The 72,089-nt window shown below is 32.7% G+C and overlaps 1 protein-coding gene across 1 annotated transcript; it reads left to right on the forward strand.

Moving 5' to 3' along the window:
- Positions 1-29,444: 29,444 nt before the first annotated feature.
- Positions 29,445-44,505, forward strand: LOTGIDRAFT_193238 (hypothetical protein; the record flags this gene model as incomplete). Its single annotated transcript, XM_009062382.1, has 2 exons — positions 29,445-30,309; positions 43,544-44,505. The coding sequence occupies 2 exons, from the start codon at positions 29,445-29,447 to the stop codon at positions 44,059-44,061; spliced, it is 1,383 nt and encodes a 460-aa protein (XP_009060630.1). The 3' UTR covers positions 44,062-44,505.
- Between the last annotated feature and the right edge of the window lie 27,584 nt (positions 44,506-72,089).

Raw genomic sequence — 72,089 nt, forward strand, 5'->3', positions numbered from 1 at the left:
GTTTGTGTCATCATCTGATGTTGTGAAAATGTAAAGAAAACATATCTAGGCTGTCTTAGAGCTGACCAATTCTGTGTGGTTAAAAAGAAGAATTGAATCAAATTACTGTGTAAATAACAGAATTCTTATCACTGAATTTAAAACTGATCACGTGACCATATCATATGTTTTAATGTAATACATGTTTATCAGTATACCCCCTGCACGTGTTTATACGTCACAGCATCGCCCCACATCTACCAAATTGGACAATCTGAGAACATTAAAGCTACATGATTTATCTTTATCAGAAATCTTTCGATAATACAGACAAAATCTTCTATAAACCTTGCATGATGGCGTCGGAGTATCCATCCAACATGGCGGCCATGGTGAGTTAACCGGAAGTGGCGAGATTCGAGCGACGTGAGCATGATTAAAGCGAGTAATTAATGTTGTTTGATCAATAAAAGGAGAAATCTGATTGGTTGAAAAGATGAGTTAGAAGATGTTATTAGCTCGAGTTAGATTAGATTGTCATCTGGAGTCGACAGTTTGTATAGAAGAGAAAAGAAATAAATTAGACGAACAGTTTGAAGCAGCTATAAGACCAGTATGGAGATGACATATCGCTCACTAGTTACTCTCGTATCACCCAGTAGGTACAGCTTCACACCGAGTTCCACAGCCAAACAAACCTAGCTTAATGCATACCTTCCCGCAGTGTCCTCTTCTCTAACTTTATTTCTGGCCCGACGGGAGTTTCAGTTTTTCACTCAATTCCTTAATAAAAGTTGCGAGAAATAAGAAATGATTCAGATCTATGTAGTCAGTTCTGTTAGAACCATTGTTTCGTTTGTTTTAAATGTGACCATATTTCAGATACTGTTTTGGTATTTGCTTACAATGTTATATAATCTGTTATTACCTGTCGTGTGACCATATATCAAATAGCGATTCGCCCATATGATGGATAGTTTAGGGTATTTTTTATAACTCTGTGTCCTTGTGACAACACTTATAGCTTCTGCTTGTGGCTATTTGTCTTCAAAGCTGCTGATAAAAGTTCATTCAAACTTTCTTACCGGTGCTTAAATTCATGATAAACTGTATTTTGAAAATAAGTGGTCAACATGTTATGGAATGTGGCAATGGCCAAGAGCTTATGGTCGCGTTCGATTATATTTCGGATATTCGGATATAATTATAAGAGGATGAATCTTAATGACGGTAGGTACCATCTGAATGAGAAATTCACCCATTACATACTGTAGGGCATTAGAAATCTTCATTTGCCATGATCCAACTTTGACTTTTTGTTGAATCTGTAATGATACGATGCTTTGCAATAAGTTGAACGGGGTCTTATTTTCAGAAAATAGAATGCAATATGCTGTATCTTTATATCTTATCACTCTTAGATAAATTTTAGAAGACTCGATATTAAAAGTTGGTACATTTCTGTCGGTTTTAGACCAGAGATCTAAAGTTAACTTTACTACCCATTTCAATTTCTGGCAGCCATTTTATGACGTTTGATTTATGCTGGCTGTCAGCCTCGCTTTGATTACTACTCGATATCAATTACACTGCTTCCAGGGAGCAATCATTACTTTTTGAGTCCTAGGGAGAGTTTATTATTTGGTAAATATTTTTAAGGGCTATTTATCATGTGTTGTATAAATAAGTTATTAGGTTTGGTCAGAGTTGATGGGAACATACCAAATTTACCCGCGTTGCATGCTGGGTTGGATGCTGTGTTGCCAGAATATTAACCGATGATTGATATTGAATTGAATAATTATTGACAGATTGTTTACGTGCCTTGAAATTCTACCTGAACTTTCATTACCGTTTGTGGTTTTTGTAAACTCACTAGCTGCTGATATCAAGAAGAGTGTAGACTTTAATGACCTTATTATCAAAATAATGAACAACTGCAGCTCAAAGTTAATTATAGGAATTTGCAATACAAACATTTCTCGAAATCATTCATTAGTGAAAGCTAGAATTGATTTCAAGAAACTGATTTCAACGGATTTTTTTTTTGTCCTGTATCACTCAACAATTAAAAATTATATAAATAACCTTTATTGATGGCGAAAATCTTTTTTAACTATAGATAAGCAAATTAGTACTCAGAGTATGGTCTTCTTCTTGCAGAGTTTTATCAAAAAATGTAATTGATTTATTTAATTTTGTATTTTGTTAATTACTCTTTGTGAAACGTCATTCAAAGTTTATGATGCTTTTTACGACAATAACCTTTTTGTTACATCGGCCGGGAATATTTCCATTCCATTGACGTGCAATACATAACAAATTTAAGAATCAAACGTTTACTAATGTCCTGGAAACTATAAGGGACAGATGAATATATCATAGTAATCAAATAATACTGTCAATCAAATAGGCTTTAGATTTTTTTTTCTGATTGATTCCAAAACCACATCTTAAGCAAACTAAATAATAAAAAATTTCATATTTTATACCTTCTATTCTATGAAAAATATTTCCTGACTAAAATAAGAACATGTGGATTAAAAACCAGTTTGAGAAAACCCCTACATCGATTGTAACTTGAAATAATATACATATATTTGCGTGATTGTTAAACTATTGGAAATATCAAAACATAACATTCATGAGCTTTAAATTGAGTGTACCTTTTTAATTCTAACAATTTCTGAACGAATTTAGCTTTATATTAAATATTTTTCTGGGACCACCATGACAGTATAACGGACATCTGTAGCTGAATAATCTGATAAATTCTTACTTCTATCATAACTATCAATATTAGCACCATTAGAAATTCTCCTTCCAAATCATTCCCGATAAATACACAAAAACTCTAGCTACAGTATTCTCATTACAACTCGTTACATACTTACCGAAGAATTTTAATGAAACATTCGACAATTTGAAATAAAAAATTGCAATGATAGAAAATTATCAAAAAGAAATTTTTCTTCGGTATCAAGTGATGTAACTCGGTGGGATACTTTGATAATATAAAGTATTTTTCTCGTTTCCATGGTAACTATAATAAATAACATGATAGGCTATCTTTATCATAACACAAAATAAATGTGAAAATTGGCGGATTTGGATGATATTTGGAAGAATATTGCCTGCCTATCTGATAACTGAATGTTGTCGGCACAAATTGAAGCTTTCATCACTAATCGCTCATTTTACGTTTTATCACTAAAATGATTTGAAAACTAGAGATAGCTAAGATCGTTTTCGACATGAAAATCTTAGAATTGACGATTTATCTCAACTTTAAATCTTTTTATCATATTAAATTGTATTTGGCTACTTCCAAACACAACAGATGTGAAGGTCGGAATAAAATTTTAAATAATTCTTTTCTGGCATTTTCATAAGGAATTATGTGTTGAAAATTGGCTTGGAATATCAAGATGTGCCTGGGTCTGTTGACCCAAACACCAGGGTCGGATCAACTCACAATCTTTCTGTATTTGATATTGAATTTTGAATTCTTTCCTTGGCTTAATTAAATATAATCTTATAAGTAGAAATGCGAAACAACGTATTAAGACCTTCCTCGAACCTCTTTACAACAGTTAATAGTTTTAAAATTAAAATTTATTCAAAACATATGAAAATCTTACATTTATTTTATTTTATTTAAAAACAAAAATAATCTTAATGTTTCTGCAAAAGTATTTTAATAATTTTTCATAAAACGGTGACACTTCTGCCACCTGTTAGCGATGTCTGAATAAATGGAATATGAAATATTATATTAGATTTTAGGTCTATAATGACATAATACACTGTTTGTTTTATATCATTATAATCTTCTAGTGGAATCATACAGCCCAACAGTTGTTTTAAACATATTACTTATATAGTTTCATGGGAACCATTTTAGATAAATTTAATTTGAACGTGTTTCTGTAGCGACAATATCCATGTACATGTACAATATACATTAAAAATATTTTTAAAAATTTAGTATTGATCATTTGAATGGTCATTGTGTTATTGTTTTTTTTTTTTTCGTCTGTATATTTTTGAAGAAAATTATTATTATAACACGTGTTGGTTGTGCAAGTTGGTGTCTTCAGTATTCGAACTAACTTTTGTCGTGTAAATTTTCAAATCTTCGAGCCAAATACTTTAATCTTACCATACCAATTATGCTCAACCGTCGATGGAATCATTTCAAAGTGTAATTTTTCATTTCCGTTGACTGCCGATTTCATTTAAAATACTTTGGCTCGAGATTCGGTTTTAAATTCATTTAATGATGTTAATTTTGAGCTATCTGTCAATAGAAAAATATTACACGTTATATAAATTGAAATAAGGTGGAATCTTTAATGAAAGAAATATTAAAAAGTCCAATATCAATTCTCCAGGAATATAATCAACATGTGTACTTATCTAAGCTTTTAAGTAAACGCACGAATCAGTAATTGTAATGGAAATAAAATGATTGGATTTGAAAAAAAAAAGAATTCTCATTTCAAGTTTTTAATCTTAATACACCAAATTTGAGAATTATTTTATATCGTACAATCTGTAATCTAAATGTTATCTTGTTTCAAACGTCATAAAGAAACAACAAAACGCTCGGTGGTACTACTATAATAAATCATTTTACTTCCGGATTGAGAAGAAAGCCATAAAATACTATTTTAATGGAAGCTGACAGAACAGATATGTGAACCATTCCAAAACATTAGTTTTAAAAGTTTTTTAAATATTTTTGGCGACGGTTTATATAGTTATCAGTGAGATTCTGTCGGCGGCGAGTATCACAGCTCTCCAAGCCTCTCTTTTGATTTAAGTTAACTATTTAATATAAATGATGATTTGACCTATAGCTTCCGACATCTTATTATAAAAGAACATGATTTCTGAAGACCATTTCTTTTTATTAGTAAGAAATTCCCTTTGAATCTTGAATCTGATATTATCATTCGCCCACTAGTAAAATAATTTATGTGCCGACTAGTATCTTGTAAGAGTTCATTAGCTCGTTATTCGTCAGTCAAATAGTTACAGATTCTAATTCTGAATATCTCTATTGAGATAATCCATTATTGCTTATATCCTTCTTTCTTAGCAAAAGTAATTTTCTTTAGAACATACCTTATCCAAGAACACAGACGTGATCCTTTAAATTGATAGTTATGATGTATTTAATCATTATATTTGAGTATTTCCTTTTAATACGTTGTATCTTCTATTTTTGTATTCATTCTCGGTTTCCATTAAGTTTAATAGAAGGGGTAATCTTAGTTTTATAAACATCTTTTGCTTGTAACATTTTTGAACACGGTCTGATTTTCTAAATTATGAATATTATATAGAATACATAATATACCACGCGAAACGATGTATGTTTCCACTTTAAATTAGGGGAAATACTTTGTATACAAGTATGTTAAAGTACCAAAGGACTCGAAATTATTAATAATATAAGTCATCTAAACGTCACTGTATATTAGCCTCTGTCATTCATTACAGCGTTTATAATGTAAAGGATAACAGACAGCACTAATTACTCTGTCTCTATCCTTCATTTACTTTTTTTCTTTCATCTTCCACTATCCCTCTTACAATACTCGTTTTCATATTCTTATCTTAAACATATCTTAGTACTCTACCGGAAACTAGACGTTTTTGAAATATTTCTAAAGTTCAGTTTGGTTTCTCATTCATCCACTCTAGAAACTGGTAGAAACTGTTGGAACGATATTCCAGATGAATAATATAAACACCAGCTCTGATGTATAATGAAGTTATCACAGAGTCTGTTCTATGAAATCCATTGCCGTATTTGTTTCTAGTATGTGTATATGCCTATACTTATGTACCACGAGAGGCGTACTCTGCTGAACTTTGTTACTCGAATCTTGCTTTTAAATTGTGTATTGTGTAGGCTCTCTCAAATTATTGACTGCATGATAAAACTATGCCATTACCATATTGCCATGTTGTTCGTGGTATATGTGTATGTCCAGTTTATATGTGTACTTATGAGCCGAGCCATACCTTGGATCCAGAATGGATGTCAGAATCAAGCCCAAAGTATAGTATAGCAAAGAATATATTTTCGCACATTAGACCTACATTGCATAGTATTCCTTATTTGACTGTTTCTGTTTGAATGGTATTCGGATTTTCAAAAATATTTTTCCTCGACGGCATATTCTGATTTGTAAGTTCTCTTTCAAAATAACGAGTTCTGAAACTTAGTGTTAGGGTGTATTGAGACGAGTTTCAATGAACGCACTGGCCTAGGTGACAGAGCAACTTATGTGAAAATTAGTTAGTCATTAGTATGATTTTAGTAAAATTATGTATACAGTAATTTCACGTCTTCATTCCATCTTCATGTTTCTTTTGTGGTATGCTGGGAATATTTTCTTTTCAAGGTTTATCTAAAATTAAACTATTTTATCTTCAGATATTAATGTGGTTGTTGACATTGTTGGATGGAATCTGATTATCTCCCTTTATAATTTATTGAAATATCTTCATAACATGTATTCAGATTTATGGACTTTGTAAATGTATTCGTGGGCAAATTTAGATTTGTTTAAATATTATAATTTAAGATCTACATGTGCGATTTTGTTGGTTTGTACAAGTTTTAATAAAATCATAAATAATAATTAAATATATTACAGATATGTATTTAAGTTGTATGACTGATAAAATTTATTTTCCGCTTCCGATTAACATGACGAAGTTGTGCACACCATTTATCCATGACAGTTTTTTTTTTTTTATCTCATCATGCAGAATGCACAACCAGAGTGTCTTTCTTGTCCTATCCACACACACGAAGCTTAGTTAACGTATCTAATTATCTTAACCTTTTAACTTGCACCTTATCATAAATCTTTACTTTGTTACCTAGGCCATATTCTCATCGCCATCTAACGATATTTTAAACAAACGAAGTTAGTATTTTAGAATTTCTTAAATAAATATTGTTGGTGTATGGTATTTTGGAATACCTTTACCAAAATTGGTTGTCATCCTTTTAAAATCCTTTATTCATTATTCAGGTCTCTCACAATAAAAAAAATCAGGTTTTGTTTGACTGCACAGTGCTTTACTGTCACCTTTAATTACTGAGACCGGAAACGGAAGTTCCTTTTAGATTTTTTAAACGCTAATTATTACAACCAAGGGAATGTTTTCACAATTTATATTTTCACTACATGAAAACTTCCTTTTTCGTGTCGGTTCCTCAGATCTTAGGTAGTGATATAAATTTATAAATAACCGACAAACACGGCGCTGAAAGAGTCAATTGTTTGTGGTAAATTAGGAGTTAATTTCGCCAACTGTGAGATACCGGGGGTCAAGGTGAGGAAGGAGGGGTCAAGGTGAGAAGGGGTGTGTAAGGGAATGTATTGTACGGCTTCACAGTTTGGTCTATGGAGGTAAATTAATGCTCTTACAAACTAGAAAGCGGAAAATCAACATAATGAACCATGACGATAATCCAGAAAAAACGAAACGAAATTATTAACAGAATATTTACTATTGTATATTAAATTGTTCGTTTCCACTTGTGAATTGGAAGTTTATTTTCCCACTTTTTGATGTAGCCGGCTATTTAGCACTCTATTTTGTCTATTCGACGAGTGGTCTATTGTCTGGTATTCAATGACAATAATAACTATTAATATTAATTGTAATATATTTACACAGGTTAGTGAATTATAGAACAAATAATTGAATATACCCCCTTCTTTAACCCTTTCACTAGAGTTTAATCCCATCATTAAACTTTTCTCTAACAAAACGCATATTAGAGTTGTTCAGATCGCAAACGACTAGGGTAAAGATTAGAGTAAGAATCGGATGCTTGATTCTTACTAACAATAATTCTGATTTAATATCAGTTAGTATTTTCACTGCTTACGCTTCAGAACCACGAGATTCCAATTCTTTACCAAGTTTGTCGCTGTGGTGGCGTCAATACGAATACGAATCAAAAACGATTGCCATTAGATCTTCCGTTGAACAATTTATCTGAATTCCGTCCTTAGATCAAATATTCTCAAAGGGTTGTATAAAGTACCTAGATCGTCCAGACCGAAAGCATGCGTTGCGGGATTGAAGCTGCGATTACATGTGTGCGTAAGAGTAATTCAAACTCATGCTCAAAATCAAACTCAAACGGGATTACATGTGTACGTACACGATGTAGAAAGGTTTTTAAATTGAGCTTGCGTACACATGTAATCGCAGCTTTAAACCAGGAACAAAGCAAGCAGTATCTTTAAATTTGCGTCCCTATTTAAGAAATTCGGAATTTGAATTTGGTTTGAATAGAAGACGATGATATAATGAATTCTCGAGTTATTCATACCATTATGATTTTACAATTGCGTCCTTTAATTACCAGGCGTGTGCTGTGAAATGCACATGAAAAGCACACACGGGGTACTTTAAACCATATTCTATAGTTCAGGAACCTGGGGTGGGGCGGTATACTGTTAATAGATAGACATTCTCACCCCCTGGGTGGGGGTATAAAATACATAGGGGCAGCAAGTCTCGATTATTCGTACTGCTATTGACATGCATATTTGAATACAATGCCTGGCGTTCGCGACTATTATGTGATATTATCTCCTAATTGACGATTACCAAGTCTTAAAGAAAAGTTGTAAATAGATTTGTTAACTCCTGACAGGGAAATTAGAAGGCATTTCACAACCTACTACTGTTTATTACGTCTTTTAAATTATAACTACATTATTATATTACTAATTTATTGTGGGGTGTAGGCTGAGGGAATTATCTCCCTTCGGTATGAAGTAATGACTGAGACCAGGGTGCCTAGCGTACAATAGAATAAACATAAAGAATGTGCTTGTCGTTACATGGAAACTTAGTGGGATGTTACACAGTAAAACTAGCGACCACGTCGATTTCACTGTTGAGTCTTGAGGATTGTAATTGGATAATATTCTAGTTTGCTTTGTAATAAAGAAAACTTTGATTTTTAGAATTGAAACCGATTTATACCTTAATAAATATACCCAGAGTCTATATTGTTTACTACGTTGGATTCTTTAAAAAGTCAATAAGCCGAGAATGACATAAAATATGTTGAAGTATGGTTAACATGCTGTATCGTATCTGTGTTTCTTCGTGGCTTACTTGGATGGAATTTGGCTATTGCAGTGATGACCGATCGAGATCGCAAAAAGACCTCTGCGAGGATAAGAAAACTTGCTGCCAATATCTGTTATTTATTTCTAAAAATTATTTGGAAATTTACTTTTAGATTATTTCTGTGCATGCACATGAACATGGCAGAAAGCAGATTCTATTAACATGGCCTATTGCCTCTGGAAGTCTTAAACTACTTCAATATTATCTGATTCATATAAAACACATAAACCTATCAACGTAAATTAGGCGAGATTTTTACCATATACATGTATATTAATAACTAAACATCATATATATATCATTAGATATACCATATGTATATTTCATGTCGCCATAACAACTATATATCACATTTAATAGCACCCCCTACTGTCTAATATCAGTCTGGAAACAGCGAGAAATAGTGAGATTTGGCCCCAGTGTCGAGGATCAGTGCGGTTTAATAGTGTGTTTCTGGTTTTCAAATGACCTGTTTACATGCAACACAATAATTGTAACGCTGGCATACAGTTCGTGCTTGATTATATCTTAACTGAAAATGATCTGCTTGGATAGAATATGCTAATCATGAAAATATAATTACATAATTTTAGTCATGATACACAATGAAATTTATTTAAAAGTTTTACAAACTTGTCAACGACTTCAGTATGCAAGTATACCTAATCGGAGTAAATTCACCTGTAAGAATTAATGCCACCATGACAATTAAAAAATATAATACATTAACTATAATTCGACATCGAACTAAACTTTAGTCCTCGCCGTAAGTCTAAGTCGGATGTAACTTATATCTACGAGAACAAGAGTATATGTACATAAAAGATAAGCGACACAGATTTTGGTGTTTAGTGTGGATAGTATGTTAAAGGGAGACAAATGACTAATGAGAATAACGTAATTAACACAATGAACTATTTAATGTCATATATTTACATATATAGAAGTATAATATTCATGAAGTAAATCCGCACGCGTCAACCAAGAGAGATAATAGTCGTATTGGTAAAGGTTACCAGTGATTATTATAAAATTAAATAATAAAAATAGTTAATTATATTATTATTTGCCGTATATTATATAGAGCATACTTCATCATATATTTTAGTGTGTGTTTTGGCGAGAAATGGCATGCTCATGTTGTCAGAAGACTATCTGAACCCTTAATCTGCGTGATCGTAGTAGAGAGACCACAGAGCTTCTCATGTTCATTGGGCGATAATAAATGCCAATTTCAAGTCAATTCATGACAACAGTGGGTGTCCTTGGGAAGAGATGGTAAGCTCATCAATTCAGAACACCTTTATTTCAAGTTAGTTAAAGAGTTCACATACCGTAGCTATTGAATAATTATAACTGTATGTACAAATAATGCATTTACTGATTATTCAATGAGAATCAGAATATTGGTAAGCAGTCAATCAGTGGAACTTCCTCCCAGACAATATAAGAGAAAGTGTTCAAGGGAGAATTGAATTGTTTGCTCTTTTGTTTTTGAAAGAAATCCAATCATTGCAACTTTTAGGTCACTCCTATTAATTATAAAGCATTGGTTAGAAAATAGCAAATATGAGGGTTTTAATCGTGGATGTTTACAGAATACATTATTTGGTATATGCAACAACTGTGTCATGACCTTACTCTACAAATATAGTTCGTCTTTTTTTCCACTTAATTCCTTTCAAATAAGATTAATCAATATTTTGTACGAGATAGTAAAGGTTTAACCGGAAGTGAAGCGAGTAAAAAGGGAGATTAGTAGATAATGAGTGTTAAGAAATGTTTGTCACATTCTAGGAAATACTAATGGTAATTAAGGTAAATGTGTCGTAATCACAATTTAGCCTAAAAAAAACACTTCATCTGCAACATTTTGTAATTAGAAAAGTTTCCAAACAAAATAATATAACAATCAGGTTTTTATCTAGTCCAGAGCGTGCTTACTCTTGTAACAGACTACAATTCCGTAAAATTTCGAATTCGTTTAAGAATATTTGTCCAGTTTAGTTGAATGCAAGCCTTGTCACTTTGTTTTGAGGGTGTTCTGGAGGATTTTTATTATCAAGTGAAATTTCTTTGTTTTTCACCTACATAATTACCCAAAAAATAAGTTATAAAAGGGTACGCGGCCCAAGATATGTGATTAAACATCAAGATCCGAGGCATTTCAATTAATCCATGAACATAACTGACGTTCTAGAGGCCGTGCACGTTAAGAATCCATTTACAGTCGATATCAAGGAGGTCAATACCTTTGTCCTAGCAAATTTCATGTAGACACAAGTAGGACGCTACTAGGTCTACAGGAGAGACATTGTGGACTGATACAGAATCAGGTTTACCACTACTATACGGTGTGCTGAAAAGTACTTAGTGCGGCTATATAATAATAGGGGCAAAAAATTGTGAATTATAATTTTTCAACCAAAAAGAAATCACTTCTTTGACTAATCCAGAATATTGTCAAACTAAAAAGATTCACAATATTATCAAGGATTTGTAACAAAGCTCTATTAAGAGACTAGTGGTGACGACGTCATTGGTTTTTGTCACCAAAATCTGATGACGTGTTACACATATTAAAAAGTGACGTAGGAACACAAAGTGGTGATGAAATACACACCAGAAAGAAAAACAGTTATCAAATAAGAGATGTTATTTACTAATAGCAAGGCTAATCCTCTTGAACAATTAACAAACCCCCACTTAGTTACAACTTAAAATAATCGTCGTATTGAAAGAATATTTTTAAACTGACATGACGTCATGGGAAGAGTTTTTGAAACCACTTAATTAAGCTGACGTTAATTACAGTAATTAAATATGTGATAAATATTAAACAGTTCCATAATTTTAACTCTCGCCATCTTTCTCGATTTAGTTTGAAAGTTTTATAACATCATTAATATTACCTCTTATTATGTATACAATTATTAATATACAGGGCATCAAATTGTATTGAGAGTAATTTTCTCTTAAAGGTTTTCTCCTCGTGAATTAGACCAGTGATCCTATATGAGAGTTTCTTCGATAACATAATATCACTTTGTTAGATGGCCATTATTTGTATGGTAGAAGATCTTTACTTTGCTTGCTGGTTTTTAGCCCTGAGCGAAATAAAACTGCTGTAAGAATTCTATTCTAAAATGACCAAACCAATCATGTATACATAATTTGCATTGCGTAGTTTATGAGAATACTGTTTTCAAAATCCATGTTTAGAAAGAGTACCATTTTTATATGTGTAAAAAGTGATGCTGTACGTACTCGACATAAAGAGATTACGTCAACAAATGTGTAAGTGTTTGACAACCATGTTAGTTCAGATATTCGTCAATTCAACACTTCAACAAAGGTTTGGTGGATTAAGTACCTTCTTATCTACAAGATACTAGCAAATGTGGTCCAATTTTGACAGAAATCCTAACTACACAGCTTAATTAGAGGAGGTGGAATGATTTGAGTTGATTTTCCGCCTCGATTGCTGAAGCAGACGAGTTAAATTTCGCGCCAACAATAGCCGTCTGTTTCTAACATCCTTTACTACGTTACGTCTTCAGATTGACACGTTATGACATAATAGTGACACTAATTCTCACCAAGGTGGTCTGTCACGTGTTTTCATTCGTCAATTAACCAATTCTATATTGAAATATGTGTAGAATGGAGCAGATTTTGTTAATCATAAATTATTAGAAAGAAATCTAGAATCCCTACAGTGTATTATACATGTCAATCATTTTGTGATAGTCATATTTCATGCCAAATTTACTGCAGGCACACTTAGTTAACATATTACCGTACATTCCAAATTCTTACACTTATGTCTTGCAATGACATGCTTTCTGGTTGATGTCCATAATACGGCATTCGATCATGGTTAGACGAGAACCCCTAAATATCACTGACATGTCTATTTCGCATGGTTTAATGTTATCGATTTTTCATAAAGAAATGGTATTGACAGTAAAAGGAATAAATATTTTTTTGGAACCAGACATTTTGGAATCTGTACATGCTTCATGCGCATATCGTCTTGCTTTTAGAAACCAATTTACAAAATAACGTATGTATTCAATAACTACTTTGTTTGTGAGAACACCGTCTTGCTTTTGGAAATCACTTAAATTTGTTATCATTATACATACTTCATTCTGTTTTCAAAGACTACTTAGGTAGAATAGACAACAAACTCAATGTCATTCGGCCCTTTTTAAATCCGAATCCCTGCATTCATAAAAAAGTAATATCTGAACAATATTCACCTCGTTCATAAACGGGTAATATTTTTTTGCCTGTTCATTTTAAGGTTATATAGCTGGTTAACGTGTGGTCGAATATGGTGAGATATTTTGGACATAAACTCTTATTTATTTTAGTTTGATTTGTAATTTTCCACCTTATAAAACACATCGGTATATCTTAGTTGTTATCGTTGATAGGTTATGGGTCAATTTATGTACGTGTTGTTTGTGGCTGCAGAAAACACAACGCGTGACAAATTTAGCCGATAATTAATAAAAACAGTTTATATATTTATTTTTTATTTTTTGCGAAAATACTTAATACATGTATAGTTGAAATTTATACAGATTTCTCCATTCTGCGTTTTAATTTTATGGTTGTTCATTTGATATAAAACTTAACATTTAAGGGCACTGAATAACTTGGATTTTGGTGCCGGAGATTCATCTGCTGAAATATTTTAAAGGACATGAAACATGCTTTGCTCATGGCAACTCCTTCAAAAGTCCGTGCAAAGTAGCTTCGAATCTTCTCTCCTCTAAATTAGTTAGTCTTGTGCTCGACAGTTGTTATATAAAATTGCATTTGTTGAGTGAACTCTCAAAGAAGTAACTGCAGAAAAGGACGTAAAACACCATCCATTTCATTTCAAGAAGTAACACTACAGAATATCAATTTAATTTATATTAGAACAGTTCATCTGTATAAATATATATCATCTAGTCTAGGACAAACCACAATTTCACCTTGATATGCCGTTTTTAGAGGACAGTCCTAATATAGATATAAACCGGAACTGCACCGAGTATAAATATTTTATCGCCACTTCTAAACTTCCTTCACCACAAACTTTCACAAAAATATTAGTTATTAGTAAGAAATTACAATTTACCAAAACAATAGTTAATAGTATCTCTCTTTATATTTATTTAATATACATTTATTGGATAATTTTCGTAATATTCGTATTTTAATATTTTAGACTGCTGTACATGCTCTCCTAAATGACAGATAACAAAATATTTTTAGGATTGTATATACCATATTGATAGAATCTGTTCGCGTTGAAAAGACACAATCATTGGTTTGTGTATGACGGAATACTCATAATATTGCCAGGAACAGGTGTCACGACCTTTGAACTCGAGGTTAGATAAAGGTTAAATTGTGAAGGTATATTGTATAATATTTTATCTACCACTTTTCTTCATTAAGATCTGTTAACAGTAATTAACTAACTGGAGGAAGATTGTACAAGTATAAAGAACTGTTTGTTTTTATATTTATACTTTCCCACCATTTCCACACTCCACCATACTTGCTGAACATATTAACCAATCAACAAGTACAAGTGAATTGCTGCGGGATATGTATTTATTTTACGTCATTTCCTTTATACCATGTTACCGTATCTATTCGCGGTAAAAGTTTGTGATAACAACATGTACCAAACGATACCAAGATTAATGGAAGCAGTATTGTAAGGCTTAGGATATTGTCTCTCATAAGTATTGTACTAAGATTTATCGTTTCCACATGCCCATACATGAATCATTGACAAGTCAGGTCTAAATGTTCAAAGAAAAAACAAATTCCACGTTAAAGGTAGAAAGTCGTCAGCATTAATATAATGCTTCTTCAAAAGAACTTGTTAATGTACTTTTATTCATATTCAAATTCTTGTAAAACACACAATCCCGAGCAATATCCAATGAGCCAGCAACTTCTTTAGTGATCGCATTTAGACCTTGGTTAAGAGAAGTAAGCAGAAAACAATCTTAATGGATACACGGTAATCATAAATATTAATAAATTTAAAATTTGATTCTATGCTGAAAAACAACAATTCTCTGAAACCATGTGCTTATTGCAATTCACATCCATTCACCTTTATGTGATGTGGGTTGTAATGCAGCAAACAGATCAAGATCAGTTTCAATATCAACATGTGTGTTGTTTACTAAATATTGGTAAAGTTAATAAGGTGTTGACAGCAACATAAACACAACACAGTGGATACATGAATTAAATATAGACTTCAACGAGTGAGCCAGCTCATCTGATGCTGAGATTCCTGCTGGTGTTTCTCCAGCCCTGCTGGTGTTGTCCTAATCCAACAGATACCTCGTCAAATTAATGATAAATACAGCTCTAGGATTTCTGGTAGGGCGATCTGATGACTCTTAGCGTGTAATGTTTTTTTGTTGACACCTATGTACATAACATGATTGATATTTTAACGTTTGAGGGATATTCAGTAAGGTATCTTGTAGTGTGTATATTGGGGATCATACCCGGTTTTTAAAATGAAACAATGGTGTATGTTCTCCCTGTACACTTTGTTATGTTTTAGCTTGGTATTGGCTATTTGTTATTTGTTACAAAACTTGCTATTTGTGGTACTCTTTTGAATTGCATCATTAGTCTATTCACTGAGAATGATTTAAAATGAATGTAGATATCTCATATTTTGATCAATTTGTCCAACGATTGCGTTATATATATACTACCAATACATGTATTTAATGTCAAATGTATGCAAAATTTAAGTTAATTATGTCAGATTTGTTATTTGTTGAAATCTAGACTTCATTATCCCATGAATTAAATTTCTAATACTTGGATTCAAATTATGTTTATATCTGTTGCCTTTGCCTTGATTGCACTTTTTTAATTGAAGAATCTAAACGATTTTTAGTTTTAGTAATTATTTTATATAGGAAGTGAGATATATAATATAGAATATTCATTGTCGAGGTGTAAGATAAATGTGTATAAAAGTTATCAATCTCTATCATGGTATATTCAGTCAGATATTCACTACAATGTTTTTTCTCGAGCCCCAATTACCATATTAATATTATACTAGGCGACAACCAGTCTCGTGTCCTACCCTAACAAAATGCCAAATTCTTGCCGGTATATTTTCTAGAGGAATATTATAGGATAATTAGGTCTACGTTTCGACAACTTAATTTACTTTCCTTTTCCTCTTTAGCTTCATTCATAACCAATATGTATCATCCGAGATATTCGGTTTTTGAAAATTTTGTCGGTGGTTTGATCGCTTCTACTTGTACTTCATATTTTAGTTAACTGCCTTTTACCTACTATTTTTCAGACATTCAGTATTATGTGTAAAACGTTAACTGCGTAATTGAAACTGTAGATTTTAATTACTGCTTCTCAAATTGTCAATTTTATCAGTCCTGGTAATTCTGGCATAAATAAATCATTGTCGTTGCACAGAATGTTGTAGTAAAGACTGAATCCTTAACTGTGGATTTATTATAACATAAATTACATATATGGATGTTTGATTTGTTCTGTTCATTTGTGTCCCTTATTTCCCATTAAAGTGTTTGATGTAATCCAAAAATGTAATCAGATTATTAGCAAATACCATTTACACAAAGTGATACATAAACATATTAAGTTAAATAGACGTTCCTGAATTCTTCAACCTCCGAAGAGGGGGTTTATGGTCCTTTCTTAATGATTTCAAAAAGCCTGAATCTGAAGTATTCGCACTATACTATAAGTGTTAACAGTATTGGGATAAATAACAATCAGAATGATATATACACTATATTGCTTACATTTAATTTGTGGGACTTGTCGCAAGTAGGCGAGAAGTTTCATCCTAACAATTCATCAAAAATTATTTGAGTTTTAAAATACCATAATTTCTAATTTTCAAGGGATTGAAATATCCTAATATATTATTGACGTAATAAAGAGATGAACATAAGAAATTTAGAGGAAGATGGAGCGAATGGATAGCACATGTGAACCTAACTGTCAAATTAAAAGAAAAAGCAGTATTGGTTTTATGTCGAATATCCAAAATAAGAAGATTCAAGAATACTGTTGACCAATGCGCAATGATAATATTGATTAAATCATACGGCATGAATCGGAGAGATTGCCCTTACTGTACTGACGTTTGCAAAATTGACCAGAAAAATCTGCAGCTAATATCGAGCATGTCATTTCTTAGACACATCAATGACACTTTATTGAAAGTTCTAAACTAGTCAAATTACTACCTCCCATGACGTAGATAGTTCCTTCTTAATTACCTTAATTATTTCATACACATCCTCAAACAAATATTCTTCCGCTGTAAGAAATGATTCTTGACAATTTATCTCGAAAACTAACCAAATTTCGTGTTTTTCTGCCAGAACGTGCTGAGTGGTATCTCGTGTTTGGACCGTATTTTCTTGTCGTTTGGAGGTGGTCCTGCCGTGTTTCCATATCGGTCACGGTGTGATTTCGTGTCGAGTCCCCAGTTAGCTGGAAGAATCAGACATCATTAGTTGTGTTGAGGACTGGTGGTGGTCTGTACCTAATGAGAATTACTCTCTTCTATTTTCATCGTAACTGACTTCAACCATGCAACCAGAGCAAAATGTGAACATGCTTTACCAAAAGCAGAAATACTGTTCGACTTTATGCTAACTTGGTCATACATAGAGAGCTATTTCAATTTACTATGTACTATGGGCTTTTTATAGCTCTGAGACTCTTAAGTACCAGAAATCATAAAGTTCTTACCTTCTTGCAATCATTCTTTGCATCCTTTCGCAATAATTCATAGATTTTAGAAACGAATCTCTTTTCAAGCGGACAATGTTATTACTGAAACATCCGTTTTTAATTTCATCTTTAAATCCATACAGAGCTTCAAGTATCGATTGTTTTGCCAGTTGTTAAAATTACCCAAATAGCCCCAGTAAAAGACCTTCGAAAGGATATTTATTGTAAAAATATTAAAAATGTAGTATTTTGTGGGAAATTTTGTTTTATCTGCCGACAGCGTTGCTCTTCAAGATGGCAACATTATCATCACATTCTGCGGCTTTGTTTCTCACTTAATTACTGTGTTGTTGAAACGAATTCCCAAATTACCCCTTGAAAGCCAGATTGAGTTTAATTTTAGTGGTAAAATCGTTTAGCAAAATTATCCGGCAGCCATATTGGAATGATTGACGTGCAGCCGTGCTGTGATGGGAATAGAGAATTTAAATGAATGCTCCCTAAGGGATCGGTGATTGTGGACAACAATTGAGATGTATGTAAAGATTATACTCTTACATTGATATTACATATATTTAAATACAGCTCTCGTGTAAGGGAGGAGGGAAAAGCCTGTAAATTACCACCAATACAGCATGTCAACAGGGAATGGTGGGTAATTTGTAAATAATCCATTCAACATGGCGGTAATTTTGTGGTGTTTAAATTGAAATTAGAAACTAATGAGAGATTAATTACTTCATCTCAATAAAATAACACATTTTATCATTTTTTTCTTCTTTTTATATTTGAGCAATTAATAAGTACATGTAATAAATTCGCAAACTGTGCTGCAACTTTTTTTTCTTGTAGTATACCATTGGTTATTAAATGTACATTACATTGCTTTACACACTTGCATTTGGTTTCTAAAATGGCCTTAAAGTTCCACATTGAATACAACACTGCATGTTTTATTCTTTCTTCTAAAGGGTTATTCAATTCTTGGATATATATTACCGTCTTTTGTCTTCGAATAATACCCCTAGCCTTTCTTTTACTTAAATTTCCATTTTAGTAAGTGCCCAAAAAATTTGGTAAATGTATGTCAATATGGCTTGTGATAATCTACGACATACGAACAAGTATACTATTAAAAACCGGTAAGCAATGTAGTGGTCAGATACTGATACGATATGGTTGATGCTCTGAAGGGCTCTATTCTTGTTTTGTAGTTTTCTGTCAAAACATCTCGACTCAATTTAACACGATTTAGTGTGAATGTTTTCTCCCTTGAGGCCTTCAATCTTATAAATCGAGTAAGGATTTGTTGTAATCTGGTGTGAATTACCTCCCCTGGGGCTGTTTAACCTCAGTTGGTTGCTGATGTGGCCTGGATTTACCCATACATTTTCTATGAACTTTTTAATATTTCTTTCTTTAGGCTTTCTAACAAAATTTGAGATTTCATTGCGTATTGACAATATATGAGTCTTGAGTATTTCTTTTTTCCTAGGTTTCGCAACAGATTTTAGATTTCATAAAAAACATATTCATTGAACATTTTATTGTGTTATTTGAGGACGGAGGTAAATGTATGTTACGACTGAAATAGGGTGGCAGACATACATAGTAGTCAATTTTATGCCAAGAATCAAAGACATATTTTAGCCTTAGGAAGCATTCAAATTTTTGTCTTTTCAGGAAAGGTGACCAATACACGTGTCTCGCGAGATTCACGAGACGACGCTCGTTGTCCCTCTCATTGATGACGTATCATGTTATCTCGTCGTTCTGATTGACAAGCTGTCAAAAACAACCGGAAACTGGTAGCCGATAAGATCACACTTCCACCAATTTCTACATCTCGAGATCAATTCAAATACTAGTCCTAGACAATACAGACAAATAATTTTATAACCGAATAACAGAAAGCGTGAATCAGAAGAAAACTTGAAGAAAAGATCAAAGAAAGCCGACAATTGTCATAATAATGGAATAATTTCTCGAGTTCAATGTATTTGCTGAATATACTACTCCATTTTACAGCCAATTATTTCTCTAAGAAACCTAATTTCTACAGTTAATCTTTGAAGTTTAAACTTAAATGTCAGATTAGTTTTTTTTTTATTTTATGGATAGAAACGGAAAAGTTCCTCAATTTGCCTACGTAGTCGTAGGTCTGATACGATGATATAACACCTGGAAGCTCTAAACTAATAATTTTTATTGGGAAGGACTTACTCACAATTTACATTATCTAACATTAATTCCAAACTTCCGCTTTCGCCTCGTAATGTTGTCAGTCGTGTTACAAAATAAATGATTAGATATTTATATGGAACTGAGGGAAAGATAACTCTGTGAAGTATTACTGAAATAATCTAATTTCAAACACTAGAAAGGTTATAGAGTGTCACTCTCTTGAGTTTGATAGTCGTATTTAATACACTATAGGTGATAAATTAGGTTTAGAATGATAACCTACGATAACATATAGCTTAGTTACACAGTTATGCTCTCTTGTAATAATCAAATTAGATTGTGTCCTGATATACTTTAAAGCGCACCTTAAAACACTTTTGCAAGACAGGTGATTGAAATGTTAAAGACCATCGATAAGTTTGAACACACCTTAACTTACTTTTAACTTTATATCCTTGAATGGTATATAGAAAAGACAGGCCTGATATTTTAAAGTTTTCCAGCACGAATATCGTGTCTATCAAGCCATTACAAAACGAAATGATCCTTCTGTATGTCGAGTTCTAATTTAGTGATTATTTCCCCTCCGAAATCCGATATCTAGTTCTCTCGTCCCCTTTTGTAAAAACCTTGCCTATCGAAGTTATTCTGATCATATGGCTGCTCATATGGGTTTTGTCATCAAATTGATGATACAAATGCCTAAGGACACATTTTGGATATGATGATTCTACGATAAATATGTCTGTATTTGAAGGAGCAAACGTTGGATATATCATCCATACCTCTATGACTAAAATGTCACATAAAATTGAAGTGGGCATTTTAGTCATAGAGGTATTGCAAAATATATTCAGACAACCTCCTATAAAGATATTTTGTAAACAGTAAAGTAGATACGTTGAAACTGTTATGTTTTAATATTATCACAGATTTACTGATAATACTCGGCAGATTGAGGTCAATCAAGTGTTAAGTTGATCCCTTTCTGTCAAGATTTCATTCCCTCTTGTTTACAGGCTGATCACTTTTGATAGTCGAATATTGACTTGTACTGGGTTATTAATACGAACGAAATGAAATGATGGTTGTTATTGAAATAACGTTAAGTTCCACGTTCCCTAAAATCCAGTATATTTCCTGACTATGAATAGGGGATAGGGCATACATCGTACTGGGCTAAAGCTAACTGAACTAAATGTGGCACTATAGTTATTGAGTTTATTCTAATCCCCTTTATCAACTCCCTGAAACAATCGCTTTGCATTTCTGAATTATTTGTTTTATCTTGCAAATCTCTCCAGAAGTAGGTAATTTCCTATCAACTTGGTGCATTCCAATGCTGAAATCCACAGTTCCTATTTGTGACCTAGGCCAGTGCTTCTATAAGAAAGTATCTCTTATAAAACCTTATACTGATATTCAGTTCTAGAAATTTAGAGATGTTACTCATTTTATCCTAATATGAAAATTTACTGCAGCACCATCGTCGGAACATCGTAGTTTTCGACGATGCCATTAGGTGTTGCTTTGTTTTTCAACAAGACATTCCAATGAATAAAGTTCACAAATCCTTTGTTTACTTGATATTTATAAATTAAATCAACCAGTTCATTGTTTTTTTTTTATTTTCGAGATAAAATAACAATTTCGTGTCAAGTATAAATATGTTTATATTTTATACTTTATTGAATATTATGGCGTATTCTTTTTCTTTACATGATCTCGGTCAGATTTTATACGATTTTAGTCTTTTATAGCATTTTTGTATTTTGCTACATTACAATATTTATGGACTATTTTACTTCATGCTACTTTTACATAGAGGTCGAAATTTTGTAAACACACGCGATATAGATAGAATTTCCGTCAGCTACCAGACTAACAGCTGGATTCCTTTCAAAATGTCCTGATCCAAAACTTCCGGACAGGGTTCTATATAGCCCAATTCAGAGTCAGAAGATCTCATAGCGTGAGGCTGTTAGTAACAACATGTTTTTTGTTAGTTCGGTTTGAAAGTTTCTAGCCCAAATCAGATGTCATTGCTACTGCTTTGGTCTGTAGGTCGAATACTAAAATAATATGAATAATGATAGAAGATTGTTTAACTTTGGGTGTAGTTAAGGCATTGTTGCTCATTGATAAAGAAGATTTGTAATCAAGACGATATGTTATCCATACAAAATTCATCAGTTCTTGTTGCAATGACGTAGACAATGTTGTTGGATCACAATCACCAGAAATGTAAATGACATAGATAAACTTTGATACTTTAATATTTTATCGTAAAGACACCCCACCCTACTTCAGCATTACTGAGATACCCCTCCCCACTTGAAACAAACTGAGACTCTCAACTTATCGATATCATATCAGCTACATGACTGATAGTAATCGTCTGTTTAAAAAAATCAAATGTTTTTTTATGTGTCATTTATAATTATGTCTTGCGTTACAATTGAACCTTCAAATGTATCAAACTTTAATTTCCGGAAAGAGCTAGTTTTGCTGGTCAATGTGCACTTGAGAGAGGGGAGTTGCCAGCAGAAAGCTGACTACAACATCAAAATACCTTGAATAATATGCATTTGTTGACGCTTCATTCTCGAATGACTGGTGACTAGCTCTCGATCATTCCTTAAGATAATCAGATACCTTGAAATATCAAATTAGCTGTTGACTTCACGGTTTCGCTATTTTTGCTATATTTGTTTTGTCTGACGACGATATGATAGGCTAGTACTTTTCATATTCACGAGCTAGAATGGCCAAAGAATATCGTTTACTGATGACATTTATAATACCAGTATTCAGTATATCTGACCAGTTCCGCCACGGTAATATTATCTAGTATGTAATCGTGAAGTCTGGGGGTTCGACAAATTCCCATACAAAATGCTACATTAATCTTAGCCGGTGTCTCCAGTCAAATATTCCATCTATTCCTGACATTAGAGAATAACGTGGAAGTTAGTCTGTACCTCCAGGAATCGGTCAGTAACACTATACACATGATCGCCTTTATCTTGAGTTATATCGGAAGTTTGGAATTGTGTTTAATGTGAGCAGTTAGGACGGTAACCGTTCGGTTTTTGTAATCCTATGTTGGGTCTAATGGGTTTCGATCTTACAGCCCTTCTTTACTCAGAAGAGAAGAATTATTTTAAGGACTGAACCAAACTCAAATTAGAACTTGATGTCCGTTTCATTCTTTAGATAACTACCTAAAACACGCTCATGCAAATGACCTAATACATTATTTTCTAAACTTTTTGAGATGTTATCTTGAATCTAAAATGTTTAAATTTAATTATGGTGGTATATTTTTCATTTTTGTGTTCCCGATTAAGGTGATGTCAATTTCTCAGTAATATGGTATTAATATTTCAGGTCTGCCATGTCTAGCTGATTACTATTTAAACATATTTGACACTTGATTAAAACAATAGTTATTTCATGTAACTTTATATTTCCTCATTTTACCCTCTTTATTATCTTCATTATTTAACAGGACGACTATTGTCTGACCAGTCACGTGATACAATAATGGCATTCCTGAAAATATCTTATCTTTAGAAACTATGTTAAATATCAAGAATAATTTAGCACACTTAATATAAGAGAATTGGCAAATCTAATAATAGAAAAAAAGAAATTTTGATCAAATTAATTTGTACATTAATGCATTCATCAAGATGGTACCAGTCATATAATAATTACAGAAAGTGTCAGAATGTTCGTTTTATTGAATAGATACTAATTAAACATGTGACAATTCTTACACCTGGATCTGATCGCTCGACTTCTGTATATTCCACCAATATCTTTTATCCATTCCTGTATTTTCTGTCATTATCCTAATTTATCATGTGACAGCTTCTACACCTGGGTCTGATCGCTCGACTTCTGTATATTCCAGAACATGTATATTTTGTCACTATCCTAATTTATCACGTGGCAATTCTTAAACTTGGTTTGATCGCTCGATTTCTGAATATTTCATAATTATCTCAGACCTCATTGACATGTATATTCTGTCATTATCCTAGTTTACCTTGTGACAATTCTTGCACCTAGGTCTGATAGTTCGACTGTATATTCCAGCAATATTCCGGAATTCGCTAACATTACATCTGTCATTCGTACAATCGTTCGACTTCTGTGTATTTCGCGGTGTATCAGAGCTCTAGGAACATGTAACACGTTTTTCTACCCTGTCAATACTCAAATGATTACGTGGCAATTCTTACACTGCAACCTGTCGCTCGACTTATATTGCAATGTACATTTCCTCGATCAGTCTTTATTCTGTAGCTAACATATTGCAAAACTATGCAAATTAATGATTGCACATTTGTTTTCCCGATTCTATTAGATACCGTGAGTTCTTAAACGACAAAAATATACAGATGTTTCTTTCAACGCTTTACAGTCCAGTTTCAGTAGATATCATATTGCAAAGATATATTTGAATTAATGATTGCACATTTTTCTTCGAATGCTCATATCAGTCCATTCAATTCAAAATTAGCATTAACCTAATGAGCTGAAGTAATGATATTACCAAATCTCTTTAATTTATCATATGCATAAAGGTTACATATTTAAACAATCGGGAATAGAACTGGATGTTGTTTTAAAATCATCAGCCTTGAGAAAATTATATTTAAAGATCGATTTTAGACAATCAGGAACACAACAAGATGTTGTTTTTAATGATCACAGTCTTAAGAAAATTATATTACCTGATGAAATTGAGAAGGTATTGTTTTAGTATCAGTTTTATTAGCCCGGCTAGCTGTGAATTACAACCTATCTGGTCCACTCCAGCTACCTGGCGGCAAACCTCAAAGACTATTAATTAAACAGGTAATAAACTCATTTGTTTACATCTTACAAAAACACCTTGATTGTTCATGGTCTTCATTAAGACGAGATAAGGTGCCATGTTTTCTTAGTGTAGAGTGGTATAAGGTGTCCTGTGACAAACTCAGGGTTAAGTTGTCTTTAATGTGTAATATTTCTAGCTTTAGTTCGTCGATTACAAGCCAGACTGCGTTTTGATGTAAAATTTTAATTGGGTTTAATTTTTTGCAGTATGAAAAACATATTTGTATTTTTATTATACTTAGATATTCTTTTCGCTTTCTGTGATGAAATTAGACGCCTACCTCTTTGATTTTACATAGAACATTTACTTTAGACGCTGAACAGCAATCCAAGGAAACTTTCTTAAGGCAATAATTTCAAAATTGCAGAGTCTGAATGGAAGAATTATGCATTTAAAAAAATGATGACATTCAGATATAGCTTTCCGATGTTGTTTTCTCTTCAACTTTATTCCAATGAAAATAATTGCTAAATGTGATCCTTAGCTGACTTTCCTATTGAAAAATGTATTATTTAACTCTTTTGGAAAAAAAAACTTTAAAAAAAACATCCGAATTACTCCAAACATGTATGTTTCTGATGCCATATCTTCCTAGTATCTTGCAATTGCGTTGAAAAGGAGTTGATACGTCATTGAAAATTACAACTTGAGCATTTAAACCCCCGGGAAGAAGTATTATGCATAAGTATAGGTTCAAGAGTATGATGTTCTCGGTAGATGAACATGCCTCCACGACGCGCTAAATATGTCACATTTACAAAAATATATTATGTATTGTCACAAGCTGAGTGACATTGTTAAAAGTGACAATTAAATATATAACAAATGGTTTTCAGCAAAATATTGCATTTGTAGTAAGTAAAAAAAATTATAGATGATATGATATTTCCATTCGATTTGGTTGATATAAAACTCACTTGGACACCGATGCATTATTTTTGTATATTATTGTTGATTTTTTTTTTATAAATTGAATATTCATGAATATATATATTGCAATAAAAATAGTCACATCCTGTCTCCCTATGAACAATAACATTTATTAATTTTTATCAATATTTTGAAATATATTTTAGTTATTGCATTCATCATGCTTTGTTTTTTTTTTTAACTTCATATGGTTATTTCTTTTTCAAACACAGTCCAGTAAACTCATTAGAATAGCAATGAAGTCTGAACCCTTCTTGTTGATTATAATATACATATTTCAAAATGTATACCAAATAAATATGCAGAAATAATTGTGCATATTCTCAACTTTATTTTCTTCATCTAGCTACCCTTTAACCACATGAGTAAAATCCCTAAATCGCATCTCCAAAACTGACCAGCTTCCCTAACCCCCTGGACACCCTAAAACCGCTTCATGCACATCCCTAAATCCAGACCCCTCTTCATGGACACTCTAAAAACGCATCAACAACATCCTAAAGCCCATTTAATGAAGTCAGTAATCAGTCATCTCCTTGTAATTAGTTGACATCTCGTATGATTTCTATTCTTCAACACTCAACAACTCTCAATTGTCTTTTTGTTTCCTACTTGACTTCTACTGTATAAACAGATTATCTTAGGCTAGAGAATTAGCTAATCTGTCTCTAATCTGTAATCCTGACACGGGATCTAATCCAACTAAACTTAACCCTACATATCCCTTTTCTCACGTTCGTATTGAAACATGAAGTAGGCTCGAATTACTGAAATGACATTCTTGTCACCGTTTTACACTTCAAGTTAATGTTTTAACCATTATTTTGTAAGAGTAAGTTATTAAGAGTGATGATGTTAATTCCCTAAAATCTCCTATATAATTCTCCTTATGACGGAAATCTCATTAATATCCTAAATTATGATTTATCTCACTTTCTATCTTGCATCATATTTTTCATTTGCAATTCGTTTTACCTTTTTTAATCAATAATTTGAAAACCTCTGTCCGGCTGTCATGTATTTCTATTTTAAACAACTTTATATAAGAAAACTGGCAACATTTTTCTAATCAGTATAACAATTATAGTTAACAGAATGATTTGCAAATGCAATAGCTATTTAAATAATGTCTAATGTGGTATTGATAACTATTGCACACTTTACTTTCGCATATTTCATTATTTCGACAGGCATGTAGAATTAAAATGTTCTGTTATAAAACCAGCTAAAATATTCAATAATAGCTCGTGGTTCTGCAACCATGTTAGGAATTGAATGACTGTTTTTTTTAAAAAAAATTACATTAACTATTTCAATAACGATTGATGCATTTTTAATATGCTTCAGTCATATAAGTATATATTTGGAATATATGGTATATGATACCGCCCCTGACCGAGCCAAGCATTTCTGCTACCCTTTTGATCCTCAGGTAGCTCTGCGTCATATATATAGAAATACCCAGTTTCAGTATATCCCAAATGAAACCAAAGCGGCAGAATTTCTCTGGTTCTAAATTCCTATGTAATCAATCCGCGTCTTGTAACAATGATCAAAAATGTTTTTTCGAAATGAAGTCCAGCTAAAAGTCGGTACAATTTCTACCTAGAATACGTGAAAAGTAGCAACTGTGTACTAGCGTTTTAACACGACAATAGTAATATGTCAAACTCGACACAAATCCTTCTAAATCCTCCCAAATCTGAGGGAAATGAATTAATTCTGATATTTAAAATATTATCACGATTCACAACTTTATTATTTATTTAACTATCAAATTATAGTTTTAGTTTTAATTAATCTGGTTTATAATAAATAAAAATAACACGTTGCATATTGATTCATTCACCAGTATCATTACCACTTACATATTTCAATACTGAAAGCATAAGCTGAACTTTTATCTGCACATTTTATCTTCATTAGACACAACGAAATGGGCTGTTACGAATGTTATCAACTGTACAAGATGTACTTCTTTTTATCATGCAGCACGATTTACTGCCTCATACATTAGCTGTAGAAATAGAAACAGAAATAGTCTTCTGTAATCTCTAGGAATATTCATCTTTGTGTACAGATAGTTGCGTGTTTCTGCGGTCCCTGCCACGTCTCTTTTTAGAGATGCTGACGCCTTCTCCCCCCTCCCCCCCCCCCCCCCCCTCGCGATGTACAAGCATATGTAGGAGGAAAACGTATATTTGTTACACATGTGCAGTATCTTTTCGCCGCTATCATAGTGAGATAAAATAGAATATGAAATAGAATATGGCGTAACATGTTGTTTATAAAGTGTGCTATGACATCAAATGATTAAATATTAAATTAATATATTGTAAATTGTTCAAAACAAAAAATATACCGAGGTGCTAAATGCATATCGATTGAACCCAAATATATGGTAAAAGATAAAGAGTCAAAATCTCCCTTTAGCTTATACTTTAAATTTATGAGTCAAATTAAATAAACATTTTATACATTATATATAAAACATTTTGAAAATGAAATAATTATAAACAATATTGCTAATGAATTAAACCCTGCGAATTTTAGATTTTACAAAAACACAAGGGACAATGGCATTGTCGTATTTATCGCATCTTCAATGGCTAAACTTAATGTTTCAAGAAACATTCTGTTTATAAATGCATTTTAACCAGTATCTATATATCTTTTACCAAATGAAGGAAAGAACCATAGGATTTTTTTCCAGTAACAACTAACTTCGCCTTGTGGTTTTACTAAATATACTAAGTTTATTTTAGTTTCATTCATAATTAGACATTTTTTTTTTATATTTTTTCATTCATAATACATGTGCAATTGTTTTCCGCCATTTTTCACGTTTTATATCGTCACAATCGTGCAGCGACAGAACTCTGACTCTCTAATAATACGACATATTAGAATAATGAGATAGAAAGACAAGAGAGAGGAAAGCTTCCACTGGGATTAGAAGTAAAAGTTGAAGAAAAATAGGAATTAAAGCTGGACAAATCGACGGGAAGGGCGAAACCCCACAAACCAAAACGTCGTTACTCACAGTAAGCCACGCCCCATGATACCGACAAGTCGACCAATCAGAGAAGAGGTAATGCTATTCAGAAGCAGTAAGCTGTCAATCAACGAGGCGTGATCCAATGAACGTGTGGTGAAGCCCCGCCTTGATACTGTTGTATCCCGTGTGTAAGCTGTATGGTGGTCGACGAGTAGAAATAGACGTGTTTGTTCTATCAGTGTACCATGTTGAAATTTGTTTATTAAAAGTGAATGATCAACTAGTAGGAAACATAACCAAGTTTAATCTTCCTAGTGTTTTTATCTCTATGTTTCTCTGTATGCTGCAGTGAATTCAAGTTTTCACCACAAGATATTAGAGGACTTAGTTAGTCGACAGTCACAGTGTTTAGGATCAGCGTGAAGGGACTTTATGTCGACAAGGACTAACTGTTTTCATCATATTTAGTGAACATACTACACTTTCATCATGATCAACCCGTTTATGGATACGGCTCACACTCCTCATCTACCCCCAGGAGCACTCAAGCTGAGTCCACCTCACATGGGGGATGCTACATCCGGGATGCATGGACAGTCAAATCAGTTTGTGGGACAAAGTAATGGATATGGAATGCCACACAGTCACTCACAAATCAGTAGTTACGCCGCTCGGGATTTTCTGTTACGGCGTGAACATATGGGATACACCGGACATGATACCAATCCGGCATCACATCCAGGTATGTTTGCTCCGACATCCGTCGGATACCACCACTCCGGCCATCATCCCGATCCGACGGCCACCAGTCACATGTTGTTTCCAGGACTCCATGATTCCGGACACCATGCTTCAGGTCATCATGTTCAGAGTCAAATGTTGTATCCACGAGCGGATCAGTTCAACCAGATGGGTGGACAGCGTCAGGATCATTTTGTCCCCTCACAGCATCTCAACCATATGAACTCTATTAACCCACACATGAATATGACCCCGCATGGTCCAGGTGCATTTTTTCGATATATGCGACCACCAATTAAACAAGAACATACCTGTCTGTGGATAGATCAAGACCAACCCGAACCCAGAAAACCCTGTAATAAGACATTTAGCACCATGCATGAAATAGTGACTCATTTAACAGTGGAACATGTCGGTGGACCTGAACAAGGGAACCATGCATGTTTTTGGCAGGCGTGTGCTAGAGACGGACGTGCTTTCAAAGCCAAATATAAACTTGTCAATCATGTACGTGTCCATACTGGAGAGAAACCGTTTCCTTGCCCCTTCCCAGGTTGTGGTAAAGTCTTCGCTCGAAGTGAAAATCTCAAAATTCACAAAAGAACGCATACAGGTTCGTACATTTTCCATTTTAAAATTATTATAAATCTTTTTCAAATCAGGAATTCAAAAATATCTATAATCATCAAATCTTTAATGCAACCAAAAGCGTAAATCGTTATTGCATAAATATATACGAAACATTCATTAAGGTTCTAAAATATAGGCTGATATCTACTACTCAAAACATCTTAATGTAAAATTCTGAATTTTATAATGAGAAAATCTGGAGTCGGAGATTTCTGTATCATTATTTAAATAAATTACAATATTTTAAACATATATTACTGACTGACAGGTGTATAATGTATATTTTATATAAAGAAAATAATATTAAACTTTTGAAATATTAACAAAAAATATTAAAAACTAGATGAATAAACAATAAATTTTGATTGTCGATTTCATTTTTCACTTAATATTTTTGAACAATAGTGAAATTGGTTATTTTAATTGCAGCCGGGTCAAGGCTCGAGTCATCTTACAACTCACTACATTTTCTGAAACGAAATATTATCTTGACATTGAGATGAGCTCTATTCATGTTTTAAACGTGTTACATTAACCCTAGTGTAAAGAAGTGGTTAATAGTTTTTAGGTCAACCCTTAGGTAGCTTGTTCAACATCTTCAAAACGTAAATAATATAGAAAACTCCATTTGAATTCAACATAATATAAAACGAAAATGTTTAACTCAAAACCTGCTTATTATTTCATTCATTAAAGTTTACCACACTTTTGAGTTTTTTTTAAAAACTAGATTTTACTTGTTTACAGTTGTATTAAATATTTATAGATCTTTGTATTTGTATAAATCTTCAAATAATTGGTCCTTAAAATATTAAATTTTGATGATCTAAATGACTCTTTAGAAAGAAATCCAAATCTTGAAATATTTCTTAAGATAATATATTTGAATCTGTTTTGAAGTGTTTATGATATTTATAAGGTTTGTATCGGGTATAATACCCAGCTAAAACCTGATATTCTTAATATCAAACCACAAGTAAAAAATGATTAATCATTTTTTAATGAGATAATATTTCATAAATAATAAAAAATACTGAAATATAACCTGGCTTCAAAACTTGGTTAGTTTACTCAGAAAACAACAGAGTAGTTTAGGTAGTTTTAATAGTATAATAGACCTTTCGTCAATATTTCACATACTTGTACTTCACAAATTTAAGCGAGAAGCCGATGATTATCAATGTGATGCGTTTCTTGGTATGATGCCTTTTTGTAGATTTCTTTGATATATTTATTCAATTGCATTGTATTTGCAAATATATTTTCTTGGTCATTAATAACATTACAAACTTCTTTAATATTTTATTCATAGGCTCTATAATAGGTTTGAATTGCAGAACAATGTGCAATTATCATACATTTGTATGTGAACATTAAAATGGACAAAAATACTAAAATAAGTAAATTATTCGGAAAGTTCTGTGTATTCCGTTTCCATAATTTTAAATTCTAATTATTCCCTTAATGCAAACATTTGAGCCTAACTCGTAGCTCTATTTTCAGAGATTGAAATGTGCAGTGAGTCGAAATAAATATTCCTAAAATCATATTAGATATATAATGCTGTGATGAACAGCTAGTATAAAATTTGAAATGGAAAACTGACAAAAGCTGTTGTGTCTATTGAAATTATAAAATATAAAATTGACAGAGATAAAACAATCGAGTTGAGAGTAGTTAATATTGAGATATGAACACATGTGTTAGAATATAAAATCATAAAGTGTATGATGTTATTATAGAATTATATCACAGAATGAACACTCAACTAGAACTAACTTCAACACAATGCTCATATTTAACTCTTTACTCTTCACTGTACAAATTTATAATTTAAAAAAAAGAATGACATCATTTTATTATGCAAAATATTCAAATAGTCACTCTTCGTAATGCAAATTTGTGACAAACTATCATTTTTTCATTTTGTTATTCAACGATTAAAATATTTACTGTTAAGTTTGAAAGATTATAAACAATTTTATTTAACTCTTTAAGTTGAACACCAGAGAAGTAGGTAATTTTCTATCATAGTATTCTAATGCTGAAATCCACAGTCCCTATTTGTGACCTAGGCCAGTGCTTCTATAAGAGAGTATCTCTTATAAAACCTTATACCAGTTTTCAGTAGCATTACTCCTTCGTTGTTGATTCATTTCATAAACAATGCTGGTATGCAAACAAGATTTATTCTTCAATTATCAACTTGTTTCCAAACCAAAAATTATTTTTTCTAATTTATAAGATATGGCAAAAGATTCTTAACCCAGGGAAATGCTATGCAGAAAAATAATTCATGTTTAAAATGGCATTTTGGGCGAATAACATTAATTCTTTCTTGGCCAAACTTTTCCACAATTTCATCAGAATACAAAATTAGATAGAAGCACGAAGTTTTTTGTTTAATCGAGAATAACTCAGTATGTAAAAAATGAATAAAATGAAAGTTGCACAAAAGGATTATTCCAGTGCCTATTTCATTTTTTATCTTGTTACATTTCTGGAGACAATTAACTTGAAAATAACTCACGTTAGTCATTAGGTTAAATACAGAACAAGACTGGTTTTATTCATAAATTGCATAAAAACACGAATTAGTATAATTTAGAATATAATTCACGTTTAGTTCATTTATTCTAACACCACGATACACGTGTCTCCTTTTCTTAAGAGCTCTCGGGTCAAAAATAGCACGGTTAAATTTTAGTCAATTCGACATGTTTATCTTAATACGTTTATGTTTAACATGGAGAAAAGTGTTGAAAATTTGATGTTAACTTTATATTACATTTTTAAATTAAAATATATATACAACTTTCAACTTCGTATTACTGCCACAATTTAATAATGATTATGAATAATTAATATTCACTGTCAGATGGTATCGTAAACTGGCACTTTATAAAATCCGGGAGATAGGATTTCAGAATTAAGCACCTTCTTAATATAAATTCGATATGACTATATATTTCCAATACATAATTTTTTATACGTACTATTACCGTTTATTTCCCTGAATTGTATGTCAAAATTGGAATAATTTGGTAACGTATAGTGAAGTATTACCATACTAAAAGTCTTTGTGGTTTTGATTATTAATGTGAGTAACTCTGAAGCAACCCTATCATCTAACTGTTCTAACTAACTAGCATGTAAATACAATTCAATTTTGTCTTTTTTTAATGCTGTGCATCAAATCATATAACACTGAAACATAAAATGATCAATTGCTTTAAAATGATGCTCAATATTATAATATCAGTGATATGTAGAAATAAGAAAAATTCTTATAAAATTTGAATTGGATGAAATGAAATAGTTAATAATAATTCGGTCTTAAAAATAAATCTGATTAATAAAATATAGAGAGGAAAGTTAAGGAGAAAGATTAAGCCATCAATCGTTTGTTAATCATTTGTTGATAGTTTGCTTTAAACCCGACTTAATCACCAGCAATTTGTTGATCTAAGACGGTGTTAAAAGCGCGGAAGAAGGTGTAATACTATTACCCGCTCTTTACAAGTGTAAATAAACAGTGGATGTTAAGTTGTTGTACAGTGAAAGACGTTAACATGTCTCTTTTTGGTTAATTACATTCCTACATTAGTTCAACAGTTTACATATTCAAATATCATTATTTACTACTGTCTTGACCAATATCTTGATGTTAATATTTATACTGATTTCATTTATAGCAACACATAATTGATAGGAAATCTTTTTAAAAATTTCAAATTGAATTTTCGTTGATCGGATAGCACACAGAATGATATTTATATACAGTTCTTAATTATTGTATTTTAATTTATACAATGCACCATTTAAATTTTTTTTTTAAAATCATCTTTACTTTATAAAGGAACTCAATGACAATAGGAGCATTTGAAACTATGTTGTAACAATTCTGTTGTTGGCCATAAATTTGTGTATCAAACTCAGAAAGATCCACCAACTATAAGTTTCTCCCTTTGTGTTTTTGTTGGCTCTCCAACGTAAAAATGTTGTTTTGTCTGCAACATTCCAGTTCATTCTCACCCTTTAACCTTCACCAACTAGTAACTAGAATATATAAGCTCTATCTCTAGGTCTAAGATTTTATATCTTAATCTTGGGAAGTAACTTTGGCAGTCTGGATCTTCTATTTGCATAAACTGCCCCATCTAATATCACTGTTCTCAACAACAATATCAATATAACTTTCTGAAAGTTTGGATAAACTAGAAACTTTCCTGTCACTCCAAAATGAGTATCAACGCTTTCGTCTCTCCGATACAAAGACAGGAGTTGATGACATGAAACAAAATTTAGAATAGACAGTCAGTTGACAGTGACAGAAGGTAGAATAAAATGGAGTTTTACATCCTACAATACTTCAACTTACTAGACAAATACAGACTAGTTAGCTAAATGAGTAACTATATATTTCTAAAGTGGTAATTGTGGAATATGATTGACTATTGACTATAAACACAATTATTAAACCAGTAGTTTGTTTTCTACCAGTGTCTAATAAATCAATAAAAACCAATCAATATAACTTCTCACTAGTCATATCGATTACCCTACAATTACTTTATATAGTCCGATTAGATTTCAATATTCACCTTATACCTTACTTCTTCTGTCAGGTAATAAATATTCATATATACTCGTTTAATTGAGATAGTATTTGAAATTCGAATCATTTCCTAATTCAAAGCCAGATCCTTATTCAACTACGCTAAAATTTTTTTTACATATCATAAAGCATAAACCAAGCTTATTCCATAATGTTAAGAGCAAAAATTTATTGCAAGAAATTACTTTTTACATTTTAAAATTTGAAGAGCAAGGTTGAAGAACTTTATATTTGCACTATGTAGATCATGTGGTTTGAATTCTGTATAACCAGAATTTAGAAGTAAGTGATATTTTAATTATGTAATGCCTATGATAACCCAATATTCCTAATATGGTCATTTTGATTGATAAGGAACTTCAAAGACACCGACATATGCAAATTAGCACATATTGTATTTAATAAAGAGGAACGTCAAACTGTTATCTATTGTATAACAATATACAACTACTGGCAAGACAACTGATCGTAATAAACATTGATAGAGATCTGAATGGAATAACTAATACATACTTATATGCAAATTTTTTCATGTGTATTTATATCATGTGAAAACTCATCCGCCGAGTTTCTCATTGTATTACTCTTTGAAACAAACGTTCTGGCGTCAAATAAGGAAAATCGTGAAAGAAAAAAATAATATAATAGTACGAAACACTGACCGCTATCTCGTGCATAATTCCAAATATGCAAATTTATGCATCCATTATTTAATTGTTTAAGTATAAAGATCAATAGGTATTGATTGCCGAGATATATTCTATCAAATTATTTTGTATCCCGGGGATTGCTATATATTCAAGGTTTCATATTTCTCTAATTATTCTAAAATGTACGCATCCGTAACTAAAATAATGGAAATTTTGAAATTGAATAACAAATGAAACAATAGGTTGTTTCCTTCTAAATTACCATAAATACATTTCACAGATGCATCGTTCTGGAATAATCCCTTTATTTATATAAACAATAACGGGCATAATATTATATCATAATTTATTGTATGTAAATTTATGCAAAGGAGATGAGATTTTTCATTAGATTAACTTATGACACGTTAGACTCATGATAATATATAGCCTTTCAGTGAACAATATTAGAACATATTCACTAAGTATTTATTTTTTGCAACTTATCCATCAATCGTTATTGTTGATTGCATAATCATATATTTTAAAGATGATAAATTCTTTACCTAAATCTTTCGTACACCTTTTCACAAACTTTTGAACGTTGACAACACCATCAGTAATCTGTTAGTCACAAATTGTTGTGCATAATTTTGACCCTTCTATATCATAGGTAGGAAGGATACTAGGTAGTCAGCCTTATATTATAATACGTATTGTGCCCGAGCACTAGCTTATGATTTTTTTTATTCAAGTTGCAACTATAAATCTATTGAATTTTCCAAAGCAGGTTTACCAAAATACTTGATATTTACATGCTTACTGTTGTCACAATGTTGCGAACAGTTCATTGACTAGTTGAATAACAATATAAAGTTATGTAAAAGGCATTATAAAAACGGCCTGGTAGGGTATTACGGACGGTTTGTGATATTTTAACCACATGTTCAAATGGTACAAGTGGAAAATATTAAGATATCATCAAATATCTATAAATTGAATTTCAAGATGAGGAGAGAGAAAAACTAAAGCATATTAAAATATTGAAATATCGTTAGATTTCTTCTTTGCCTCCTCTCTTCCTCTCTGTTCTGTGATTTCTATTAGAGTAACTGTGAGGCGTAACCAGTCGAAAAACACGATGTTTCCAAGCGTAACAGATCTATTTTACATCTCCATAGTTGACTAATACACACATGTACAATTTTACATATGTTCGTAGCGAGAAGGATGTAGCAACTGTTGCGAGTATCCTGTTGTGATATTTGCATGTTTGAATCAAGCGTTTTGTTACTAATAACCCTGTTTTTGGTCTACCACAAACGGAATATTTTAATGAAATATATCAAAATAATAAAAATTGACAATACATGGAAACTTTAACGAGTTTATTTTTAAAATTCGGAAATAAAAAAAAGATAAAACAATACGGAAGATTGCTGATACGTGTTCATAAAATAGGAAATCCTCTTTAATTATTTCAAACTGGGCGACCTCCGGCTTCAATTTCGTGCACTTGAACTCAAATTTCTTTCTTTCCATAACATGCCGTTTGACTGTTCTGCTGGATTAAGCAATGAGCTGTAGGTTTTAAAATATTTTGAAAGTAAATTTAAAGGAAATTCAAAGAAAACTCCTAGGATCACAGACAGAAGAATAATTCAATACCAATCTGTGCTTTTTATGGCAATTGAAAGTGGTAACATTTTGTACAAATATTAAGAGTATATAATTAAAAGAATAAACATAGGATTTGTCAAAAGAGACAAAGTCGAATTCATACATGACCAAAAATACGAACAACCCTTGAACATAGCTTCAAGATATATCATCTTCGACTGTCAGGTATTATTATTCGTCCAGGAAGGAAACCGAAACTGGAACCGCATTTATATTAAAACGGATGAAATACAATTTCAGTTTTCTGTTAGAACTTTTTATAAGCGTTTGTCGAATGGTTACAACTTTTCCTCAATAAGGCAACAAATTGTCAAAAACTATGATTTAAATATTTAACTTACGACGATGATGTTAACAAAATACAATCAAAAGAAATAATTTTATCTTGTCCTCAATTCTCTGGTATCACCTTTTGAATAAATGTTTACTTTTCACAAGTATTTCTATAAGAGATGTTTGAAATAATTTTAATAGTTGTCCCATTCAAAAACACCCGGCATTAAATACGTCGTCTTCAATACAACCGACTATTTTTATTAGTGCCTCTAGGACGTTCGCATCTCTTTATTAAATGGTGGTGATTTTAAATTTTGGATTAGGAGATTTTGTGATATTTCGGAGTTGCTTTATCGATGTGAATCTTGATATTGTTGCCTCGGTTTTTGAAAATGAAGGTATACTAAGTGAACTTTGTATTTAAAATATACTTTCTGAAACTGAAAACGCAAATTCCTTTATACGTTAAGTGTGTGATTTAATTGGGATACAAGTAATCCATGGAACTTCCGATGAACTTATATGTATCAGGCAGGATATCTTAATTAATCGATAAGGTAGACTGTGAGAATTTATTTCAATGTTTATCGCCACGATGAACATTTCTATTAAATGATATAAGTTTATCTGCATCTAAAAATCCAAGGTAAAAGAATACAGGTGAAATACGAGGATGAAAGTTAAGATATTATAACTGCTGGGCTTGTTAAAGCTACACTGGTCGGCTATTTACGAATTTATTTGCTAAATAATATCTATATTTATCTGTTGGCATTCTCAGGAAATTTGTCGTTTAAAAACCTATTTTTTCTATTTTGACAAGTTTTAGAAAGGAAGTAAAAAGTGTTGTAGAATGTAGATGAGTTCACCAGAAATTGAAGGTGATGGTGCGGAACCCCGAGTTCTCTCCCCTCGTTATTACTCACTAGGAGGCGTTAATAATGATTGTTAATACTAGCCAGGGGTGAGGGGGTGACAGACCTCACACTCTTTCTTTTTCCATCAACAAAATTCTCGATGAGATTTCCGCTTAAATCTTTTTCTAAGTGTTTTTGTGAGTTTAGTGAAGGAGAATAACGATGTAAACAGATTACAAGTAAAATATTTAATGTAATTTCCACCTGTATGATTATTATGATGTATTTTAAATATTTCTCTCATTAGAACATAGTTTATTCTGTATTCTATTATAACTAATATACACAACTTGGCGTTTATTTAAATATACAATAACAGTTTTTCAAAACATGTTTCAAAATTTCAATAGCTGAATATTAATTTCAGGGATTTAATTGGAAACAGGCGTGTATCATAGTTTATTATATAAAATATATAAAGGACCAGACGCAAGCTGTTAGTTAATATCATTTTTCATATAATATTTTAATAGCGTAATTCTTTACCTATATATATGATTAAGCCTCTTTGCAGAGATTTCAACAAAGCATCTGCATTATAATTAATAAACTCTCTTGACATTCGCCAATATAAAAAGTTTGACCCCACAGTTTTTGATTTGCTAATTTAGCTAGTGTATTTTAAATCATACTTGAACCCCGAATACTGAATATGCATCAGGATTGACCTTTAAGAATGCAGAGTTAATGCTAAAGAAAATAAATGCATGATATTCCATCTATCTGGTGTCTGCTATAGCCCTGGGAACCTAGTCTGGTAACTCATTCAGTTAACTCTTTCAAATCCATTGATTCACTTTTAAGTCCAATTTAAACCCAGTTTTCAAGTTGGAGATGACTTGACTCTTCAACTGAGTGAACCTGAGTCAAGATCTAAAGTAAAAGTTAGAATTAGTTTGGTTTTGGTTTCACCTCACTTCTAACAGAATTCCTGATATTCGATAGCACGTGATAATCTTTTAAAATATACCCCAGTCTTACACGTCATGCTTAATTTCGTGCGTGAAAAAACGTTTGAATGATCATAGGCGGTGGAGAGAGATATCAGTTGAAATCTGGATTATTATCACGTTAAACCTTTCTCTTCACAAATTACTGGCCATCTTGGAAGTAAATATTAAAATATTTAAGTGAAGTTTCAGAAAATAAATTGATTTATCAATGTACTGATTTAAAAGAATTAAATTCAGGAAAAGATAATTACTATTTCTGATCGAAATTCGGTGAATAAAAAAATATTTTGTAAATTTTTAAAGAAAGTTCACTTTATATCTAACTAATGAGTATAATTTGTTTCACGATATTAAACAAATGTTCATTTGAAAATGTTTAATAGATTTTGTTTTTTTTTAAATAATATGCAACATTTTGAATATTTGAAAATGAAAAAAATTAGTACCAGGCTAATAATTGAAAGTAAACGCAGCTTTTTAATTACCTTTGCAAATTATAGCCAGAATTTCATAAAATGTGAAATGTTTACAATATTAAAACTCTTTGTATAAAAATGTATATGGTTAATGAAACGAAACCAAAATTGAAGATTTTAATAAGTTTTGCTAATCTGTTTTGAGAAAAATGAAGTATTTTGTAATTTGGTTGAAGTCTGTTAACACTAAGACGAGTGTGGGAAAATAAGGGAACGTCGATTAAGATGAAAAATTTGTAATGATAACTGTTATAGTTTCGTTTCGTTTAACGAAGTTATCTAAAATGTAAATATGTTGTGAATTAACGTACAAGTGAAATTGAACGAGGTTATAAATTAAAAACAGGGCTGTAGAGTACTGGTAGTAGACGGCCTTCTCAATTACCAGCTCTATAACTTGATTAAATCTTACATTCCTGATAAGATATTCAGATAAAACATGTATTAGCACAGATAACCATACAATTTTACATAGATTTGTTGTGAATAAGAGAAGATAAGCGACTATTAGTAGCGACCATTAGAGACCGTCAACCATTACTAAACTCGAGTGTCACAAATTACTAACTATCATTAAAACGAGGTAATCATCAACTAAAGCGGAACGAAAGATAACAGAGATTTCAACTATAGTGCACACAGTGTTGGGAGTTAGGGTGGTTGAAATGTAACAATATATTATTTGAAAACTAATTTTGTGGGTGAATTTTGGAAAGAAATCTTAAGAAAATATTGTATTTGTAAAAAACAGGAATATGTGCATTCTTGAGAAGAAGAGATGAGCAACCTGGTCAAATTGAATTATTCAACAAAAATCACTCATTGAACAAGAAAAAATCCCGTCATATTTTTTTTTTGTTTGAAATTTTCACACTTTGTTTTCTGTAATTAAAGTTTAGAAAAATATTTTTTGATAAGTGAAACAAAGCCGCGTATTGTAGGGTAAATAGACCCTGTGTAATCCGACAATAGCTGGAGAAAAAAAATATGGCAACATTTTGCAGTATTTTATTAATTATTTATTCACATATCATATTGAAGCGCTATTTTATTTCACGCTTGAGCAGTTAGTATTATGTTAAGATTGAACGGCAAACAAATGAAAAACGAAACTATATAAAGCGGTTATTGATAAATTTCAGATTATAAAATGAAACGAAACGATGATCGTCGCATTAAGTTGTCAATCGTCGAGGAGATCTAAGTGTTTTTACTTGATTTGCTTTTTAATGTTGATGAAATTGCAGCTGATAAATGTGTTTCTCTATCTATTTTGGAATGAATAATACAGCCCTTCTTTAAAATATCTAAAATTCTTAATTTTATATAAACGAGAAACGAAATTTTATACAAAAATTTACTTTTAATTCTCAATTATAATAATTTTGACAGTTAAATATGTACTGTTTGGCACATAATTTTTTTCTCAAGCAAAACAAGTTCTTACAAATAAATAAAATTATTTTTTTCCAAATGAAAATACATATACATTTTAGATAATTATAATATATAAATAATCATAAGATATTTTCTGTCATGTAAATTCATAGTGTAACGTCAGTTTAAATGACGGTAGCATGTTTCAACTATCAGTCTGTTGTGTTGAAATGTCTGACATACAAAATTTCACACCTCAACATGTTATACAAGCATCAACGGTGATGTTAACATGGGTTCTAACAAGGTTAACACCGCCCCTTCACCGTTTATAATACAATTTTATATGGCTGATACATTGCTGTTTCTTTTAAAGCTGCTTCTCGATCTTCTACGAAGAAAATGAAATTTTATACATTATTAAATCTAAATTGGGCAAAAATAAATCTGTTTTTGTTTTGAAAAAGCAATTTTTTTTTCAAAGACATTGTCATATTTAATCCTTGTCTTGTACATAAGAATATTATTTCTTTGCATCATATCTTATTTATAATTCAATATTTTAAAATCTGTCCTTTTTTAAGTATATTGACTGAAATAGTCTTGGATTAAGTGAGAAAAACTAGGTTTTAAATCAATTTTATCTCTATATAGTATCTAGCATTGCAATGCTTGTAGCCTATATAATGATTTACTTTGCTACTGAACTATTGTGATTTACCATCCTAGATACAAGTTGTATTATTGATATTAAGTTGTATTTGTTAAGTGATAAACCAACTGACGGAAGCCAAATGAACAATTATTATAAATGGTTATAGTAACACTCCAGAGAGAATCATCAATTGATCAGTAAATTGTTGATATCTTCTCCAGCTCATATTGTCTCATTATCCGCCATATTGGAATAAATATTATTATTTAGTTAATACCTCAATCATATTATTATAGACTAGATTAACTAGACCGTTTACTCTCTCATTATTGATCTGTGTCATTTGATAATCCAGACACAATATCTTCTGCTTAATACTCGTATTCGATTCCAATTCTCGCGCGATACAGCGAATCTTCAGCTCGAGAATGCTTCAGACGATCATTTTCCCGCCTCAAATATCCGATTGTTAGCTGAGATAATATGATCTGCAACACGGCCTCTTGCCTCCAGCCAATCGATTAACCGCCATTGTTGGTTAAAGGGCGGAAAGACCAATAATCCTATTAACGGAGGATAATCTGTTCCATCAATTTGATTGGTTAAAAATAAACAAGATATTAAATGTATCAAGTAATTTGATGATATTTATTTTAATAATCATTGATGAATGATAACTTGTGGGTTATTTCCCTTGTAAACATTAAAATAATTGAAATTTCGCTTGTCGTCCTCCCAGGCTTAATACCGTCCATTAAAATAATTGTAGTTTTCACATTGTCTCTTTGTGTGCCGGATGTTTTCTTTTTAACATAGATATAATTCAGACAGCGTTTTTGACACTTTATCATTTTAATATGACAAAATTTTGTGAAGAAATAACGATTTATATTTTGAAATATTAAATATTAAATTCAAAACTTTATGGAATTTTTAGAAAAGCAATATGGAAGAGTTGATCTTTAAAGCTTAAAATATATAACACGCGAATAAGAACACATATAGTGCGATAATACAACTTTGAACAAATGAAATATACATATTTTACGTTTTGAGTGAATTTGCATTTTTATGAAATATACGTATCATCAATGCATTTGTCGCTTAGGCATTAACATTTAAAATACCATAATGTACCCAGTTGAACCGAAATGACCATAATAACGTTATCAAGATAGTCTATAAGTTTATCTATATTTATATAGTATTTATTTAAAATAACGGAAATAAACCTAAAGGTCAAAACACAAGACTCGTGTATTTAATTACTTAATATCTATATTTATTTCTAACTTTTGAGTTAGTCACTTGATGACTACCAATAGTGTGTGGATTTGAATGAGCAGTGACCATTACTCTTGACTGTTTACTGTGTTTTCTTAGTCGAGTTCACCAATTCTAGTAGCCTCCTCGGTGAATTCCTTACAATCTGTACACTTTTTTTAGTCCCAATTGGTTTTCTTCTTATATCAGTTTTAAAAAAAACTTAGGAGTACTACGACATTCTGTATATATTCCGAACGTCAATCCTGGCGCACGACCGCAAAAACCACATCAAACGCTCTGTGTAAATCACTAAAATGCATAACGTGTTGTTAAATAAAGTATTTAATATGATGTATTTTTGTATTTTCAGGAGAGAAACCATTTAAATGTGAATTTGAGGGATGTGACAGAAGGTTTGCCAACAGTTCAGACAGAAAGAAACACTCTCATGTTCATACTAGTGACAAACCGTACAACTGTAAAGTGAAAGGCTGCGACAAGAGTTATACACACCCCAGTTCTTTGAGAAAACATATGAAAGTTCACGGTAAAACTTCACCAATCCGATCAGAGGAAGATGAGAATAATTGTAGTCCCGACACGGAATCACCTGCTACCAGTCCAACTACTACAAATTCAAGTGCCTCCACTACGTCATCAACACACTCCTCCCATTTACAGCCACATTCTCTCTCCACACAAAATAGTCCCACATTACCTCTCGTGCCAAATCCTTTATCTCACCACCCTACGAACTTAAGTGAATGGTACGTGTGTCAAAGTTCAGGCGGGGGCATGCCCCCAGCCCCTTCGTTTGACCATTCCTCAGTGAACGCATTCAGTCATATCGCCTCCCTCCACCCTCCAGCCTTACTACAATACACGTAGTAAGAATCGAACGCATCGTATAATGCCAAAAATAAAACCAAACACTTGAAATGCTTTATCAAAGACTGTGAACCAAAATATCAATAAGCAATGTCTTGGTGGCTGTATTCGTTGTGTTGTTCAGGTTTAGATATGTAGTGACGTTTCCTGCGTTCGAATTGAGGACAAGATGAATAAGAAGGTTCAGTGTGAGACATAGACGTTGTGAGATGAGGATGCTCGATATGCTCCAAAAAAACCTTCGTTCCAGAGATTTTTAAGCATAATCATAGACTGTTTATCAGGACAACTGTGTTCAAGGACTATTTTGAGTGTTGCGCTGTGAAATAAGTTGTGCTATATATTAACTATTCAATGAATTGTCCGTGAGTAGACATAATACTATTATTTTTGGTGCAATCAAAAACATTTATCTCAAAATATATCATTTTCATTATCATTCATAATTTAAATTTTGATTATCCAGATCATCAATACTACGCAATTATATCAAGATGTCTGGATAATCGAAATTAGGCTTTACGTTACATGGCACAATGTTATCATGTTTTAAATTGAAATGGTGTCTTACGTCTTAATGATGATATACTTTCAGCTTTCTGCGAAAAATCAAAAGATGACTATTCCTAAATGAATAATTTCTGTTTTCGTTTCGCATTTTACTAAACAATTTTCAGATGCCAAAAACTTGAGAAATGATAAATTTTAGATTATATATTATATCTGTATTCAAATAGTTTACGATTAGTGTTGGTTCTTTCTTACAAATGAAAAATATTATGGAAATTGAAAAAAATAAAATAAAAACAGAAATAAAATTTATTACGGAATAGTCCATAACTTTCACAGCATTCGTTATATATTCGTCCAAATTGTATTTATGTTATTTTCTTTACATGTTATTTATTAAAGTTTATTTTTCTTTTTCATTATTTTCGAATTTGATATCGAAATTTGAGAGAAACCATGACATTGTTAAGATTTTAATTCTTATTCAACAAGATTTGCCCTAATTTAGCTAATTATTTATTCTGTTCAGACTTGTATATTCTTAAGTTTGTTATGAAATTTGGCAATTTCTTTTAGTTTTTTCAGACATTTCAAAGTATTCTGACACTTGCTTTTTACCATAACGAGATTATAAATTCCAAATATAATGAATTATATTTACGAGTTTATGTATGCTTTAAATTTAAATATTATTATGACAAATTATTCTTCAAACTGAATGTAGGCTATATCATTTTGATTTCTAAAGTATCTAAAGGGGTAGAATTCATTCTGCGTAGTTTCATCATTATCATCATGACGTCGTCATAATTTGTAAATACACAAAGTTATATATATTATAATATAAATGTAAATAATAAAGAAAATTTCAAATCACATATTTCATTGTCTTATACAGTATTTTATTCGGCGAATTGCAGTAATAGCTATTCATCGTTGCATGCATGTTACATCCAGAATTATTTCGGCAGGGTTGGCGTGTTAGCACCGCACTTGTCTAGATTTAAGATTGCCCTTTGAAAGTATGAAAGTGAATACTATCTGCATTAGGTCGACCCCTTGTTTACATCAAGAACGTGGCCATATTAGTGAGAGAATTTAAGCTGTTGACAGTTCTCACATAAGGAAGAAAACACTAGATATTTTCCTATGACGGGATAGAGGATAGAGCTTAATGAAACCAAATTACCACTATCCAGAAAACAATTCATATATATGACCAGAAATGAAATGAATCGAGTTTTACGTCCTACTTTTCTGTACCTTGTGGGCTAATGAAGACAGAATATTACCAGAACTATAGCCCATAAGTTGAATAGCCTATAGTAGAGTGCATTATTCTCACGTGCTTGGAAGAGTTAGTGCTTCTTGTACCAACCTTATGACAATGTCTCTGTATAAAACCTAAGAAAGAAGATTTTTCTGTTGTTTTTAAGTCATTTATTTATGGAATTTAATTCTTTACATGGAAATACGATGCCGTTTGACTTGTTAGGATTATATAGTAGGCAGATTACAGTTACAAAATACATTATAATACAAGCAATGTAGGACTAAAACCTAAATCTCCAGTCGCCTTGTAAACATCAGCACTCAAGTAGAAAATGTGTAAATTTGTAATTTGAATTTGAAAGGGCTGAATTAACAGTTGATTATTGTTTGTGATAAGGCGATTACCTTACTTGTTGTGTGGCCACGAAAACTGTTTTTAACTGTTATACAGCCTATTCGTAGAAAATATTCTTGTATAGGACCGCAATTATTATGTCAACCTAGAAAATCAGCATCAGATAAATTTGAAAGTTATCAATGTTTTGAAAAGCCTGACATTGATCCATAAGTAGTGCGCAATGTATCTGGAAAGTGATACATCGCGACATAATATGCCATAAAATACGGAGCGTATCGCGTAGTCAATACTTGACGATGATGGGTATTCAACAAACATGTATTCATATAAAAATCAACCCCATCCTTATACAAACAAAGTCGAAAAAACACGAACAATGCAACAGCATTATCATACACATGTTAACTTGTTATGTTTAAAAACAAACTACACAAATGCAACACCATTAATTCATAAGAAAAAACCATTACATTAAGGTTTGCTCTCAATGCAATTTCGCCTACAGGAACGCAACAAGCAAAATTTAAGGGACAGCAATTTTTCTGAAAAAAAAACATCCTTGAGGTGAGAATAGGTGAATTGCTATGAGATATATACATCAGGGACATCCCACAGAAGTCACCAGTGACATGCTAATCTGCTATCAGTATAACAAGCAAAGTTGATGAACTGTTCGCCTGACCGACTATCTTCTACACCTGAATTCATTTATTAATCATTTCATAATATTATAATAGTCCAACTGATACTGAGAATAGATGGTCGTTAACACTGACAGGATTACAATCATGATCTTAACATCTTAGATTAGGATTGTGTCGTTCGTTTTAAACCGATTATCACAACTTGTTATGATTTCTAATAAATGAATTATAGAGACCAGGATCAACCGATTATTGAAATCTGATTCTTACAGAAATTGGTATGAATAGTATGCGGGCAGTGATATAAGGAGCATTGCAAAAATGTTTTAACAGGATACTAATGTAGCGTTTGCCTGGATACTTCATTTAATATTTATTTATTCAGTTATTAATACGTTCGTTCGTAAAAATTAACAATGAACCAAAATCACTAAGGACAGTCTGAACTGTGCCTGATCATTAAATATCAGTAATGTAGTCACAGGTCGCTAGACGATGTATATTAAGATAACTTATGACACCTTTCTCTAAATACAAACCGTCAATCCTCTTTACTCAAGTAGCACTTCATTACCTACAGTTAATACAAATTATACCACTTTAATCCAGCTGAAATCTATTTTAATACCAGGATTACCTCCCTTTATAAGCCTATAATCGGTGATTAACAGTAGCCTAGAAAGAGTTAGACAACATTGACACCTCGCTGATATATAGATTACGACTGAGATATTAACGGTCACTTTTCAACATCTCGGTTTATTTTCCGTGTACCTTCAAGATACCTCTGAGTTTTTTTTGACTCTGGTACAATAAATAATTCGTAGTTGCATCTTTAAACTTTAACAACTTTCCATGCTGATGCCTTGAATTTTCTTAAAAAATTATAGATTATATTTTGTATCATTGCTTAACAAAGACGAGGGTACCATCTTCAAACGTCGCTAGTTATTTACATGTTTTAAAATTCATGTCGTTAAATTGTGTTCAGTTAAAAATTTATAGAGCCAGAAATATATGGAGATTTCGAGTTGTATCCACTAGTAGTATAGAAATCTTTTTACAAAAAGGTTGATAATCCCTGAATTCGGTTATCAGTAATATCAATAGTATAGTAATCTAAATCATATTCATAATTAGCACATTTAGCTAGAATAATGTCCATAAAACCCAGTGTAATAACTCCGTTAGCTGGTATTCCACTTCAACATAGACAAATAGCAAAAGAACAACTGGAATACAGCGTGATCCAGATTGAGATTGGCAGAACCATACCGATACCCAAGACACCTACCCACCAATTCTACTTTCAGTTATAATAGTTCAATAACCCCCAGTTGATGACGTATTTTAAAAACCAACATGACGTTTATTTTCCCATCAAATTATAACAGGTGCAACACAAAAAGTGATGACGTTATATCACGTATTACACAAGAAACGGAGACAGATATGCTAATCAAGTAGTACTTGGCTAATTTTCAAATCTAGGTAATTTGGTAAAGAAAATGGGTGTCATAAAGTTAATATCATAATCTTGTAATGTTTGAATCGACGCCAGTGAAGCGAGTCGCCAGATCTCACGGTTAAAACATCATCATGCTTGACACTTGGAATCAACTCAAATAACTGCTCCCCGTGAGCTCTTTGTACCTCCTGAATTGAAGAGTTAGGGAGCAGTAGTGTATGAATGGGTTTGCAGTAATTAGAATGCTGAGTTGTGATTTGTCCCGGGGGTCAGGGGATGAGTTATGTAACCTGAATATCCAGCGTGAATAGCGAGTGATATATAAGGTAGCCTAATCCGTGTAGTCAGTATCGTAACTGATGAAAACACCTTCTCTAATGAGGTCCAAATATTTAAATTACTATTATTGTTATTTTACACTTGATATTCCTACTGTTAGAAATGAACCAGTGTTGACCTTCCTCACTAATAGATATTATAACTCATTTCATTCTTTCATTTTCTCACCTTTCCTGATATCACAAAAATTATTGAGACATCAAAATCAATTAACAGAAGGAGCAAAAAAGCATATTTCAGAACGGGAGTTAAAAAAAACTCCCATTGTCTGCACCAGAGTAAAAGGTTCCTTATAAGTCATTCTTACATCCATATTAATTATCTAGATAATATTCCAATGTCAATATTGTGTTCAATACATGTATAGCTTTGAATTCGTCTTAAAATTTTCCTTTTTTCCACATTGCTCAAAATGATAAAATATTCGCGATAACAGAGCAACTGAGACATTTGCTATATCTTTACATTTTAACAACTGTAAAGTTATTTTCGTACCAATCCCATTTCCCTATACTGGACCGTTTGAGACCACGATTATAGTTTCAAAACGGAATTATAATCAAATCCTATTTAAAGGAGTTATAGGTCCAATACATTTAAGAAACTTACTTAAATCATCAAATTTCCTTTTCTTACCCATGCAGATAGCATTATGTACATTTAATTCAATTTTTATTTATGGTTGACATTTTTGTAGCCCAATTCAATGAAAAGATAAGAATTAACGAATTATTTTCGCAGATTTAGTAAATTTTCTAAACAATGGTTTTTACAATGGGCACTTAAAAACTCGCTTCTTCTCACGAGAATCTCGGGATATTTAAATCTATTTATTTGGAATATTTATCATACAAATAGAAAGACATTTCACAACAAATTGATAAGTTATTGACTGGGATCGGATTTAAGAGATTGTGAGCGTCCACAAGACAATAGTCAAATAACTGTCACATTACTCATATCTATACAGTACAATACAGCTCTTACCAATAATTCATGATACTTCACGACCTCACTAGGTGGTACATTCGAATTAATATCACTATTTTTACTGCCATGATGTTGTCTGGTTTGTTGTTAGGTCTATATGGTATATGCATGTACTAGGATTGTCGGTATGCAGTTTCTGCATATTATGTTAAATGTCAATCAAATTTTCTTCTTTTGTACAGATTATAAGTACATTTTTTTGCATGTTATAATTAATTTACCTCAATTTTCTGATTTCAGAAGACATATATCTTTGGAATGCAAAAACAAAAATTCACAAAGTAGCGAAGGCAAAATCACATCAGTTGAGATAACAAATATTGTTACCTTGACTTTTATGGAAATATCGTGGAAAAAACTCAGTGTTGTCTTGTACCGACTTGATGATTATTAAATATGCGTGCAGGCACAGTGGGGACGTGAAGGGGGGTAAATAAGTTTAAGACCTAAAGTTAAGTTGTTGACAGGGTGATAGGGCGTATGACATGCTAGTATGGGGTAGGGTAGACCCAGAAGTGAGGTGATTGAAACCAGAATAAATTAATTATCACCTGAACAATTATTATCTGATTGAAATATATAAATAACTAATTGATGGTATTGTCTACTGGTGATAGGGGTTAGGACCTAAAACTCGAATGCATTGGCCGTGACCTAAAAATTTCGAGACCTGCAAGGGTGGGGCTGGGTTGAGTTGGATCCATGTTATTCACTCATTGTCTTACTGAGATTTTAACTGACAGAATCTACATACTGTTAAAAACAGATAAAAAGAAAAAATCAACCTATATAATTTCAAATTCATTTCTCAAACTATCATAAAGATATTTTAGTTCCACAATTAATTTAAAGTATTTTAATATTTATTATTAGCAAATGTACAACCGAAAAACTGTTCCTTAAACCTCTTAAAATTTGATTTTTTAAAAATGCTTTTTTCATTGAAGCTTTTTCCTGTTTAACGAAAAAGGCACATTAAATCTACATCAATCTAAATCAAATTGCCCTACTAAACTAGCAGATCGCTTTTCTTATTACAGATTAAAGCGTACCACAAGCCGTATGGATATCATCAGTTCCTCAAGATTTTCAGAGAGTCGAGTTTCCTACTTGATATCGGAGATCTATAGACGATCAATGCTCTGACTCTATAAAAAAAACTTGTGTTTGGAAATAATGGCCCACTTTGACAATATTCTACAAACATTTCAATAGATGGTGCTATAAACATCGATCTTTTATCGTGGAGGCGGAGATATGCTAGAATGAATTGTTCACACTTATTGTTTTCTATTTGATGAAGTAACAAAAAGCACACGAATTGGTTGGAAGCGCGTGAATCAGACAGATATTGAATTATCTCCCCTGAAGGAGGTTGTAGTTGTGTATTCATTAAATAGTCGACATTTAAACACTTTCCACACCATTTATCCAACTTGTGACAAAATTTACACACAAACCTGCCCATTCTAAACATGCATTCGTAGTCTCCATCATCTGAGTACACTAGCTGTACTGTCTGGCTTTATGGTACTTTTAACACTGGAAAATCAGGACTATCCTTTTGACAGGCGAACACGTTAACGAACAAAGCGACGTTTGCTGTTTTGTTGTTGAAGAGAGGAGATGTTCGATTTGTTAAAATGTAGTGAATAAGATTTTCAAGTGGAGAGTGTTTAGTTATTTACTTTAACGATTCACTCCATTGATTCGCCATTTTGTTTGAAAAACGACAAGAACTATTTTACTGCATATTGACTTAATTACTAGAAGTTTTTTGGTGAGTTACTGAGGCAACGGTAAATAATATTTGTCAATGTGGAATATTGTCCATCAATATTCGATTATATAAGAACAGCCAGTACTGTACTGAAGACAGATAAATAAACACGATAAATATAGAACTTGATGAATATTGAACCCAACGAACATCGACTTTATGGAGTAAATAGAAGAAATAAACACACATATTTTCTTATTCCCCGGGCTAATTCGAATAAATACCAGGAAGAATAATAACATCCAGTTCTCCATGACCAGTACATGTATATGTCAATGCCTGGTGTTGGAGGAGAAAGGAAATGAGTAAAGAACAAAGGGCAGAGGAATTAGGATATGTGGGGGTGATGTATTTGACTATCTGAAATAATTTGATATATTTATATTTCCAGTGTTTTACGAAATTGAAGTACGGAATAGGTACGTAAACTATGCATCAGGTGAGAACAAATAATGCTTTCAAAAAGGATGGTCAACACATCTTCAGTTCCTTTATACAATATATCTTCGCATGGTTATTATCTACATGTACCACACTATTCGGATGTTTCAGTTGACTTTATTTTATAAATATTCATTACATTACCAATGTTCATTCAATATCTATAAGATTTTTAGCAGTTAGATTGAACATTGCATATTTTTTTACCACTGGCAGAAGAGTAACGAACAAGGGAGAGAAGAATTTGACATGTGTAGGAAGTAAAAGGCAATTTGCCCATCAGATTAATGTACTTTATGAATGATACACTATATTTTCTTCTTTATTTCCAGCGTTTTGAGAATATTGTTGAAGAGATAAGAGAGATTATGTATCGGATGAGATAAGATAATGCCTCTTAGTTCTGTTATACAACGTATCTGGGCAGTTTAATTATAACATGTAACATACCAGCCGAATGTCTCAGTTATGATTATTCATTGAGTATATTCATTAAATATCCATAATGAATTTCAGTAATATTTTGCATATTTAGATTTAGTGGTATTGCAAGAACCACAGATATCTAACTGAACATAAAAATAGTTCAAATGGATGCTATCAGTGTTCCCAATACACATAATATATACCACAACACAGCTTTACAAACCCTGTAATATGTAGAAAAGTCTCCATAATTCAAGTTTCAACAGAAAAGTTTATTTACAAGCCGTTTCGTGAAGTAGGACGTTCGCTAGTAATTTCAAGGAAGGATATGTTTAACGGTAATCTAGAACGTTTTAAGTCTGTGTGAAAAAGCAGGTTAAGAGGCTTAATATATCTGATACACTACATTATCGTTTAATCAGGTATCAAAAATCACGACAACCACACGAATCTGTCAGATTTAAAACTTGAATTGTGAAGGCAACTTTACGACATGCAGAACGTTTTCACACACCTCAAGTAAGTTGTAGTATTTACATCTCGTCAATTCACGTGATAAGATAAATTTCCATGTTCTCGCGAGAATTGCAAAGATTAATTTGTTTTCTTTTGTGCACTTGATAATCTAGACTATCCAGCCGTTCATATGTAACTACATATTCCTTGTCGTGTCTGGATGGTGAAGACTAGATACTTGAAAAATGAAGATTACAGATTAATAAAAGACAAGAACTCCTTTAGGATTTTATTATCCTTCTCACCTGTCAGTTGTCGTACTTGAGTGGAACTCTTCTCTATTGAAGTTAGCGAAATGAGTAAATGTTAGTGTTGATTATGCGGGATTATTAAATGTTTACCGCCCTTGTTGAATTTATTTGACACAAAAGTTAACAATAGAAAAGTATAATTGCCCGATTCGTATTACGATTCTTTATGGGTTTATTTCGAATCGATCGTAAGTCTAAACTTTTTTGTAAACTAACTCACTGCATCAATTAAAGAAACACCAGGTATGCATTAGAGTCAGTGGCCAACATTGGAGTCAGTGGCCAACGCGATTACCAGTCTCCATTCACAATTCTCTGGGTTTTAGTCTTGAGAGCATTAACTGGTTACTATACACTGTCCCGAATCCAAGTTTTATTCCACGGGCGTTCCTCAGATGTTCTGATTTTAACTGTGATGCTGAATGTTTGAGATCACGCAACTCATTTTCACACAACTAAGTATATAAGTTGGGTTATAACGGCACTATTATCATATATGACCTAATCTGCCAAAATTCTATAGTTGAATGTCTGAGACCTCACGTGATTTGCTCTTCAGAAGATACTTCACAAAGTTGTGGTAAAATTTTGCCTTGTGAATGACTTTACCTGAACAATGAGCGATGAAAGTAGGTCAACATTTCCTGAGCTAGGATTACCTGAAGTTGTCATCATCTATTTTAATAGGATATGTAACACTGTATACTGACTTTCCTATACTTGTTATTATTATAATATATCACCGTTTATAATATCATAGGTCGTATTCAGTCTAATCCCTTTCTATTCATTACAACACTTACAATCTGTGCACAAATAAGACATTTTCAGACCACCTCTGCACAACTGCAGCTCGCTTCCCGATTAACTGAAAACTTCCTAAGATGCTTTCCTGAAAGATTGGGCTGCATTATTGCCCGTGATCATGCTCCGACCTTAGCCATGACACTAATGAGATATGGGAATGGTAGTTGAAACTGACTGAGCTGACTATGACAAGTACTGTTAACTACCTCATAAAATCAGAATGCAGGTGAAAGTAGCTCCAAGTATATAAGTCCTGACTCAGATCGGAGCACGGTCATACATTAACTGAGATTTCTATCAGAACCACTCCTTCGAAGTTAATTAACAGGGGGCACTGATGATGTTTGCCACCCCGCTCTACCTTTGTCTACCCAGATTTATTAAAGATGATATAGACTGAATCAGAAGAGGATGTGATCATGGAACAAGTTGTTAGATCTATATCGTGGCAATATTCTTCACCTTTAAATCCTTTTAACGCAATGAGGTGGTATTCAACAATGTTTCTAACCTTGCCTTAAATAACTTTCAGATGTAAAATACACCACGGAGAAGACTCATAACACAAGATGATGACAAACCACGCATCTTAACTTGTATAGGCAATGGGCCTAATGAAGCATCAGAAACAAGGCAAGTATCTTGTGTCCTCTTCCCGCCTGACATCTCTGATCCGGATCAAAGATAATATTTACATAGTAAGAAAGGTGTAAAGGAAAGCCAAAGGCTGCCAGTGGAGTGGTAATTTACAAGTAGCCAAATATTTTGTTTAAGCTTAAGCTTTCTTACTGTACATAACTTAATATGCAAAATCTTTTAGACGCATGAAGAAGATTTTCGGAATTTATTGTTGATTTTGGTTTCACAAGTTATGCAACACTCCAAGTACTCAAATTTTGGACCTACCACTGAAATTTGAACACAACTTAAAAAAGAGCATGATGTACATCTATAGGTTATGAGCATAAAAGTAACCATATACAATTTGTCTTAATTGTTTGCTAACGGTAGTTTTCGGTTAATTGGGAATTTCCTTAAATTCGTCAGTGCCCAAAATGATGCAAGCATAAATGTATCCAAGATTTGTTGACTTTAGACGATTCGAAATCTGAGATGTTTGCAAGGTTGTAGTAAGGTATCATGTGTAGTAAAGCAAGAAGTTGATATATACAGTAGAGTGGTAATCTAATCCTGTCCATTCATACCTCAGATCATCACAATACTATCAGGTTCACTCTCACCCTTACGTTACCCTCACTCAAGAATATCTCAAGATAGTTGTCAATTATCAGCAAGTTTTGAATTTATTAGACACTTTTGACAAAAGTCTTTATATGGAGGACTGAGGTTTCCACTGCCACCCATTTATTTCTCTCGATGCATGCATTGGACGAGATTTTTGGAATTATTTTGCTTGTAAATTTTTATTAACAAAGTAATACTAAATAGCAATTCGCATAAAATACTACTAGGTTGTCTCTAGATGTTCGTTCATTACATACTAAGAGTGAGTAACAATATTTACTACATATAAAATTGATAAATCTGTACACCGAAGAGAGACTTTATTCTTTCACTTTTGAGGCTTGAACATACACCCCCAATCCCATTACAGCTTCACGTAGAAGATTAGTTCACTTTTTAAGAATATTTTCCAAATGCCTTACAGCTCTGTCAAACAAAAGTTGTATCATTATTCATTCATGAATAATCAGATCTTCTCTGGTTTGAATTTTAACTTTTATTGTTCTCTTTTCAGGTCTTCTTCATTGAAGAGTTCATAAAAGTCCAATAACTCTAGTCGATTATGTAACCTACATTTGGAGATGAAAGAGTTAAGTGATTTATTAAATATGATTGTTCTGTAAAAAACGCTGCAAGTCGATGGAAGATATTTGTGCATTAACGTATAGAAAATGACCAATAATGCCCAGAATGGACAGAGAATTGGTGGGAATGTTTGTAACAAGAAAACTTCTGATATCTGTGATAAATCTATGCTATTTAGATTCAGAGAAATGTATTATTTACATTTAGGTATCCACGTCTACTTATTTACGGTTTTAACATCGTGATTACATTTTCAAAGATATTTAAACATTAATATCTTGTTGGATACAGCGATTGTTTTAATGAGTTGACTAAAACGATGTTTCAGATGTTCCGTAAGGGTACGCTTCCCTGCTTTTACATGCCGATCTATTATTTCATAATATTAACCTTGACAACTTGTATCGACCTGAACTGTCTTCTAGTTCCTTTTATTGAGAGAAATTTCTTTGAATGAGATCTGTTTTAATCACGGTGATCAAATATCAAGCATGAGCGCCCCCTTGTCACAGATCTGTTCACAATTAGAAAATATCGTTAACGCGATATTCACGCGCTATTTAGCAGCAGACAACGTGAGAATATGGCAACCATTTTGAATTGGAAGGTGTAAAATAACAGAAGGTGAAATTGGATCCATTTAAAGGTACTTTAATATCCCATCTATCAAGAAATTAGACCGACAAGTCAATTCAATTATGTCTATGGCATTGACTAGTTGCAGAATACAACTACAGACTTCTATTCAACTGGAAATCTACTACATGTATAATGATTACGGCATAAACCCCTTTATCGTTCGGTTTTAAGACAACTGAGGGTACAATTATCAGAGGATATAACAATCTATACAAGGTGGTGAAATAAAAGCATCGAATCCACAAAGTTGTCCTGGAACAAGTTCCTTCATTTAAACCTGTATAATGTTTTGTAAGCCAAATCGGAGCAGAAATTGGGTTTTGGTCATTGATGTTCTTGAATTATTTCCTTGGAGATAAGGATTGGACAGTTCGAGAACTGCACATGTAAACTTTTACCATTGTCCTCCCACCGTAAGTGCTCAATCAAGTTGGAATATACTTTTAACAGATTTTAAAGGACTTCTAGACATGAGATGCAGACTTAGTCCAATACAGGTCGCCCGAGCGACTATTCATTTGTAAAGATTAGTAGATGCGTTATCTCCACTTAAAGCAGGTATCATCTACTAACTGTCTTGCTATTAATAAAGTGAAGGGCCATTAGAGACCATTAAAGACTTGTTTTGGGGAGATTTGAGCAATCATACAGTACGCTAAGCCTATTAACCAAGATATTTACATACAAAATATACATAATAACAAGGTAGATAATCCTGGCCTAGGGTCACATATATCACGGTGAATTTAGGAAGACTAACAGTGGGGATATTCTATCGAGGTGGTCAACCGTGCAGCTCTAGGTATTAGTACGTAGGAATTGACAGTGATATTTTGTCATCTAAATACAGATAGTGCTTGTCATCCTGTGTGCGTCTATGTTGACGACAGAAGACATATGTTAGCCACCACGAAGACAATTTATATATTTGAGAATACTAGAAGTCGTGGTAGAAGACATCAAGACTTAAAGATCGACGACTTTTTCCATCTTAATCGGACATAGATATGTACGTAAAAGTAGAAGGGATAAAATCTGGAGAAGTTGGTATCACTTTTTATCAGCTGAACAATGTTTTCATCATTCAAAGAAAGGTTAGATCAGTCAAAGAGATCTTAGCACAGAAACTAGTACCTAAACATGTAATGGACTTACAAAGTTGTTCTTTTCTCTTTTGAACAGTTCTCGTTACTTGGAGATTCGAAAGTGCTGAACCCTCAATACTCTTAAAAATCCAAAGCACGAATTATAGGTCAAAACCTTATTGATTTTCTGTAAGGGACAAATTTGTTCCTGTTTGACACGATTTCCAGAACAATTGATCTATTGATAGAAACTCCCTAAAATAAACTGATCATTATCGGCCCTTTCAGTCAGTTTGTCGTCGGTCTGGTTGATAGGTGAAAGGTCAGATATTCACAATTTATTTAATATAGTCGGTGTTTAATCTGGAAGTTTATGAACATTAAACAATGACCAGTTTGACGTTCGTATTCTCGCGCCATTACATGTCCACTCTTCCACCCACACGCTCCACTGATTTCATAAGCCTCGCAGTCAACTTACGGTGATTTAAAATTCGGGAATGTGATGCTTGATTGCATAGATAAAGAGGAAACGAAATATTGGTTTGTTAATTGTTCTGGTCGAGTGGGTAGATTTTGTTCGTTTGTCAGATTGAAGGCTTCCAGAGTAGGAGTCCAGAAACGATCCGTATCCAGGTACAATCCAGACCTATCTACTATTTTTCGCCGCGCGCCATGCCATACATACATTTGTAAAGACAGAGCGACAGTAGGTAAAATCATTCAAACGATGTATTACGTTGACCGACGGGCAAGTCAAAGATGAAAGTGTACAAGACATAATACATGCAAATATATCCATTTCAGAATAAATTCACCTCAATTGTCCAGCATTACTGCAGATACTTCATACACTCTGCAATATATTTCTTGTCAAAGCTATGGCTTTAACTTGTTTTCTTCAACGACAGCGGCAAAATCAGAACAAAAATCCTTTCTTTTCCTACCCTAATTTCTTAAAATATCCCATCTTAAAGGTTACTTAATTGAATGATAAATGTTGATTATCTTCAGTGTGTATTTTCTTTTCCATTCAGACGACAGACAGATGTCCCTGCTTACTCTCGAACCAGACGACAAGACAATGGCGTCTTCCTTCTGTCTTCCCGCTAAATTAACTCGTTATTAGCCCGGGCTATAATCATCGTCTTTAAACTTCACTGATTGGTCTAAATTAGGGTACACGTGTCTCCTAAACAAAACGCACGTGCATGTATTGAAAGTTTAACTGTTGTGTATTATATGTTTGCTTCTCGAACCTTTAATCTCAGGTATAAATTTGTTATTATCGTTCATATCTGATGTTTATTTCACATCAATTCAACATCCTACTTGTTCATTCTACCAGTTGGTATTCATAACATGAATTATGGTGCGAATAGGCGTGGTACGATATACGATTGTCGATACCGTATGAAAATACAAAAAAACACGAGGTACGAGTCCGGACACCATGCTTCTTCTGTTTTCTACTGTAACGGTAATCTTCCACCCTACAAAGCTTTGGGCGTCGTTCAATGGAAACCCGCACCACGATGCGTCCTGTCTAGTATCGTATCATGATGTTTAATACTACTTATATGTAAATATGATGTAAAAACTGGTTTTTTTAACCTAGAGTAATTTTGCAACTCTTGATAATTACGAAAGGGGTTCATGTAAACTATTGATACACGCAATCTCTTGCAGTATCATCAAATTGACCTACCAATAAACATGATCAACTGAATGGTTCCAGATTCCAACAGACGATATCCAAAGCAAACTTCTGCTAGAATTTAGAAATTTTAAACGACGAAAACGCACATTTTCAGTCATCGGTGCGCTCATAACGACTTACTGTAGTGGCTGATCTCGTAGGAATTTTGATCTAAGTCCACCTTGAAATTTCTTTCATTTTGTCTTTAAGAATATGTTAGAAATAAAAACGGTGGACTTAACTTTTAATTACAGGTTTACAATGCTTGATTACATAAACTGAAGTCTTCTAATTAACCCTTTTAACGTATGTAATATGTTTTTTACAATAGATATCATTAGCATCATTATCTGTCTCTTTTTCTGAACAACTCGACCATTCTCTAACACATTCATTAACCATTGTGAGAACAATGTGGCTGGTATGATCGACTATACAAGATCCTTTGTCTCGAACGATGAGTTGCAAAAAAGTAAATTATATATTAAACAATGAATGAATCAGCCTGTAAATGTGATTAGAGGGCGGGGTTTTGAGTGGGTGTGGCCAGGCCCCGGGGTCATGTTTTAATGATACATGGAACTAATGGGAATTTCCAGATGCCGCTCGCAGCAATTAATATTTTATTTTAGTTTGATGTATCAGCGAATTTTCGCATTAAATCTATTGACTTTTGTTGTGTAATTTTTCATTTCTTTATTTCATGACCATTCTACCTGTAAAGCGAAATTAAATAATAAAGTAATGCTACAATATAACAGCTATGAGGATGGCAAAGTCCAGTCGCAATGTGTTGTTGATGTGCCCAACAAAGTACTTACTTTAAGGATTGCTTTTTAATATTTGTATTTTTTTATACATATTGTATACCGGACAATACACTTCGGAATTTGTTTCATTAGTATGTGCCAGATCCTTGAATAGTAAGAATTTATCATCGCTGCTCGTACGAATTTGCCCTCCTTCAGTTGCCCACGAGGGGTCGTAATCATAATACGTAAATGTTTAAATATAGTTACTCTATCTGTAACTAATGCTATTCGACAGGCGCCGAGGGCCCCACATTTCGTTTTTTTATGGTTCCTCTAATTTGAGGTCTATAATTATCAGAAAAGAACCATTAGAATAAAACAATATGGCGGCTTGTAGTTAAAGAGTTCAAGGGGAGGACCACGCGCCTGTGATTATTGTCTCTTTGATTTAAACAAAATGTTTTGATATTGCGTAAAATGTGGTCAATATTTTAGTCATTAATTTGGTAATTGAATTGTTGGGCCTTCAGGGTCATAGCTGATCTAACATTAAGTAAAATAAAAGAGAAAAAGGGGAAAGATTTCAGTTTGTTTGGTCGGCAAAAGATTATGTCTCAATGAAATCTATATGTATATAGGGATATTGGAATAATGGGAGACACAAAGATTTTCAACTCTCTTCAGATGTCGCCGTAATTCGTCTTGCCAAGTTGCAGCTTTTTTTGAAGGATGTGCACATTTTATATTCTTGATTTGTTCATATCCATTTAATGATTAATTATTATAAATGTACTTCAGATTATTCAAATTCAAATTGATTAATTTGCTGTAAGTGGATGACTTAAAATTTCTCCCAGATATCTGGAAGATTTTTCATGTCTTGTCCTTCAGACATATTATCCTGTTATTCTGAAATTTGAATTCTTGTTATTCCACGAGTGTTCAAGTCCATTAACAGTGAAAAATAAGAACGAAAATCACCAAACATAAAAACAGTAACACACTCCATACAATTCAAATCACAAGGAAACCTTCCAAAATTGTCATATAATAATTTGACTGTCACCACGATTTATTTTCATTACGATTACTTGTCGTGTAGATAATTTCAATATGGTAGTGGATTGAAATAAAACAGGGGAATGAAATTGTCAGATCTGATATCTGCAACCCAACAAAATATTATGGGTGTATTTCAAACTAGGCCCCTGCTGAGGTGGGGAACCATAAAGACATCACTGTACAATCTGGATAAAGCCTAGAGCAGATGGTTAAACTAGGGTTTAATATATAAATCATATTATTAACCTTTCTCGCTGCATTCTACAATTACTTTTAAATTATTAAAAACAATCAGAAATGCACCGCCGCCATATTTCCAAAAGGTTCAAAGGTCAAATATTATTTAAGGTCCCACCTGACATTAACAAAAATAATTTACATAAAAGACGCATATAACGGCTAATAAATCAAAGCATGGTATTAAAATTCATTTCGTGTCGCTTTATAAACCTATAAGGGATGAATTCCAGAATTTGTACGCCTGCTGTGAAATAGAGTTATCTGCCCCCTAGCGGAAATATCAAGTCATTAAGTCAAGTAGAAGTGAATTGTTTCGTCCAATCATAAAGCAATATTGATGAAATATTCGTTACCGTAATGACGTGTGTGTTTGGAGATTTGAAGCGGTGTATTGTCACAGAAGAACTGCGGGTCGCCATTTTGCCCTTTTGTCACATTATCGTCTGACACTGAAAAGTCAGCTCGTTTTTGACAGAATGATGAAAATCTCGCTGTTTGCTTCTTTTTTTCCGATCCCCAGGATTCGTCAACCTCTGATTGATGCTCACCATTTATTTCCCCGTTACTCCACAATAGCCCTTGTGGTGCCGGGGTGTTGTTTTGTGGATCTCTGTGGGCCCTGATGTCGGATGATCCATGAGATGTTATCCACAAATAAAAACTACCATTCAAACTAATCGTGTCGTTTAAACTTTTTCTTTAGATGTTTCACGTTTCTAATGGCGTATTTTTAACGCTGCAGAAACGCTCGCAATGATGCGCCACATGGGTTGTTTTTCTTAGTTTAATTCTTGCCGTCCAATCCGTCTAACGATTGACGTTCTTTTTTTTGATGGTTGAAGCACGTCTCATGCATGATTAATGTATTCACTTTGATGCCCTTAAATTTAAAAATCATTGAAATTTTTTTATAACTTTTTTTCTATCGCAAATGTCAACAACAAGTTTGTTTAATTTCTTATATGGTTAGTACTTGACAGAGCATCGAAAGACTCACGTTCACATAGTGATACGGGTTTTATCTATTTATTTATTTGTAGCCTGTTTTTAACTTAGGACGATTTAAGGTTAGGCCGATATACATAAGATTTTGACCAATCTGCCGTAGATATGACTTTGTTTGAGTTATGTAGAAATTTCGTTTTCAGTCTGTGAATATAACGTTGACGTTGACGACAGTAGGAAATTTGTTGAAGTCTAGTCTATTTTCTCGCTACCGTTTATGTGTTGTGTTTTATCAATGATTTATGTTGAAAACAGGTTGATAAAGTAATTATTGATATATTTATGTTTTCACACTATTTGACCGGCACTCCAGGAATTCCAACATCAAACATTCACCAACTGTACTCTCAATCTAATGACCACAGTCACCATAGGGTACTTTAAACATCACGATATGCACGTGCTCATTTGTACACGTGTATGTCAAATAAAGACATACCAAGTTGAACGTTTACATATACATGGGGGTATCGGAATGTAAACTTTGAGATGTGCGACAACTTCCGTCAAATCATCATTGAACTGATTTCCCTTCACTACCTGTCGCGAGCTCCACAGGCAACCAGTCTTTAGTTTCCTATAAATAAAGGTATTTTAAAGTTAAAGTATGGTGTATGAGGTATAATGCCCGACCCGAAGTATGAAATATCAGGTATACTCAGTTAGAGGTATGGTATATCATCTGATATTGCACGGTTATCAGTACATAAATACACTAATATACAATCGGGAGTTTAAATCAGCAGGGGAGGTAACTGTATGCCATTGGTAGGCGTGGTTATCATGTTATCTTAGTGTAGAATAATAATTTAGAGATTAACACACTTCAAACCTGTAGATAATGTCAACGATCTATTTTAACTTTCAAACGAGGCTAAAATGTTCTGGTGTGACGACATTATACCCGGTTCTCGCATCTTCTGCTACACTTACTTTCTACGCAAGTTCTAGGTCACTTCCTTTTCCCGTCTTTCCTCGTTTTTTCGTGAAATATCGTCAAAGTAGTCTTTTTCTACCTCCGTGATCTGGTTCTTCAATTGGGTGCCATGTTGTTTTTAGATTGAGTATGAGTTGGATATTAACTGCCTGTAATTAAAGAGAGATAGAAGAGAGACGGTGTATGACAATAAAGCATCAGTTTATCTCATCACAGCCCTGTCAGAAATACACAGACTACTTCAGAAACTACAATCAAATCATCATAATAAAATATAGCTATAAAAAAGAATTGACAAAAATATAATAGGCATTTAATTGTCTTCAGTTCCAGTGACAAAAACAGTACTAATTGCAAATTCGCTCACCAAAATTGTATACTATTTTTATATTGATTTGAATGTCGCACATGCTCAAAACCTCACATGATATTACCTGCTCAAAGTTTTGTTTACAATGTGTTCCTCTCTTATTTAGCTTTAGTCGTCAAAATATATCCAGTTTTATTATCTAGGGCTTTATCAATACGACTTCAGAATTAAAATTCAATTTTCAGATCCCTTATAAGTACTAAAACTGGAATTTTTGTTCCTAAATTTAAGAGGATTTAATCCTGAAATGACTCACCACAATCGCTGGTATTAAGCAAACTAGTTGGGCAAATTTTTAAATGACCTTTATACCCGCATAAGTAAAATATCACTGTTTTAGCCCCACTTCGGATCTTCTCAAAAAATCATGAATAGAAATAGTAAAAGTCGATCCACTACTTTTACTTTACTATTAGCCACGTGGTAATAAGGCCTACTGAGGATATCACGTGATATGATTAAATATTGGAATGTTTATTTGATTAGAACTGTTCTCATCGTTAGTTTAACAAATAAACTGAACGCTCTGGCAAAAACGTTCAACATTAGTATTTTAATCGATTCAGCGCCATCTATCGTCTAATATTGGCTGTAATTAAGGGAGGTAATTATGTATGATGTGTACCACAGATCTGCACGTGAAAGTCATCACGGATTTTAATGGTGATGATTATTCTAATTTAAAAGTGAATTCGAAATGGATCATTAAATGTAGAAATAGTAAAAGAAATTTAACTGTAAATGATTCAACTAATTTCACAAACCTGTATGAAGATGTCAGACACTACAGTGCTGAATTAAATTCAAAGGAGATTACGTTGTGTAGGCTTGTTAAATTGATGTAGGTATTCCGCTGTAGCGGTGCTGTGCCTTCGTAAGTTATAAGTTTAGAGCGCACTCTAATTCACGTAATGCAATTTTATTTGGATGACATGCATTTTCAACAGAACGATGTTTTCTAGCCCTAGAGATATTTATTTCACCCAACCTATCTGACAAAATAATTGGGTAGAACAAATTCCAAAAGTCCCAATCTATTCTTGAACAACGAACCCTACAGACGCGCTGCATACTTTTCATCTCAGAATACTATGTCGTCCGAAAACAAATCTTAAACTTTTATGAATGGGGCAAAAAATTGACAAAAAATATCAATGAAGTTTTGTGTCCTTAGTGATCTTTTGACACAATATATTTCACATATCATAATAAATTAAGGTGCGTTTTCAACCCCGCGGCATACTCACAAATATTTTGTGCAAACAATTTGAAAAAAAATTGACGACTCAATTATGGCCTTTCACTTCATCCCATTGACAGTCAAAATGTTTGAATAATACCTACATTGTCCATTGATAGTCTTATAGGATCAACTCTAGTATTCATTTTAAAATATGTTCTATTTGAAAGTCCAAGTAAACAGTCGAGTGTCGCCACTATTGACGAACAAAATGTTTTTATTTTTCTAATTTGAAAGATTTTCGCTAACTTTTTGGCGTTGAAGAAACGATCAAGGAATGTTGATATAGTTAAAGTTAGACGACCTGGTGTGAGCTCTATTTATTTCTTTCAAAACTATAATTGTCCATCATTCAAATCAGCATGTCCGGATCAGGTAGCTTAGAATTAACTCCCTTTGTGAAGAGTTATCACCCTTTGTTAGAACTCTCTTCAGACTTAGATGAAGTAAGAAATGTTGAATTGTCAGATAGTTAAACTTCATTGTTCATATAAATATACAAGTGAGTCTCCATAAATAGCAGGGTTTAACTTGGTTTTAAATAATTATTTATCAGAATTGCCAAACCTTTCCTTTCCCTTTGTCCGATTCGACATTTTGACACTGGCATATACTCCCAACTTATCAAATGATAAAAACGGTCTTCCTTGTCTGCGAGCCTCAAAAAGTTGCAGGAAAAAAGACTTAGTTATTATGTTATAACAGTATCAAGAGATCACCCAATAATCTAGAATTGTCACTCGATAAAGGTGGTATTAGGTCATGTTGAATTTTGCATGTTCCTTTATTTTATTCCCCGGTCAGTGATGCAGGTCAGAGGGGCTGACATGGAAAAAGCGTCTAGTCGTTCGGATGGGACAAAAAACCGAGGCCTCGTGTGCTACAGGCTGTGCACGTTAAAGATCCCTCGACAGTTGGAAATCGAAAAAGAGCAGGCTAATGCCGCTGTCCTGGCAAAATTTCCCTCATGGCACCCTGCATGGCGTTGCCCGTCTTCATTAGCCCACAAGGTGCAGAAGAGTAGGACGTTAAACTCCATTCATTTCATTTCATTTTTATTTTATTCTATTACATTCTATTTATTCAAGTCCAGCAATCACAATGAACACATATACCTGGTCCAGACAATAACTTTTTCTACCTTCTGCTTTATATTCCCCGAATTGTCATTTTATCAACTGCTTTCCCTCTCTTCGAAACGTTAAAGGGTTGGCCCTTCTTAACTTAATCATTTGAAATAGGGTATTGGTTTTATGAATGACTGCAACACATAATTAGAAAACGTATAATAATTTGCTGCATTATGTGAAAACATGCTGACTTTTCTGTTTTATGGCTGAATTGTTAACCAATTAGTCAAAAATGTGAGTTTAAAAATCTCTTTAAAACGTAAGAAAATAGCCATTGTTGAAGCAGTTTCTTGTCTATTTTTTGCTTATAATACCATACAATAGCCGCATATCTATTTTGATATTCATTGAAAATTTCGTAAAGAAACTGGATTGATTGAAGGTCGAAATCCTAAACCTTGTCCTTATTCTGTCACTTATAATGAAGAAATGGGGCCTAGTTGAACAAAATAATCAAGAATAGGGGGCGTGGGGGACAATAAGGGTGCAACCAACCAGAACAGAAAATAAACTGCTTGTCAGATGAAGAAAAAGACGTGGAGATTGATGAACAGAGCCCCTTTAGAAATTGCTTTGAATACGAAAATCATCCATTATTTTATCTCGCCTATTTTCTGGCCCCTAAAACGTAAAATGTAAGTAATTTGAGGAGAAAGCCTGGCATATTTGAAGGGTCGTTAGTTGTGTAATGTTATAAAGAAGTAGAGTCATTAGTATAGTGTAGTTAAACTCTATCTGATGGTAGAAAGATTGTTATCGCGGCCCCTATCTCGCTGTAATCTGTAACAATGTGTAAAATAGGGAATTGAGGGGTGGGGCCTGACAATTAGCAATTCATCCGGGATAATGACTGTAATTGTAATTACAGAATGTGGGCGTGGTTGAAAGGTTGATTAATTTGTCATTGATGTGATTTCAGAAAGGTGAATGGTTTTCTGAAAATTGTTTTTCAATGTGTTAATAATTCAAAATGCGAATTTTTACAATAAACTAGTGTAATCTGATTTTACAATATTCATGCAAACGATACAAATAGTTCTTTCAAAGATTCTGAACTATTGTTGTTGCATTTCCACGTAATAATTCAAACTGCTTTTCACAGCGCGCCATTCCAAATATATACAAATTGGTCAAGGGCTTGGACTGAGTGACCGTGGATTCGATAAACATAGCAACTTGAAGCTGAAATTTTTTTGAAACTTTTGTCGATTTGTCACGATAAATTATCACATAAAAATTATAATATTTGAAATTTAAATTCCATGCATAATCTGACATATTATGGCTGGAGTGCTAATAAATTAAAGCTACCGTGACACCATAAAAATCTTCTTTCAAGTCGTAACCTATTGAACTAGATTTTATTTCGATTTCATTGAAGTTATATCGTTAATATGACGTAACATAATCAAACCTACCCTCTTAAAATACAAAATGTCTTATTCAAATTGTTCACGCCTTTTCTCGTTAAAGAACGATAAACGACGAGAAAGGTATAATTTAGACAAGCCATGTATTATTCAAGGCACGCTTTAACCAATATTCTAAAAAGATTGTTATATTTTACAAGATTTATTACATTTGTTAAGTATGTGGTGAAAAGACTTGAATGTGATCAACTTCTACTTTACGACAGTTTTAAATGGTTTATCATTCTTCAAATGGTCTATTAAACGTTCAATAAAATTTGATAAATTTCTTCATTTAAATGTCTTAATCCGCCATTGACTTCACTATTTAAAATTCAGTCAATAAAATCTTCCAACTGACCTACTTTTATGATAGTTTCTACACTAGATTCGTCTTAATTTTACACGTGGATTGGTCGAGTGTATTTAAGGATCAAATTCTTTCAATTTTTAATGTTTATGGAGGATATTTTAAATGATTGATTCAAACGTACCTTAAATGAATATCAATAAAAACCTATTTGCAAGCCTAGTTATTGTTGGTGGTATTATTACATACACCACATTCAAAGTGAATAATGAAAAATTTAGCTGAGCAATATCAATATCAAAGCTGAGTATTTCAAAACCAATATTGAATGTTAAAATTAGATCAAAATAAAATAAATTGTGGCGATAAGAAAGAATAATCAGGCTTGATATCAATTTGCAGTTTCCAATCATTATAACCAGCAGGGAAGCAGTATCTAGTATTTATATCCAGCATGCCACCGGTCCCCTGCCCTCGATGACTGACCACTGACCCACTTCTATTGATAATATGTACCGTTTGAACCGAGCTGTCATAAGCTAATCAAGAAGGTAAAGGTAGATGCTGATTTTCTCTGTGATTTGTTTGAGAGGTTGATGGAGGGTTGTCACCAGAGTTGATTTGACGTCTGAATAACATCTCCCGTTTCTCCCCTCACGGCTTGCCACTTACAACCAATTCGTGTATTCATTTCATAAATTTCCATTCACCCAGAGGCACCGTAAAATACAACCAGCACAAAAACACAAGTAACCTCGTCACAACAAAACATCAGTGAATTTCTGTTGAAGGTCGTTAATGAACAATATTAACGTGAAGGGATCTATTGTGTCGCCTTGCCGTATGCCGGTATTAGTGAATGGATTTTAAAGAGATTTTCAATGACAGCTATTTAAGAATTTGATACCCTCAAATCATCTTTTTAACAACGCAAATTTCATCCTCAGGCGAAACGCACTAAATTTGATTGAAAATTCAGACAAATTTGCAAATTTTTATTGAAATTGCTAACAAAACATTCAGTAAATTATGTTTATAATGTATCTAATAACGAGCATTAAGTACCCGTGGTTCAAAGTTTCAGAAAAAAATCATTAGGATATGTCAAAGTATTCTGCAATTTATGATGGTGCATTATTGTTATTTCTAAAAATTTCCTTTCAATAAACGTTGTGTAGTTGTAATGGTACACATTTTTACTTTTCACATACTTTTTCTTGTATTAAACTCAAACAACAAGGGATTGCTGAATTGCTAGAACTTGTTAAATGGTAAGGGTGAAATCTGGGCTCCTTTGTGCTACAGACTGTGCCAATGGTCTGAGACTTTGCATGGAGATGCCTGTTTTCTAAAGCACTTTTTGTAGCAAAATTTATTTCAATTTTTTTGCTTATTTTGATAGTTTGTCAATAGTAACATGATCCTTGAATGTTCTTTCCAACAGTTTACCCTTCTATATGTTAAACCAATTGAATACGGGTACATTAAGTTTTATTTCATATGCATTGGTTTCATCTATTTTGATCAAACTGTGGTTTCGGTTTTCCTTTTGCATAATTGAGAGTGCTACTGTATAATGTGTCGATGTAGAATGCCCTTGTCGATGGTTAACATAGATTATATTTAGATGGTATGTTAATGGGGTTTCTATTTACGGACAGTGAGTGCATATCAGTGATGATTAAATTCATATTCCATGAAATTTCCAACGTTTCATCTTGATAACATTGAACTAATGTCAAAAATATAAATTTTCTTGTCGCCTAAAATACCTTGACCTTGAAATGTATTGTTATTCGCCGTCAAAAATGGGGTTCTGAATAATATTCGTAGCCTTTTTCAACCTCATATTTATTAAATCCATTAAAGATAATATTTGAGAAGTGTGTACCGAATGCACTCTGGATCGTTGGAAGAGATACGACGCCGTTGTAACATTGTTTTATGATAATCTGTTAATCTGTCTGGTTGACACAATAAAACATGATCTGAAGGTGGTATAAATCATACACAATTCAACATATGATATACCTGGTGTTAAAGTGAGATGTTTCATACTCTGTACCTTAAATGAGGACGGCGGGTGATACGTACCCGCCAATCATCCTTAAATTAGGAAAGGAGAACCCGATGGATCTGTATGCGAGACGCTTGCTCTCTAAACATAGGCTCCTTGGGATCCTCGTTTCTATCCCGGCATAGGTCTAGTTCTGCGGGTCGGACAGCAATACACCAAGGACTTCATCATACAACACGCTGTTAAGACTAAATGGTCAATTTCTGAAAAAATAGGAGGAGAAACCTTTTTAATATATTAACATGTTATGGTAATAATACGGGTTTCAATTTGCAGATGGACGTGACATCATAATTTCTATATGCGATATTTGATTCCCAATTCCCTTATCGCATCCATCTTTTAACCCACTGAGCCATACTCACAACAAACCACAAACATATGAATACGAAGTATCTCACCGCTGAAGAATCCAAAATGTAAATATCTCTTCATTGCGCTTTTTTCCATTCTTTAGTGTTTTTTTGCACATACATTATTTACGATGAATTACTGTGTCTCTAATAGAGAACCTTCTGTATAAAATTTGTTTTTGTTAACGCGGCAGTCAGACTGCGCTCTTAATTTACTACTGTAAGGTTTGAATAAAATCTACAAAAACTTACATAAACAATTAAAGACGTATATAATTTACCACCAGGAGAATAAATCTTAGGCAAAACGCTATACTAGTTTGATAGGCCATAGCACTGATTGTAAGATTTATAGAAATATACATTAATAAAATATGGATTTAATCTTTAAATTTTTTTGACTCAACTTTTCATATGCTTCAGGCAGTATTATCAAGAGAAACATCAATGTATCCATGTATCTTGTGCTTACGAGCCATAGTATCTATCCTTTAGTTGTTAATGACCATGTAAATATGGAATGAAAAGATGAGCATAGATGTTCATGTAATGAACCGAACCGCAAAACAAAATCCAATATTGGCAATATTTTAGGAGCAGCTAATACACTTAACATATGAGGTACTTGACTTTAGTCGCCCATTCAATTGTGCAGAGAATTATAGGACCTTCAGCTAATTGATATCGTATGTCAGTTCTTTGTGAAGAAGATCCAGTATTAGTATATTTATCGTCAAGATCTATTTGATGGTGATGTAATAATGATAACAGACTAAACAGAAACCTCTTCGTAATAATAATAATAACAAACACCGTCTAATATAATATTTCACGTGCCCGGAGGTCTCAATTTTTTCTCTTGAAGGTTGACTTTTTTTTACAAAAATTACTTATATGAGAATGAGGCAATTGAAGCTTTACACGTAACTAATCTGATTTTGAATCTGCGGAGAAATCTCAATGTTATAATATTAAAGCAAGCCATTTCAGAGACCCTTTCTAGTCAACAGGCGCAGCATATTTCAAGTTGGACACATACCTAAGATAACGTTTAAAAACTGTAAATTGGTAAATGTGTTTTAGATAGCAAGATTGACACTAAAATATATGACAGTCAGCTACCTGCTATGGATAAAAAAAACTGCATATTTTCTTTAGATCATGTTAAATGCCTTGAAATATTAGCCGCGAAGAAAAAATAAATGTTCTTCTCAAATTGTTTATAAGTGTCGTTTTTACCAAAGTTTGTATGTACGGTATCGTATGTTACGTTTATGTTTGTGCTAGACATTAAGCCACAGGTAGCTGGCCTTGGGAATTATTAAAGTTTATGTCATTTCAAACTTGATATCTTTGAAGATAATCCACTGCGATCATTTACTAGTTTCTTATATTACTTAAAAAGAGATTTGTATCGCGACAATAAATGGGGTAAGCTTTGGTTAGTATTGAAAAAATGAAATTTTGGATTGTGCAGATTGTGTCATCGAATTTTGTTTTTGTTGCAATATTGCAACTGAACCTTACTATTGTTATCTTATTGTAGTGCCTTTGAAAACTTGGTTGTTTCTCTTCTGATTAAGGTGGAATTTCTGATATGTCGTAAAATTGGTATAAATCTAATTGAAAATAATGTGATTGTTTTGCATAATTAGGTTTGGAAAGTACAAATTCTTGTTGGTATTTTATTGGAATAATATTTCTGTAGCACAGTCAGAGCTTTGGAAATTTTACTTGACGTCATGTGTTTACGTCATCAAGTGGTAGTCGTGTGTTCTTAACTTGGTCGGCGAGTGAAAGTCTGATGACCTGGAATAATTCATTTGTCCTTATTATTCCGATCGACAAAGCTGTAAATCCGAATAAATGCTAAGTGCTTTAGCCAAGGATCAGTTGGTAAAAAGGATCCTTGCGCTCTTAAGTAAGTATCCTTGTAATAAGTGATGTATTTTCTTTATTTTTTCAACATGATTGATTCTTCTGAACTTTTCCGATCTGACGAAACATGACTGAAGTTTGGTGATACGGAAAATAGGTGTTTCATACTTGTCTTGCGCATTAAGAACTGTGACAATGCGACCATTTTAC

Source organism: Lottia gigantea, assembly GCF_000327385.1.
Source record: "Lottia gigantea unplaced genomic scaffold LOTGIsca_51, whole genome shotgun sequence".
Lineage (NCBI taxonomy): Eukaryota > Metazoa > Mollusca > Gastropoda > Lottiidae > Lottia > Lottia gigantea.